Raw genomic sequence first — 68,610 nt, 5'->3', positions numbered from 1 at the left:
TGCACCTGTGACCTTCCCAAACCCAGCCTGGTGGGTCCCTCTGCAGAGCCCTGCTGCTGCTGGCAGGTAAAATGCAGGAGGAAGCCGGGCTGTGCCGCGGGGAGCGCCACGTGTCACTCGTCAGAGGATGCTCCCAGCGCCGGGCAGTGACACACATTGTTAGCGGGGCCAGGCTGAATCAAGGAAAACAAGTGAGATGACACTCAGAGATCAGTAATTCCTCCTCCTCACTCATAACTCTGTCAGCCCTTTCAGCTGGATTGTCAAAATACGTTTGTCACAGAACAATTCCTACTCTTCTTTTATTTTCTGTGATTATTATTTTTTCCTTTCTTTCTGACGCTGGCTGAACTCATCCTTTTGGAACAAAACCCAATATTCATTTCCTCTCTGGGCAGTTGATTTTATTATTGGCTCACCTGCTCCAGCAGTTGAAAAGCTATAAGACTGGCTGGGTCTTCAAAATTAAATTCTGCTGGATTTTTTTTTTTTTTCCCTTTTCTTTTCCCCAGCCTCACGTATTCCATGACTGCAGGTTACTGGCAGGGATTTGAGGACATACTTGGCAAAGGTACTTTCTGTCTGGGACAGGGATGAGCAAAACAGGAAGCCTGTTTCTCTCTAAATCAGCATCTTTACAAAAGCCCAGGCTGTTCCAGAGCAGCACAGACCTTGCTTGTGCCTTGTCCACCTTCTCCTGGGGATGAAGTGGAGCTGTCACTGACGTTCTGTTGGGAAAATGAAGCTAAAAGAGGAAAATGTGGGATACTTCGAGGGCTTTTTTGAGGGGAGGACAGCTCCAGCTCACCTGCAGTTCAGCAGTGGGAGCTCTGCCAGGCTAGGAAGGACCTGGGATGATGCTTGGTCTTGGGCTTCTTCCCAGGTTCCCCAATTCCTGCCACAGCAGGATGGATTTTGCTGCTTCAGGGACTCTGTTGAGGAGGCCAGGATGAGTTCTGCTTTCCACTGCCAGCTTTGCTTATTTTAGGTATTTCTCTTCTCTGCTGGGAGAAGAAAAAAGATCTTGGGGTAGGGAGGGAGAGATCCACATGTCCCATTGCTGCGCTACCACCGGCTCTCCCCATCCCAAAAACGCTCCAAGGGCTGCTTGGAGAGCTGTGAGAAGGTCTTGGAAACTCCAGATCGGCCACTGCTGAATTAAATCCCTCACCTTTCTTTGGGCAGGTGATGTTATCTCCACCCTGCAGCCGGAGGGCAGGAGCAGAGCCCTGATCTCTGTTGAGACCAGCTCTCACCTCCCTGGCAACATTCTCTGCCTCGCTTGTCCGCGCACCCGTTTTCCACGCCCGTCTTTTCCCTGGGAGTCCTGGCGGAGACGTTTTCTCCCTGGGAGCTGCCTCCAGCTGCTGAACAAGGTGCCAGGAGCTGACCTCATTGTTTCCAGAGGAAATGGGTTTGCCAACAACTGGTGTTCCCAGTGCCCTCGTACCCTGGAAGTTCTGCGTCCTGTCCTACCTGGAAGTGCCAGCCGCGAGACAGCGCTGGCAGCGGGATTTTACTGGAAGGAATATTTTTAGCCTGGCAAGGCGTTGCCCTGGGAAGTTTATTCCTTCTGACAGTCGTGCATTGGTCTGTCACAGCGAGCACGGGCCCGAGGAGCAGCCCAGCGAGCCAGGGATGGCACCAGCACCATCCCAGTGCTTCCCCAGATGGGGATCCAGATGGATCCAGACCTGCCCTTCTGGGTCAGGGCTGCACACGTGTTAGGACACGAAAATCAATCACAGCCGAAAATGAGAGGAAGGGGAAGTGTGAAGAAAACCCGGTGGGTGTCAGACGAGCCCCTCCCCAAACCCTGAGCCTGCCCTGAGAGATCTCCCAACTGGATAAATATTGGCTTTGCAATCCTCCCCCAGGCAGGGGGCTGCTCTGGGGTGCACCCGTGGATTACTGCCCTGGAAAATGAGTGCTGAAGCTGGGTGAGCTGGGGGTGCTGGATGATGCCAGGAAATTCCTCACTGGCATAAGGTATCCCCAGGTGAGGAGGGCCGTGCACACACCCTTCCTCCCGGCTGGTGTTTCCCCAGCGAGCCTCCTGGTCAGTCAGGGGCAGGAGGATGAGGAGCAATATGAGCTGTTATCTGCTGCACCTGAAAAGGGGTCAGGAGCTGGAAGACGCTAATTACCAGCTGCAAATCAAGGAGTGGGCAGGACCAGCCTCGTTTGTGGGGCTCGGATGACCTGGTCTGAGCGTCCAGCCCCGGTCTGGGCTGTGCTGCTTCTCCTGCCCACCTGGAGCTGGCTCCCAAGCTAGCTCGAAACCCAGAAGAAGAGGATAAATCCCAGTGGAGGACACGAAACAGCTGCATTTTAGGACAAGTAGGCTGCAGGAGGCCCCAGGGGATGTGGAGGATGCCAGAGGATGGCTGGGAAAACCTCTCTGCCCACATCCCTGCCCCAGCATCTGCGCTCTCGGGAAACACAAAGCAGTTGCTGCCTTTGTGCTGGTCTTTCATCAACCCCCCAGCACTGCTAAATAAAGACCTCCAGCCTCCCAATATCTGCACTCCCAGCCTCCCACCCACGCTGCAGAGACCTTGGCTGCGCTGCCCAAGGCTGTAGCAGCCGGGATAGGGAGCGAGGACGGGGTGGCGGATGGATCTGGGGCTCAGAGCACGCTGGAGCAGGTGACTATTCTATCCTTTTGGGGACAGGAGGAAGAAATTGCCATGTGGCACTGCCTGGGTTTACCTGGAGGGTGCAGCTGATGAATAGGAGTGTTTTACTTGCTGCAGGCTGGGCCACGCAAAGCTCAGGAGAGTTTTCTTCCTGAGCTGCTCCATTAACACAAACAGACAGCAACGCGAGCTGCTGACACTGGGGTTAATTAAATCCATCTCTCCATCAATTCTTATTCAGCTATTATCGATGGTCATTAGATCAGCGACAAAGTGACAAGCAAACAGTAATAGACTCATCTTAACCCTTGTGCTGCTGGAGGAGGGGAAGCGGTGCAGGTGAGTGGGGACGTGGCTCCAGTTCTGCCCGCTCTCCCTTAGAGCATCCCACCTGTATTTGAATGAGTCCTCTTGCTGGGACAGGTCACCAGCCCCATTTTTCCAGCAAGGAATCTGTGCCTGTGTCCCTCTCTGTCCTTCTCACACAGCTTCATGGCCCAAGGTCATGAAACCTTTGTGCTTTGTTTGGGCTGGAAGGGACTTCAAGGATCATCTTGTTCCATCTCCCTGTCATGGGCAGGGACACCTTTTGCTATCCCAGGTTGGTCCAATCCTTGTCCAACCTGGCCTTGGACACTTTCAAGGATCCAGGGGCAGCTACAGCTTCTCTGGGCACCCAGAGGTCCCCACAGGGATCTCAGGGATGCTGGGGACAGTGGATGCAGTCGGTGACATGAAGGCTGAAAGCAGCAAGGCCCCACCCGCCATGGCACAGAGAGGGCAGGATGCTCTGGGGCACCTGCACCTTCGTGCTGGTCCCCTGGGTCAGGAAACCACCCTGGCCACAAAATCCTTCAGGTCACAAAGCTGTCCCAAAGTGCCAGGCACAGCAACCCTTGGCAGAGACCCGCGGAGCTGCAGTGTGCACCTGAGCAACCAAACAAACTGTGGGATAGAAAACGGGGATAACTCCACCCGTGGAAGAATGAGGATGAAGAAGAAGAAGAAGGGAATATTTGGCTCCTAGAGCCATTCCTTCCTGCAGAAGGCAGAGCTGCTCCCCCCCTGCCCCCACACCCGCGTCCTGCAGGCCCTGCCAGCGCCACTCACACTTTCCCAGTCAGGCTCGCGGGGAAAAGCTGTGGCTGCTGCTGCTCTCCTCCCTCTCCCCCTCTGATTAACAGCTGAAATGAGAACTGAAGGCTGCCCAAGGGCTGCAATACATTTTCACGCTCCCGCCGCCGCAGCCAACAAGGCAATGTCCAGCTCCCTTCAAGGTCACTCACAACCTTCAAGTGACTTTCTGGTGCTTGTGTCCTGTGGTTTTTAACTCCTGGAGGGAAGAGATGGGGTTCTTGCTGGGAGTGCTGGGGCTCGGTGCTGGCTCATGTGGTGATGGGCTGAGAAATGTCAGCAGTGAGATAAACACGTCATTTTGTGCAGGTAAATAACTCATGTAGGGTTTTGGTCTGCTTGAAAATCATAGAATTGCTGAATGGTTTGGGTTGGAAGGGACTTTCAAGATCATCTAATTCCAACCCCCTTGCCATGGGCAGAGACACCTTCCACTATCCCAGGCTGCTCCAAGCCCTGTCCAGCCTGGCCTTGGACACTTCCAGGGATCCAGGGTCATCTTCCACCCCTCTGTGCCTGTATTTTACCACCCTCACTGTAAAAGTCATCTTTACTGTGTGTAAGGTGACAGCCTTACATACAATAAATACATTTAAAATGTATTTGTGACCACTTTTCTGTGTTTTACACCCCCCCCTTGTTCTTGTGCTGTTGGAATTGGTGAGGCTGTGGCAGTAGGGATGTGATTTTTTTTTTTTCTGGAGAAGATGTCCAAAATCCCTCCTTCCAAATTCTGATGCAAGGACAAGGTTTCTGAGCGCTGGCACAGGTGCCCCATCTGTGCTGGTGGCAGGGGAGGTGTGTATTCCTGCAGGATTGCCTGGTATTCCTGACGTCCCAGCACGCAGAGAGGGTGATAGAATAGGTGATCTTTAACATCCCTTCCATGCAAACCAGTCTGGGATTCCAGAGGTCTCTGATCATCCCCCTGTGTGCACAGCCAAGGTGGTATTTCATCCTTGCTCTTCCCCAGTGAAGGGATACAGGATGGGCACCTTAGGGAACGTCCTTTATTCCCGAGGCAGGGGGAAAACAGCACAGGGGGGTGAAAGATGATTCCAGCTCAGGGGCTGATCTGAAGGGAAGAGTAATGAGAGGAAAACTCCTGTGCCTGGTGGGGACCCAGCTGAGCCTGAGCACTGGGAAAGGGAAGAGGTGGCTGGGTGTGAGCAGGGGACAAACACTGCTGAGCAAAGCCCCAGCTCGTCCCTGCTCCGGGAAGGGACTCTGCTCAGCAGCTCAAACCCCACGCACGTGCCTCCCCAAAAGGGAAATAATTGCCATATTCGTTTGTGGAGGGAAATAATTACTTCATTCACGACACAAAGTCAATTTTTGTCCTGAACCAGAGGGAGCCCTGTACTGACAGAGGGAAATTTCAAGGAGAGCAAAAATCAGCCTGGCATTTGTATCCTCAATTAAAGGCGAGAAGGAGCCAGCAGTGAGTGGTGGGTTTGGTTTTTTTTTTCTTTTTCCCTCTGTTTTTTTTGCACATCAAATCAGATGGCAGCTAAAATGTTCTGGCTTCTCCAGCTCAGGCTGGGGGGAGAGGAAAATGTCTCCTTTAACTTCGTTGGCCGTACTGAAATCAAAAGATGACTGCGGCCTGAGCTCTTTCCCTCCCTCATTTCATGTCAGCTGGGTGAGGAGTGATGGGCAGAAAGGGGCAACCTGTTGGTCATTTAGTGGGGCCAGGAGAGGCACAGGCAAGTGCTTCACACAGGTGAAACTGTTTATAGGAATTAAAAGAGAAGAGATTTTTCAAAAAGCACTTGGGGCCACCGTGCTGTGGGAGATGGTGTCTGGTGTGGGCCCAGGAATTGATGCCAGGGGGTGAATATGTGAATATTTCAGGAGGAGCCTTATTCATTGTACAGGGCTTTTCTTAAATCTTTAAACCCTGCTGGGTAACCTTGAGAGGTGAGTTCGGGAGTTTATTCAGCAACAATGGGAGCAGAGAGCCCAAGGGGGGTCTGGGGTGAGATGTCTTTGTGTGAGGCTCAGCACATCCCTTGGGATGGGGCTGTGCAGCTCAGCCAGCACCACAGGCAGCACCACAGAATGACATCATGGGTTTGGCTAGGAAGGGACCTCACAGACCAACCCAAATATCCTTAAGGGCCTCCACATGGCCAGCTTCTCCAGCCTCCAAAATCAAGTGCAGAATGCAAAGGTCAGCCCCGGCTCCATCTTCCCCCCTGCATCCCTCAGAGCATTCCCAGCCTGTGTTTCTCCTGGGCACGGGCTGAATGCGCTTCCTGAGCCTCCCATACTTGAGCACAGCGCTCTCAGAACGATGGGGAGCAGCTTTGCAAAGCTGTTTATAACTCCTCTGGGTTGGCTTTTAAGCATCAGCACCTGTCTCCGGCAGGGAGGTTGTCCCTGTTCGAGGGATCTGTGCCGGAGGTCTGGGGCCAGGCTGGGAGCAGCCAGCCCAATCCATGAGCATTTGCACCACGGGGGAAGCTGGGAGCAGCTCACAGCCTGGTGAGTGGAAAAGTCCTGCTGGCTCGTAGCTATTTTGAGGTAAGGCATTAATTGAGGACCAGGGGGAAAACAATAAAGCCATCCCCGAAATAGAAGCTGTCAAAATGTCGTTGCTAGGAGTGAAGCCGAGCCCGATTTATGGTATTTTGTTGGGTTAGGGTTTTTTTTCCCTGTTGCAGAGCTTCAAAGCAGCTGCAATGGGGTCCCAGGCTTGGGGGTTTCTTTGCTCCCACCAAACCCAAACTTCCCGAAGATGTCCCCTGTGCCCGGAGCCGGGCAGGCAGCGACAGCCGGGCACGCATTAGGGCTGATGCTTTTCCCTGACATTTAGAAGATGCCTTCGGGGCCCTTTCCATTTGCTGCTCCAAAGATTTGCTTATTTATTTTGGAAATTAGCAGCGTTCAAGCTTTTTTATTGAGAAAGCCTCTAAGAAAAAGGGCTTTTTTTTTCTTTTTTTTTTTTTTTCACGTGGAGGGAGGATTGCCTGGAGGATGGAGATTCGGCAGGGTTTTGCTTCCAGGATGGGGAGAGAGAGAGAGAGGAGGGATTTTTAAGGAGTAGTTTTGATGTTTCACGGACAAAAGCACTGGGTGTGTGGTTCTGGGAGCAGGACCTCCTGCTGCACCAATCCTGGAACGCCAGCCCAGAGCTGGGATCTGGGAAGGGTCATCATCCCAACAGGAATGACTTTTCCCAGCAGCCCCAAGTGGGAGCAGGGTGGTTTATGCTTCTCCCACCCCACCTTGCCTCTCCATAAACATCATTTCATCTGAAGAAGCGGGATGAGCACTAGTGAGGGGAGAAAGGGAGGAAAAAGCCTGCTCTGCTTCCTGTCCCACCCCCAGCTGGGCACATGTGTTGGCCCGTGAGGGCTGTTGGTGTCAGAGCCCCTCCTGCAGAGTCCTTCTGGGTTATTCCCACCCCACAATTTCCAAGGACCCCTCAGGAAAAGCATTCTCCTTCCACCAATATTATCTCACAGCACTTGCCATCCTTTTTTTTTTTTTTTTTGTTTCCCCCCCCATGCAGAAAGCTGCAAATCGAGACCCCGAGGCGTCTGCGTGGCGCCAAGACAACTCTGGTATCTCTCTTTTAAAGATATATTTTCTATTTTGCAGTGTTCAAACACCATCTGCTGTTTTGCACGGCGGCGCTTTCACAGGAGGGGAGCGTTTTTAGGTGTAAATTGTTCTTTAAAGTACATATTGACAGTGCTGGAGGCTGGGAAAAAACCCAGAGAAAGTACCACAGGCCTGGTCTGCAATGGCCACCCTCTCTGCAGGGAGACTGGTTAGATGGGATGTTGGGAAGGAATTGTTTTCTGTGGGGGGAAGCCCTGGCACAGAGAAGCTGTGGCTGCCCCTGGATCCCTGGCAGTGTCCAAGGCCAGGCTGGACAGGGCTTGGAGCAGCCTGGGATAGTGGAAGGAGGCCCATGGCAGGGGTTTTGGAGTGACCCTTGCAACCCAAACCTTGTAGGATTCTATGAGTCAAGGCCAGCATCACCCCAAAAAGACCCCTTTATAATTATAATTATTGACAACGCTGCCTGTGACGTGTAAATTTGGAAGATCGGGGTTAAAGGCTTTGTTTCAGAGGGATACTCTTGGTAAAAAACCAGGATAATGATACCACCCCTCAGTTAATCCTCTGTCTCTCTATCAAGACAAGTAAATAACTGGAGAAAGAAACGTAGTCCCTGATCTGTAGCACTTCAAACAAATACAATTTCAGTAATTGCAGCAGCTGCGTGGCTGCTCTCCCGTTGCCTATTGCAGCGTCCCTGGGATGTAATGATGGCAGCCCCGTGCTATCCTGGCATTAATTGGGTGTCTCGTTGCCAGCTATCACCTTTATTATTTTAGGAGCTGTGATTTATGTCGGGCCAGGTGTGCTGAGTGGCCACAGCAAGGTCAGGGAGCGGCTCCTGTGGAAAGCAGGTGAGGGTGGGAGCCAGGCAGTGCAGCAGCCTCTTGCCCAGCCTCTCCAGGAGGATGCTCCCAGATCCCTGCCTGGTGCCAGCCTCAGGCATGCTCCACAGACCAAGTTACAGGGAAGCAAACGATGATTTTCACATGTGATCTTCTTTTTTTTCTCCCATTTTTCTACTACGTCTTCTCCTTTTATTTATTTATTTTTTTTCCCTGATGTTCCAGGTTTTTGCTGGCAACAACAGCCGTTGTGTTTTGACGAGTTAATAAACATCTCCCCCAGGAGCGAGGGAGCTCCAGCATGCTCTGCTTCACCGTGTTTTACCGTCTGACTAACAGAGTTTGCCGAGCAAGAGGTGTTTTTCTAATCTGAGAACTCGGTGGCTCACGTTTCCCACCTCTCCCAGGAGCTGCTGCGCTTCCCTGCTGATACCGTGATGCTTCTGTTATCTCCTGGAGGGCAACCCAGCCCTTTCTGCCACCCCCAATCCCAAGTTGTCCCTTGGATCCCGTGCCTTGGAGCCGTTTATCAGCCTTGGAAGCTGAGATAGCAGTGCTCATCCCGCTCCGTGACCCGCGCGCTCCCGCGGGATCCCTGCGCTGACGGGATCCCCTTCAGCGCTGGAAGTGCCACCAAAACCACCAGCCACCGCTGTGGCGAGCTGCTGCTGAATGAATGTGTGCTGCCACACCTCATCTTGCTCCTCCCAAGCACCTCCATCATTGCTCCACCAGCGCAGCCCCGCGACTAGAGGGTTTTGCCGGCCTTGCAGATCAAAATCCAAGACTTCTACATCATTTTCCAACCAGCACGTGAGGAAGGCCTTGGAAGCCTGAAGAGCAGGCACAGATGGACTCTGCCCCAGAACCTGCTGTTACTGGGATGCCTCTCAGGGCTGCATCCACCTGGAGGTGGCTGCTGCCTTCGTGCCTTTTGGCAAGAAGAAACGAGTCCTTGGAAGTGGCACGAGGCGGCCCCGGGAAGGCGGCGCAATTTTGCCGCGGAGCCAAATTGCCGGTTCCGACTTGTAGAACATTATTGCTCCTGAATTATGGATGGTTATTGCACCTCCTGGATGATAAATTATTGAGCTGACACGCTGGATGGAGAGTGAGGAGCAGGGGCCGTGCTTACGGCAGGCGGGTCTGGAATGTGGCGTCTTCCCAGGGAGTGGGGGATGATTTTTCCCCCTTTCTTTCCTGAGCAAGAGTGTATCAGCCTGAAGGTGTTGGAACAGCAGAGAAACCCTGCTCACCCTGTCTCACCCAGCCAACTGTGAGGGCAGCCCCAGCCAAAAATCCCTGGTGAGGGATCCTGGAGAATCCCTGCACTGGGACAAGGACAGAAACTCTGGGGTCCCCTCTCTGCCCATCCTGTAGCATCATCATAGGCATTTCTGAAACCAGTGACCTCTCCTTGCCCTCAGGGGGATTTGGGACATGGTTTATTGAGGTGATTAGATGCTATTTATCTCCCAGGCTGTGCTGGTCCAGCACTCCTGGCAAGGCATGGCAGGTCTGCTGAGCTCCTTGTCCGACACGTGCTGCTGGCTGCCTTGGGCTTTAGGGACTCCCTGAGGTGGCTGTTCCATCATGTTTAACAGACCTTGACAGACCCCTGTGCCCCGTGAGTTTGCCTAAATGCTTTCTGGGGGCCACTTAGTCTGTAGGTCTCCATAGCACCCTGTGGCAATGAGTTCCATAATTTGATCAGGGGTGGCGTGGAAAAAGCGCCGTCTTTTGTTTGTCCCTAAATCTGCTGCCCGATAACTCGATTTGGACACTCCTAGTTCCTCTCTTGGAAGAAATGGGGAATTATCACTGCCTCTGCACCTGCTCCACGACACTGATGCTTTTATACTGTCCTGCTGTGGCTTTTCTTTCCCTCTGCCTTATTCATCCCTCCTGGCAATTTCCAACTCCCCTGACGGCTCTGCTTCACTTGGAGGTTGGAGATGGGAAGGTCCCTGCTTTGCTTTGTGCTGATCTCTTCCTCCTTCCTTCTCTTCCTCCTTCCTTCTCTTCCTCCTTCCTTCCCTTCCTCCTTCCTTCCCTTCCTCCTTCCTTCCCTTCCTCCTTCCTTCCCTTCCTCCTTCCTTCCCTTCCTCCTTCCTTCCCTTCCTCCTTCCTTCCCTTCCTCCTTCCTTCCCTTCCTCCTTCCTCCTTCTCTTCCTGCTGACAGCTCCCTCTGGGGCAAGCCCTGGTCTCAGTGAAAACCCCCAAGGCATCTCCTGGTGGTTGGGGCTGCTCACTCTTTCCCGTTGGTTCCCTGTGTGCACACATGGAGCTGTTCCCAGCCTCCCAGCCCAGCCCAACACGGGAAAGGGTTCCTAACGTGGGTTACGGTTCCCTTGGGAATTGCCATCTCCTAACCAGGCTTTCCTGGCCCCTGGGGAGCAGCTTTCCCCTCCACCCTCCTGTGGGACACATGCTCTGAAGCACCATCCGAGGTGGAGGAGAGAGGTGACACGAGGGTCCAAGAGGATACAGGGGGATGGGAGGGGGGTTTGTGTCTGCCTCTCCCCCTGCCCAGCAGGATTTCCATCTCATCTCAAGCTGAAGCCAAGGAGACTCTGGAGTCGGGGGAAAGTGAAGCGCTTTCCCTAATCGAATCACACGCCAGTGTCACTTGTAAAGCTCTGCAAAGCAGAAAGGACTTGGGAGCCACTGAACCACAAACTCCGCTCCCTCACCAGTGCCTCCATGGAGATCCTGCCTCTCTGCTCCATCTTTTGCCCCTGAGCTCAGTCTGGGGGGAGCCAGGACCCAGAGACCCCCACCTTGTTCCCCACACCTGGTGCAGGCTCTGCACGCCGGGTATCCCATGGGCTGGAGGATCTGGGGACACGTAAATGGTGTTCCCATCATCTTGGGGTGTTCTGCCCTCTCAGGTCATGTCCCTGACAGGGAGGACCCCCCTGGCCATGCACGATATCCTGCTAACCAAGGGGGTCTTCTCCATCCTCAGCTTCCATGAAGGTGCTGCCTCTTCTCCTGAGCCTTGCTCAGCTCCCTCAGGAGCCCCTAGCAGCCCGAGCATGGAATGTTCCTCCCAGCTGGGAGCTGAGGGGCAGGGCAGCCCCTTGCCTTCACCTCCCTGCTTAAAGGGGTAACCTGGGGAGCCCCAGTGTGAGCTGGGGGAACCCATGGAGAGGGGGAAGGAAGGGAGGCTGCTGGGTCTTTCACCCTCAGAGAGCACGGGGGAAAACCAGCAGGGGAATCATGGGATTGTGGAATGGTTTGGGTTGGAAGGGACTCTAAGGATCACCTTGTTCTAAGCCCCTGCCATGGCCCGGGACACCTTCCACTGGGCCAGGTGGCTCCAAGCCCCGTCCAACCTGGCCTGGGACAGTCCCAGGGATCCAGGGGCAGCCACAGCTGCTCTGGGCACCCTGTGCCAGGGCCTGCCCACCCTCACAGGGAAGAACTTCTATCTTACATCTCCTCTAAACCTCCTCTCTTTTGTTTCAAACAGTTCCCCCATGTCCTGTCGCTACCTGCCCAGGGAAGCTGGCCCATGGCAAACCAAGGGGACATGCTGGCTCCCTCCAGGCGTCCCAGAGCAACAGCTGACCCATCAAAATACCCTGCCTGTTTTGCAGGAAAACCTGCTCTGTCCTCCTCCAACCCTTTTCCTGGCCTGTGTTTTTTATAGAGAAGCAAATTCCCTGTCTTTTTCAGGCAGAGTCCAGGACTCCTCCGTGGCAGTAGCAGCATCCTTGCAGCAGGAATTTCTGTCAGCAGGAATTTCTGCAGCCTCCTTTGGTGCTCCCAAAGCTCTCAGGTGAGGAAATCATCAGTGGTAGGGTAAAAATAAAAAAAAGGAAATGAACCACGGCTGACTCCGTGTTTACTTTGTGCCTGGTAACAACAAACTCCCTATTAAAATTCCCTCTTTACAGAAAGCAGGGGGATTTCAGCCCGGCTGGATTCCCAGAGGCTTTTGGCAGGGCAAGAGGAGATGTGGCAGGGTGAGCTGGTGGGGAGGCAATGCCAGGGTGTCTGTGCAGCAGCATCCCAGGGAAATCAGAGCTCTCTGCAAGGATTTTCCATGCTGGGGAAGCCCTTCCCAGTGCCTCCACCCCACGTTATCAGTAGCTTTGCTGAGTATCCCCGCTTTTTCCCCTGTGTGCTGGTCTTCAGATGCTCTCTCCTTCCTAATGCCTAATTAGGTTGGCAGGACTGTTTGTCCCGATAGCACAGCTATGGATAATGCCATGCAAATTGCCTCCAAGACCTCTGAACCCCCAAATAAAAAAAGCACCTCTGGCTACCCCTGGCTGCAGCCTTTCCAGCTGACCACGGCTGCAAATAACGTCTGAGGGCTCAAAAGAGCAAGCTCTTTAAAAAGAAATAAATAAATTAAAATTCTCCTTCTTCCCACCAACTGAAATTTTATATTTTGTATAAATTTTATATTTTTGTATAAAGATAACTTGGTGCCAGCAAGCCCAGCCTTATCCCAGATCACTGAGGAATTTAGTGAGGAGCAAGGCCTGAAAGGAGAGGAATCAACAGAGGATGTTTCAGCCCACCTGAGGCCTGCTCTGCCTGCAGAGTTTGGGTGGGGAAATGAAACCCACCCCTCCCTTGACGGTTCGGTCAGAGCTGAAGGGCGCCGTGACCTCGAATCCCAAACAAGTGAGCCTTTGTCTCACCTCCTGATTAAGCTTTGGGAGTTTCCTCTGTTTATTATTCATCTGATTGCCATCTTTTTTAACGCTTTCATGCTCCCCCTTCCTCCTGGCTGTGCCGGAGACCCGAATGCCCAGCCCAGCGAGGTCCCAGCTCAGGAGCTGCACCCCTGACCTGGTGCAGGATGCCAACCCCACCCAGGTGCCAAGGACCCTTTCCCATGTGCCATCCCCTTCCCCATGGCTGCACCCAGCCCCTCTGGGGGTGATGGAGAGGGCTGGACCCTGCCAGCCTTGCTGAGCCCGGTGCGACTCCTCGCACCTCGGATGGGCTGCTGGGAGCGGTCCTGCTGCGCCGGGAATTTGATTGACACGTTCATGCCTGGCCATTAGAGGGAAAACGAGGGCTAGTTCATAAACACCTGGGAGGAAAGCCAGCCCTTTGCCTTAATGATAGTTTGTCATGTCATATTTGTCTCAAATTGCGCAATAGGGGTAAGTGAACCCTTCATTTGCATCGCTTTAATTCGTATTTTGAATACCAGACTGCCTTAAACGCCGCCCGGTTTAACCCACCCGCCTCTCCCTCATTTCTACAGAAGGCACACTCTGCTTCCCAAAGCAGGCGCTTTGAAATTCCGCTCATCTGGCCTGATCCAGCTGGAAAACACCTTTTAGTCCCGGTTTATTTTCCCAGAGCTCTCACCCCCCAGTGCCAGCACTGCTGGGGTTTGCATCAGGTGCATCCCTTCTCCTTGCTGCCCAGCCAGGCTCTTCCCTCGACAGCAACTGGAAATGAGATATTTTTTAAATTTTATTTTAATTTTTTTCTGCTCTTCAGCCTTTTCCAGCACGTCCCACTGCTCTGTAAATAGCGGCTGAAGTGCAGGGATGCTCGGGGTAGCACTCAAGGCAGCTGCATCGCCTCTGCTGCGCAGGTGGCCACGAGTACCTCCTGGTTTTTTGGGTGCCTGAAGGAGAAGGAACCTGGCCAGCAGCAAGAGCTCATGGCAGCCCTGGAAGGTTCTCAAAGGTGCATTTTCACTTTTTGGGTGGCGGCTGGCACGCAACATCCCCACGGCCAGGCTGGGAGCGGGGCCGCTGAGCCCGGGGAGCTCCGGCGCCAAAGCCGCGGCCCCGGTTGCACCGGGCTGGCGGCGAGGCACAGGCTGTAATTACCGCCTGCCTGCCAGGGCACCTTCGCCCCCACTGCCCTACCCCGAGGAACTGAGCAGCTGCCAGCAATTAAAAGTTGTTAGCAATTCCCATGCTATTTTAACCATTTCTAGGCAGCCACGGCAGCCCCTTCTTCCTCAGGTGGAAAAGAGGGAGTCTTGCTGGTGCTCTGATGGCACAGGCGATGTGGCTTTGCTGAATTTGGGGGTCTCTCTGCCTCAAAAAGCGCTGCTGAACCCTTTATGCACCCCACTCCCCCTTTCTCCACTGAGGCAGGGTGGGGTTTAAACCTCCCCCATGAGGAGGGACTCACCAGCCGGAAAATTGCAGCCCCACCAAAGCTTGCAAACGTGTGAGTTTGTTTGCAATTCTTTACGAGGAGGGAGATATGGGCATATCATGGGATGGTTTGGGTTGGAAGGGTAAATAAAGATCATTTAGATGTAACCTCCTGCCACGGCCAGGGACACCTTCCACCATTCCAGGTTGCTCCAAGCCCTGTCCAGTCTGGCCTTGGACACTTCCAGGGATCCAGGGGCAGCCACAGCTGCTCTGGGCACCCTGTGCCAGGGCCTTCCCACCCTCCCAGGAAAAAAATTCCTTCTAACATCTCCTCTAAATCTCTCCTCTTTCAGCTGAAAACCATTCCCCCTGTCCTTGTGCTATCTGCCCCTGTAAAAAGTCTCTCTCCGTCCTTTTTATTAGCCCCCTTTAAAACCAAAAGGCCACAAGGTATCAAGAAGCAGTTGCAGGGTACCTCCCTCGCTGTGTGGATTTTATATTTTATTATTTGTGTGTGTGTGCATCTGTTATTTTTATGCTCCTGCAGATGCATCCTGTGGCCTGTATTTTAATGCCCTTTTTTTTTTGGGGGGGGGGGGGGGCGTGGGGTGAGAGGAGGGGTACAAGAAAGATGGAGAGAGACTTTAAAAAAGAGATAGGACAAGGGGGAATGGCTTTGAACTGAAACAGGGCAGCGGTAGATGGGGATATTACGAAGAAATTGCTCCCCGTGAGGGTGGTGAGCCCTCTGAGGCACAGAGCAGCTGTGGCTGCCCCATCCCTGGAAGTGTCCAAGGCCGGGTTGGACGGGGCTTGGAGCATCCCGATCCGGTGGAAGGTGTCGCTGCCTAGGGAAGGAGATAATCCCGCCGTCCCTTCCAACGCAACCCCGTCCCCCGATGCAGCAGGACGCCTTAAAGAATTTTCGGGGAGGGAGGGAGGGAGGGAGGGAGGGAGGTGGGGGGTGGCCCGGCTCCTACGGCGTGGCGCTGCTCCCCCTGCTGCCCGCCGCTCCCCGCTGCAGAGCGGGCATCCCTCCCGCCGGATCCGCATCCCGCGGGATGCGCGCCCGCTCCCGGCCGCGCTGGACCGGCGCATCCCGCGCTGGGGCGGGCGGGGCGCGGCTGAGGCCGGGCTCGGCTCCTGGCAGAGCCCGCCCCGGGCCCGCCCCGGCCCGCCCCGCCCGGCGCCGGGCAGCCCGGCAGTGTGGCGAGGCGGGCGGGCAGCGCTCCGCTCCCGGTGCCGCTGCCGATCCCGCTGCCGCCATGCCGCCGCCCCGCCGCCTCTCCCTCCTCCTCCTCCTCCTCTCCTTCTTCCTCCCCGCGCTGCTGCTCCGCCGGGCGCTGGCCGCCGCAGGTAAGGGGGGGGCGCGCAAGTTTGGGGGGCTGTGGGATGGGCAGCATCCCCCAAAAAAAGTTCACTGCGGGCGAGGTGCCCGGCCTCGGGACGCCGAGTTGGTGGGTTTTTTTAGTTTGGTTTTTTTTTATTATTTTTTTAATGTAAAGGTTGAGGGGTTGGCGGCGGAGGAGAATGCTCCCGGGAGGATGATGCTCGCGGGGGATGCGGACTGGCAGCGCCCTCCGCGCCGGGGGGATGCTCCGGTCCGGGGGGGATGATGTTCTGGGTGGGTGGGGGCTGGCAGCGCTCGCCGCTCCGGGGGGATGCTCCGGGGGGATGCTCCGGGGGGATGCTCCGGGGAGATACGGGCTGGCAGCGCTCCCCGCTCCGGGGGGATTCGGGCTGGCAGCGCTCGCCGCTCCAGGGGTGATGCTCCGCGGGGATACGGGCTGGCAGCGCTCCCCGATCCGGGGGGATTCGGGCTGGCAGCGCTCGCCGCTCCAGGGGTGATGCTCCGCGGGGATACGGGCTGGCAGCGCTCCCCGATCCGGGGGGGATGCTCCAGGGCATGCGGGCTGCCAGCGCCGCTCCCTGCTCGCCTGGCCGTGCCGCTTCCTTATATTTCTCTCTCTCTCTCTCTCTCTGTATTTATACATATATATATATTTATTTTTCTTGGCAAAAGCAAAACAAACCCAGCCCTGTTTGTAGTAGCTCCGGCTGTGATTCCCCGGCGAGTCAAATAAGTAACTATTCAGCCTGGATTTTTTTTTTTTTTAATTTTTTTTTTTTCCTCTTAAATTATTATTATTAAACCGGCGTTTTTATAAGCTGAGCGATCGATGGCCGGGCAGCCGAGTGGTCTTTTCCTACGGCTGTTCAAAGTTTCCTGTGCTCAGCCCAATCTTGTGATTGAGATGCGCTTAAATCCAGCCCTTCCGTTCGTAATCCCTGCCACAGACAAGAACCAGAGGCGCATCTCTCCTGCTGCCCTCTCTCGTTAGGACTCCTGCGGTCAAACTCAGCCTTCCCGCTGTGTATTCCCACTCCTCCACAACTCGCGGACATCCTCAGCACCTCGGCATTTTGTCCTTTGTCATCCTCCGGCGGTGGCCGAAGCAAAGCTGCCCGTGTTTATTCTCCGGGTGTAAAGCGATGTGCTCGAGCACAGGGCTCAGGAGGGGAGCCCTGTAAAGTTTGATGGCGTTTTTGGAGGCTGGGAGGGACCACAGCCGTGTTGGGCAAGGTCATCCCGGCGGGAATTGGGGATCTCTCGCTCCCCGCAGCCCCTCGGGGACGCGTCGCGAAGCACAGATCGGTCTTGTTAAGGGAGTTGAAAGCGTCTCCTGACAAGCTGATTTTCTAGGAAAATGAACCAAGCCTTCTTTTCTGAAGCGTAATTAAGGTGACGAGGAATTTTAGGGAGGGAGCCTAATTAGATTAATATTTTTTTCCGCCTCCGCCACACAAAGATCCAGTGTATTTCGGCAAATGGGAAACAGGAATGGCACTATTGATTTATCCAGGGGCCTGGACGTTCCTGCAGCAGCGTCCTCCAGCCAGGAGAAACTCTCCCTCCTGGGTGGGAAGGGAGAGGTTTGAGAGCTGGCAACTGGTGTCCTGCTTGGCTGGGAGCGGTGCCGTGGGGATGGGCAGCTCGGCACGGCGTGGGATGCCGGGCTTTGGGGAGGCTGGATTAGCCAGGCTGGATTAGCCAGGCTGGATTAGCCAGGCTGGATTAGCCAGGCTGCTGTGGGTTAGGGTTTAGCCGTGGCCAAGCTTTCCCTGGATGCTGAGGGGAGCTGGAGGGGGGGATATCGCCGTGTTCGTGCCTGGCTCTGTCCTCTTGTTTTTGCGTGCACCAAGTTCATGCAGGGGGTTGGAATAAAACTGGGAGGGAGGGAATGAAGAAGAAAAAAAACAAGTTAAACCTGACCCACCTGGCTCAGTTTGAGTCTGGGGAGCTCTCTCAAGGCACGCTGGTGTAGGTACGTGTGCGTATAATGAAGTTTTTAGCTGGAGAGCTGTAATTAGTGTTTCTCCAGGAGCCTTGTGTAGAGGTGGCATGTGACGCTGCAGAGGAGGGAGACGAGATGGGTGCTCAGCCCCGGTGATCATCCACTCCCTTCCCCGTCCTTGCCTGGTTTTTAGGGAGAGGCATCACCCAGAAAAACAATTTTCTCTCTTAATAGCAAAGAACGTACGTGTTGTTTGTGTCGGGTTTTGCAGCGCGGGGGTAGAGGGCTTGTTTTGGATGGGGGTTTGAAACCCTGGAAGCGTCTGGACCGCTCATCCATCCCCGGCAGCGCTGCTGGGGGAACCCAGCGTGTCCCTGAGCCTGGGGGGCTGCTCTCCAGGCTTCATCCTGCTCCCGGCTGCGCTCCTCTGGCTGGGAAAACAACCGGGTGGGAGGATTTGGAGCTGGCTTGGAGGGTCTTTCCCCGCGGGGCTGCACGGAGGCTGCAGGAGGGCGGCTGAAATCCGGAGGGTGATGCTGGAGGTGGGGACTCGGCTGACAAAGGTGTTTATGGACAGCGTGGCGCTGCCATCCTGGCAGAGGAACAGCCTTCCACCCTGCTGCCCTGCCTCCTGCAGGAAGAGACCCCGGGACAGGGGGATGGAGGGGGGATGGCAGCGCCGCTGTCCCCCAGCTGCATGGGTGGCAGGAGGCTGCCTGCCTGCTGCTGCCATCGTGAGCAGATGGCCGGGGAAAAGAAGCTCCCAAGACCTGTTGCCTGTCAAATCCTGCCCTTTGGAAGTGCAGGCTGGAGGACAGGGGTGTGTGGAAGGAGCTGCCACGGGGTGTTTTTGTCTCCTTCTCCTTCAGCTCTGTCGTGGAGCCCTTCCTCTCTCTCTTGGAAGCGGGCGCTCTCTGTGCGTGGTAGCAGCAGAGCGAAACACTGGAACAACAACAAAAAGAGGAGAGAAATGGAAAAACACTACTTTAGAGAGGGCAGAGCCGCTTGGAAATGGTTGTTGTGGGGGGCAGGGAGGAAACCCAGCTTGCATTTTCTCTGCTTGGAAACCAGAAGCTGACCCTGTAAGGAGCTTGGAGGGTTCAGCTGTGTCCTTCACCCCTGTACGGACCCGTGGGTCCCTTTGGTGCTGGTTCCCTTTCCAGCCCTGTCCTAGTCGAACAGGAATTATATATAGAAAAATATCTAGAAGCCAGGTCTGTATTTTGGGTCAGTGAAGTGAGCCAAGACGCTGTGAGGAGCTCTGTTCTCCTTCCATTTCTAGCAGTGGCATCCCCACGGCTTTCTCCCTCCCGACGTGTTTGCAGCCAGCAGGATCATCCTGGCAGCCCTGTGGGGTTTTGGGAGAGCCCTGAGCTGGGCTTTGCTGGGCAGTGCCAGGCCAGGAATGTTGTGAGGTGAGGACAGAGAGGGCTGTGTGGAGTCTGAGGGGTTCATTACGGCAGATGTTGGTGCCATAAAGCCACAGGTTCCTGCTCTTTCCTATTCATTTATATCTTCCCGGCTCTAGCCACTCTAATGCCAGTGAAAACATTTTCTGGAGCAAGGAGGGGGGGTTGTGGGGGGAGATAAATCATCAGCCCATTCCCTCTGCCCCCTCCTGCCATCCCACCCATGCGTGTCACCGTGGGAAGGGGGCATTAACAGGGGTGCAAGGGATGCCTGGGCTGCCATCAGCTCCTCCATGGCATTTGAAGGCCCACTGGCTCCAATTCTGGTTTTCCATAATCTGCAGAGCTGCAATTTGCTGTAATCAGTTGTATTGTGCAAGCCACCCCTGCCTGTGAGTCAGAGCACGGTGGCACCGAGCTGACACAGCCCCGGCCCTTGGGATGCTGGGCTCTGTGCAGGGGATCCCTGTCTGGTGGCACGGAGCCTTACTCCTCCTGGAAGTGCTCCAGGCCAGGTTGGATTGGGTCCTGCTCCAGTGGAAGGTGTCCCTGCCTGTGGCATGAGATGAGCTGTAAGGTCCCTTCCAACCCAAAGCAGTCTGTGACTCCCTTCTGTTCACCTGGGGCTGAAGGGAGTTATCCTGAGTTGGGTAATCCCTCCCTGGCTCTGCCAGAGCTCAGGACCTTCAGGGAGTCTCGTGTGAGCTGCATTTCCAACAAGCAGAGCCTTTGTGGTGTCCCAGGAGCAGTGAAGCAGCAGCTTCTGGGTGATGTTTCTCCTGACACGAGGCTGGAGAAAATCCTGTATGATTGTGGGGCTGGGAATTGCAGGGCTTTGGCTCGTGAGAGGCAGGAAAGGCCGGGAGAGCCGCTCTGACGGCTGCTTTCACACCCACCCTCTCTCGGTGGGAGCCAGGAGCCCCTCGCTGGATGCAGCACCCTCCCTAACACTCCCTAAATCCTCCCTGTCCCCGCAGCCCTGCAGGCTTGGCTTGGATTTTCACCATCCAGGCAGTTCTGGAGTGTGGGTTTGCTTGCAGCCTCACGCTGGGCTCCCTGCACGGAGAGCGATGCTGCTCCTGAGGGTCCCAGCTGGGCTGTGAGATAAAGCAGTTCTGCTCCTGTTGGGGGGCAAAGAGCCCAGGCAGAGCCAGAAGGCAAGCAAAGCATCCCAAAAGGCTGCACCGAGTATTATTTTTGAAGCCTCCTGGTTTTTCTGAGGCCTGACTCACGGCACAGGAATGCGCTGGGCTGGCAGCCCCAGACCTGCTCCTCAGCCAGGGGAAGAGCTGCCTCCTCCTTCTTCTCCTCCTCTTCCTCCTCCTCCTTCTCCTCCTCCTCCAGAGCCCGTTCTCCATCCCAAACTGCTGGGCTGGGCTGGTAGCAGCCACATGTTTGCTGAGCTTGGATTTTTAGGGGATTTTTATTTTTTTTTTCCATCCCCTCTCCTTTTTGCTTTTTTATATTTTATTTATTTATTTTTTTAAGGGGCTCAAGCCCCGGTTTTTTGTTTTTATTTTTTGTTTTTTTATTTTTATTGGGCTCAGCACCTCTGCTGAGGGAAAAGGCAGAGCAAGCCCTGAGATCAAACACCAGCCAGGCTGGGAAAGGCTGGGTGAAGCCACGCTGGAAAAGGAGGAAAGGGAAGGGAAGCAGGAATTATTTAGCATGGGGCTTGCTCCAGCGTGTCCTGCACTCTGCCTTTAATCTCCTGCGAGTCCCTCCCTGCCACAGCCCGGCCCTGCTCGGCTCTCCTCCGCTCCCTCCTGCCTTGGGTGGCTTCTCCCCCTCTTAGGGAGGCTGTTCCCAGTTCCAGAGGGCTCCCCCAGACCCTCTCAGGTGTGATGGAGCTGGGTTAGGTTTATGAAGAGCCTGGGCCTCTTCCCCTGAGCGGTGTGAGCGGGGAGTGTTGAGGCTGTGAGCTTTAAACCAAACTCGTCATGTTGGGGGTGTACCTGGGGTAAGTTTCTGCAGGCTTCCTCCGTGGAGAAATTCAGGGGGGGAAAGGGAAGAGGCCTGGAAGCAAAGCAAGGCTCAATGCAGAGTGTCCTACAGCCTGAGAGGCAAAAAATGCCTTGTGTGTGAGCCCTGCTTCCCACCTTCCCACGGGCTGTGCCAGGCCACTTCCCTCGCCTGCCCGGCTGGAGCATCCCTGGGGGCCTCGGTGTCTTCTCTCCCCCTGTTCCAGCCCCTCTCTCCTGGGGATTGATGGCCAGGTTCTCACTCCTTCAGGTGCTGGGAAACCTCCCATTCTCAGCTAATTCCTTCCTGCAGGGAGGAGGAATCTCCAGGTCCCAAACCTTGGGAATGGCTGTGAAGCCACGAGGGGCATGAGGATGGCAGACATAGCAGTGGCACTGGAGTCCCAAAAGTGGACTGTGACCAATGGCACTTGTGTTTATCCAAGTGAAATAAATATAAATCAGGATCCCACTGTCTGCCATGCATAGCTTGGTCCGGTGGACGTGGCTGATCCAGTCCCCCAGCATTTAAAAATCAAATGTTTTTGGGCTGTTTTCCCCCTTTGGCTTTGCTTGCTGTGTAAGTTTAAGGCAGTGCTGGTGTGTTGTGTTGTTTGTTGTCGTTTTTTATACCCCGGGAGATGAAGGGCACGAGTTGAGACACTTATTACTTATATTATTACTGAAGAGTAATAACATGCCTGGCTGTACAAGAAGAAAAGTGAGCAGAGCTGTTGTCTCCTGGAATTCAAGGTGTGGGCTCTCCCTTTCTCCAGGCAAGCAGGTCCCTTCAGGAAAGGAAGAAGACCCTGTGGATTTGGGGAGCACTTTTGTGGGGCTCTCCTGTGGCCCCACAAGTCCGTAATACACAGAGCTGCCCAGCCAATTCCCACATCTTATGGGAATAGCAAAGGAGGAGGGAAAGGGGCTGGTTTGTACCACAGGGGATCCCTTCCCAGCTGGAATGCCCAGGGCTGTGAGCACAGGCTGTCAGTCACTACAAGCCCCTGCTGGAGCCAGACACAAAAGTCAGATCCCGGCATCTCTCCCGCTTCCGGGGGGTCCATAGAGACCCCGTGAATAACCTTTGCTGCTCCCCTCCTTCGCAAGTGTGAGAGCTGAGGGATTGTTTCCCTTTGAAAGAGCGTGGAAAATCTCATTTTGAGCCGTTTAATGCGTGTTAGATCCATCTGCCTGCCCCTCGAGTGGGTGGCCACGGCAGGAGGAGAACGAGCAGGACATCCCAGGGCAGATGAGTGGGATGGTGCTGGGGGCAGCAGCTGGGGATCCGTGCAGGTGGATGGGATGGAACGTGGGCGCCTCCATGGAGGTGGAGAAATGCAGAACTGATGTTGCCGCACGTTGACACCATTTTTGGGTGCTCTGCCTCGTCCTAGGGATGAGTTTCAGCACAGCTTGATGCTTTGAGCCGAAGGCTGTCCAGGTAAAACACCAAAATGTTTTTGGGAAATGGGGAGTGCTCCTCCCTGGAAGGATGCTCCTCCCCGCCAGGCATCCCTTCCCTGTGGGAGCTCTATGGAGACAGACGTGGTGGCTCTTAAATGATGGGGGGTGAGGGCACAGCTGAGGTGAGAGCAAGGTTCTCTGCACCCAGACATTGTCCCGCTGTTGCTCTGGGAGTTTTTTCCTTTCCTGGAGTGCCTCTCATCCCTGGGAGCTGCCGCTGGCATGGAAGTGACCCCTGCTCGCCTCCTTCTCGCCACATCGACAGCATTCAAACGCCTCTGCAGGTCCCATTTCACCACTCAGACCAGGAGCAGCTCGGGCTGGGCTCCTGGGTGTCCCTGAAGCTCCTGGGACAGCAGCAGGATGGAGGGACGGGACGTTTCCAGCCCAATCCAGGCTTCCCGGCGGGGTGGCTTGCGGGGGAGGGAGGCTATTAAAAGGGTTGTGTTGCGCTGTACAGCGTGGGAGTTTTCCTTAAGCAGGAGCTCGTGGAGCCCAGAAATTCCTCGGGACAGATTTCAGTGGGAGAAGGGACACGCCTGCTGTCAGCAGTGTCCTCGGTGCTTTCTAGGCTGTGAGGTTTGGGGCACACATGAGGACATCCCCAGCAGTGGCTGAAGGCAGCGAGGTGAAGACTTTGTTTCGCTGACCCTCCCGTGGGGTCTGGTGCTGTCTGGGAAGCTGTGATTCCTCCTGGCTGCTGGCTGGGAGCAGCCGGGGTGGAGGACAATCCCAGGGCCAGCAAGGTGCTGCTCGGTCAAAGGTCGGACTCAGTGGTCCTGGAGGTGTTTTTTTAACTCTCATGATTCATAACCAGGACTTGGGAAGGTTTTATGGAGATGGATGAACCGAAGCTCTTCCACGGGCTCTGACTCCCTGCCGTCTTCAGGGGGTCTTGTGGGCAGGGGCTGCTCTCCCCCCGCCATGAGCCGTCGCCATCCTACGCCATCACCCGGCTGCGTTATTGGCTCCATCTGTTTGGGTTGGCTTGGAGAACAGAAGGGAGGGTGTTTTCCAGCAGCCAGAGAGTGGTTGCTATTTAAAACAACCGAAAAACGCGGTCTGCTGCTTGCTTTTCATCCGTGGAGCCGAGCAAGCGTCCCCACCCTCACCTGGAGGGGCATCTCTGAGGGCTTTGCAGGGCGAGCAAAGGTAGCAATTAGTGCTGGCCATGAGGGTGGATCCTGAAATGTGGCCCTGCTGTCTGCCGTGGTCTGGCCTGGGGCCACTGCTGCTGCCCAGGTGTGGGATCCCAGCACCTCCTTCCACCCCTGTTTACCCCAAACAGGCTGGGGGTGCAGCCTTGGCCTCCCCGCTGCCACCGCTGCTTTGGCAGCTGCTGGATGGTGCTGCGCTGTTCCTGCACTGGAATATTACTTTTGAAGGTTCTTCTTTCCCCCCGCTTTGACAGATGTGAAATGTAGAGACAAGCTTAAAATGAAAGCATGGCTCCCAGAGTCCAATTACACAGCAATTAAAAGTAATCAGCGGTCTGGGTCGCTGTGCTGGAGACGGGGGTTCGTGGGAGGGTTTTTTTTCTCTTCCAGCTTATCTTAGAGAAGCTTAAATGTCCTGTCTCTTCTGCTGTCTGGGCCCTGGCTGGGGGGCATCTTCGCAGAGTGGGTCAAGCATTGCTGGAAATCCGAATTAGGCTGGGATTAAGCTGTTCCCGGTGGTCCCAGCTCCTCGCTGGGGCTGCGGCATCCCTACGCTGCTCCATGGGGTTTCCCCTGAGTCCCATCAGTCTGTGTTTTGGGGAGTAGGAAGCATCTGGTGGCGTGGCCCCCGTTGTCATTGCTGGAAAGAAGAAGAGGTGGCATTTGGGGCTCCCCTGCAAGGTCCATCCCGGAGCATCCCGCGGTCCTGCGCTTCTCCCTGTCCTCCCCTCAGTCTTCAGGAGGAGATGCTGACTCAGTGGTGGAAGCAGGTTTTCCTGCAGGATGTCTGATTCCCCTTGTGCATCGTTTTGGCTGCTTTTCCGCAGTCAGAGCCTTGCAAATGCCTCCTTCCGCGCTCCGGCGTCAGCGCTAACGGGATTTGTTACAGGAGAGGGGATTTGGCCGTGGAGCTGTTCGGGTGACTGGGATCCTGAGTGTGATGAAGTGGGGTGTGGGCTGCCAAGGGCTATAAAACTGTTTTCCTCCCCCTTTTCGTTCCCTCTTTCCTTTTCTTTTCTTTTTTTTAAATTTCCATCGTGTGCTTAATGGTTTGCTACTGGTGAATGACTAGGTTTGGATTTCAGGACTTAGGGATTCGTGGCTAATCCCTGTCCTGGGTTGTGGATCCTTTGGATACCCTGATAAACATAAAATCTATATCATATATATGTGTGTGTATATAGATGAAACGAGGCATCAAGGCACATATTTCACCTTTCTAAAATTTATAGACCAAGATAAAAAAACAAAACGCTGGCCATGCCCAAAGCTGGAAAAGCAAGATCCAAAAGCCGGGAGGAGGGCTGGGTTTTGCTCGGGCTGAGCAGTGACTAACCAGAGCTGAGCTTTTAAAACAAATGCTTGGGATAAACTGGTTATGCAAACCGGGGCGAATTGGGCAGGTTCCTTTGTAGTTTATAGCAAAACCCCGGGAGTCTGGGGCGTGTTGGGGCCGGTCCTGCCGGGGATGGAAAAACCCACGCGCTGGCTTTGCCCATGGGGTCGCAGGGGGAAGGATCATGAGGGATAAGGAGCAGGGCAAGCCACAGGTTACTGCAGGGCCTCCTCTGTTCAGCTAAAACCTTGAGTAACACTGGCCCTAAACACAGAATGGGTCAAAAATAGATGAATAGATGGCTTTTCTTCTTCTTTTTTTTTTTTTTTCCCCATTTTGGAAGTGTGGTTTTTAATACCTGCTAAGAGGAATCCGCGCCGTGCTCGGCTCCAAGAAGCTGTCGGGCTCGCTGGTCCTGTGCTGCTGAAAATACAGCGATTCAGAGGATTTGGGGTTTATTTTTTTGGCCTCGGGAGGCTGCTGTGGGACATGCAGGCGCGCCAGCAATGCTCGGCATGCCTTGGGAAGGCAGCCGGGCTCGCAGACCACAGGGCTTCTGGTTTCCATCACAGCCACCGCTGTTTTGGCCAGGGGCATCCGTCTGTCCATCCTTCCATCCATCCATTGTTCCATCCATCCATCCATCATCCATCCATCCATCCATCCATCCATCCATCCATCCATCCCACAGCCCTCCCAGGCTCCGCAGAGCTCCTCTCCAGTGTGGTGCTTTGAGGACACTGGGAGGAAGAAGGGGGTTGGAGGGCCCTGGTGGATTTCTAACTCCACCCAGCCCCGTGGGCTGGGAGAAGGTGATGCCTGGATTTTTTGGTAAGGCAGAGTAATGCTCCATAAGAATCCACTTCCTGCTGGATCAGGCTTCTGGGCTGAACAAAGACTGGCTCAGGCTGCCACAGTCATTTTGAGGGGGAAAAGCCTGGCTGGTGGATGAAGCAGAAAATTAGATGAGAACTGCCTAACAGGAAAAGAAAAGATGATTTTTGCACGCAGGGAGAGGAAAAGAGGAGGAGAAGTTGCTGCTTAACCCTGAACATCCTCTGAGCACTGCTGGACCCGTTTGCCATTCCTACATCCTAAAGGATGCTGTTCCTGGCTTTTGCAGAGGGAGGAGGTTGGATGTGGGACCCCAGTGGTCCCGGGCTGGCTGGAGAAGGAAAAACTTCCCTTGCAGAGCGAGTTCTGGTCGTGCTGCTCCCCCCTCTTTTCCATCTCCACATCACCATGACACGGTGGCTCTGTTTCTCTCAGTATTTATGGGCTGGCTGGGAGGGGACGCAGCAGATCCAGCCGGGTTGTTAACCACCCCTGCACGAAACAGCAAAGCCCACTTAGTGGGGTTTTACTGCAGCCTCCTCTCCTTCCCTTGGAGAGGCATGGGAAGGGCTGCCGGCACCATTCCTGGCTCCCAGAGAAGAAGGGCTGGGGTTTGTGTGCCACGGGGAGGCGGGGGAAGGAGTCTGTGGAAAGTTTAGGGGGGAGAATGCAAACCATATGTTTCACCAAGGGTCGAGTTGCAGAGCTCAAGCCAGCAGGGAAGCCAAAGGAGCCGGAATCCTGTGCTTTGGCTGGGCTTTGCATCCCGGTAGGTGTGTGTGGGGGGATCCAGCGTGGCCTGCTGAAGGATGATTTTGTGAAATAAACCCTCCCTAAAAGATGATTTGGGTCCCTTGCCTGGCACTCTGCTGTCCTGTGTGTTTAGAACTGGGATCCAGGGCTGTTTCCAAGCCTTGGGGTTCCTCTAAATAAACAACAGGGGTGCTGGAAAGAGGCTTCTCTGGGTTGTCCTGAGTTCATGGCGTTTGCAAGTTTGATAGGAAGTCGAAAGGAGAAGTTTTTGCCAGAAAGGGAGTGCCTGCAGCTCGCTGGGAAAGCAAGGCTGCTGTGCCCTGCACCACGGCTCTCCTTGTGGTCTCTTTCCAGCTACAGAGAGGAAAGCCAGAGGGAAAAGTGGAAAAAGTTATGTGCAGGCACCTTGTGGAGCTGTGCAGGCATCAGACCCGAGTGACCTGAGCTGCATGAAAGTGCTTTTAAAAAGAACCCCAAAAGCAGGAGAAGCGCCGAGGTCTCTCCCAGCAAACTTTTTTTAGCTGGGAGACATCTTTTGTTCCCTAAACTAAAGGCATGGAGACAATATCTGATTCCCAGGCTGGCTCCACGGAGCTGTTTGCAACCTGTCAGCTTGGAAACCATCTGCTCTCAGCCCGTGGGGACTGTGCTGTATGTGGGACACGGGGGGAGGGAGGCGCTGCCGTGACCCCCGTGGGATCCAGCCCCTCTGGACCACCCTGTCCCCTGCCCCAAGAGGAGCTCCTGTGCCTAAAACACCAAAAATCCCCATGGATTTATCTTTGGGCTTCCTGGATTATTCGTTTCTTTTCATTGCTTGTTTGTTTGTTGGGGGGGGGAGGGGATGGGGGTTCTTTTTTTAGCTTCATTTCCTTAAAAAAAAATTAAAAATCCAGACTTTTTTTTTTTTCCCCCCTAGCTGTCGTGCTGTTTGTATGTCTGCATCTCCCTCCCTCTGACTCAGAAGTAGATGTCTCGTAATTAAGCGCCTGCCTGATTAGGAAATTAGCAATAAAGTTTTTATCTAGGCTGGTCGGCCGGTGAGAGGGATCTATTAATATCCCACTAAAAAAAACAAAACAAAACAAAAACCAAAACCAAAAAACCCCAAAACATCAACAGCAGAACACTTGCCACCTACTATTGGGGAACACACAAATGCCATGTGGGATGGAGTATTTGGAGCAGTAGATCCGTAGGAAAGCAGGCTTTGCTCTGCTGCTCAGGGGAGCACGGTGTACCAGCAGAGATGGGGCACCTGGAAATAAGTGAAGGATGGAGGAAAATGCTGGGAAAAACCTTAGGCAAGGTGAGGGAAGTGCTGAAGGCTGCTCTCAGGGCATGGCAGAAGGCTCTTGTTGGTGGGTGACCTGTTTGGGATGGAAGGGGAAGCAGGAGGGAGAAGAGCATCCCACTCCTGGGGCAGCAGGGAGAGGAGTTTCCTTCTCACTCTGGAAGAAATCACTTGGTGTGTTGGATGTGGGGCATTGATGTCAACCACGGGGTCTGAAGGTTGGAGGAGCTTGGGTTATCCTAGACTCCTGGGGCTGGATTATCCTGCAGCTTTGGCTTTCCGTGTTTTTGGGGAACAGCAGTTCCTGGCCCCTCCAGAATTGGAGCACCAAGGGGGAAGGATGGCGGGGGGAAGAGCATCTTCTGCTGAGAGGGTTTCAGCTGCTCCTGCAGGTGCTCAGGGTGTCCCCAGGGTTTGATCTGGCTGGTGCTTGTCCCTTGGGCAGTGCCACAATAAACCTGGCTCTCGCCTCACTGGTTTGTCCCTGAGCTGCCCAGGAGAAGCTTTAATCCAAGAGGAGCTGAACCTGAGGGAGGTCACCTGGGTGGTGAAAGGAGTCCTTGTCCTATTGCAGGGTCCCCTGGGTTGTAAAACACTTTATTTGCAGAGACAGGCTCTTAATGCAGCGCAGGAGAAGGCCTGGAAAACCAGGAAGAGGTTCTCAGGGAGCTGGTGGAAATGAGAACGTGGAGCTAGGAAAGCTGAAGTGAGTTTTCTTCCAGCACCAGGATGTTTATTCCAGATAATGCAGAGGGATGGCATCGCTTTTAATTTAAAAAAAAAAGGAAAAAAAAAGAAAAGCAACCTCTATTTTGAGACTGCTGAGAAAGTGACTGCCCCTTGTGATGTTTCACAGCTGAGATCATTTCTGGCTGAGTGAATCCACTCTGGAGGTTTTAGGCTCGATGTGTATGGGTGAGCTCAGAATCTGAATTGTCACAGGGTGCGGGAAGGGGGGTAAATCTCAATCACTTTGGACCAAAAAATACAATAAAGCTGTGAAGGTGCATCAGTGAGGAGAAGACTTGCATTTGCTTTCGGGGTGAATCGTGATCTGGAGCTGCTCTGCTGTCAGACGAGGAACGAGTGTTTGCAGAGAGCACCTCAGCAAAAGCTGGAAGGAATTGCTTTTCTTTTCAGAAACAGGTAATGGACATCGTTTGGGGAGACACCGAATTTCACAAGCCCTTACTCAGGACCAGATTCAGTCCCTTTCCCTGTACTGCAGACTTTGGGAGAAGAAACTGAGTCGGAGGCAAAGCAGGCTGCCCGTGGGAGGGGCTGAGGCTCGGAGCAGGGCTTTAATTTCGGCGGCGTAGCAGTGTAATAGTGTTGTTTGTAAGCTTCTCTCGCCACATGAAAGCAACGTTGCATTATCCTGGTTGGCCCTAAAAGCAGGGAAGCAGCCAGAAGAGGCCTGATTACAGAGCAGCAGCTTTTTCTTCCCATCACTACAAAAGAATAGACAATAGAAAGCAGGATCCGGTTTTAGCTCCAGTAATGCAATGCCCTCCTTCTGGTGGTCATGTCACATGCTGCCTGAGTAATTCCCATCCTTGTTTTGCCTGGAAAACCAGCCTGGAAGGGAGGGAAGGAGGGAGGAAGGAATGGCTTGGGCTGGACGATGCTGGTGCCCAGCTGTGGTTGGACCATGTCTGTGGCCACCTTTGGGGAGGGTGGTGGCCTTCAACCCCTGTAGGGGCAGCTGGTGGGCTGCTTGTTTTTGGGTCGCCAGTGTTGGAGTCTGAGGCACAGAGAGTGTGCCCTTGTCTCTGATACCTGGCTCTGACATCCAAGAAAACACTGGATTTCATATAACACCATGAAAACAACTGTAAAAGTTAAATAGAAAATCTAGAAGTGTGTGTAGACTGGAGAGTTTTCTTAAGTCACTGGGTGAAAAAGTTAAAGTTTAGAGTATGAGCTAGTTTAGAGAGCAGAAACAAGATGGAGGGTATAAGGTGTTGTCTCTTTTCCTTCTTCTTTCTTCTTCATCTTCTTCCTCTAGAGGTTTTTGAGTAAGTGATTGGATAGAGAATGCCACAGCCCAGCACACAGGTGATGGGTCATTAAGAAAAATAATTTACGTGTCTATTGTTAATTAAGCAAGAATAAGTATAAAGAACTGTGTGGTTCAAAGCCATTTTGTGCTTATCAAGCTGAAGTGAGCCATTCCATGGTGAGTTGAACTTGTGCAAAAAGGTCTGGGGGAGACCTGCCAAGTTCTGTGATAACATCCTAATAAACAGGAGAAACAAGATCCTAACGAGCTTTGGAGTTTTCTTTAGGCCCAGAGAACTGAGATAAACGGAGCTCCCCGTGAAGGAGTATCCCGAAGGAGCTCTGCTCAGAGGAGCTGAGAAATCCATTTCAAGAAGTGCAGCATAAAGCAACAAAAAAAGTCACAACCAGCCCTAGGGATGGGGGGTGGTCTGGAGCCTGGGGTGTGCTTGGAGGGCTGAGCCTGAGGTGCTGGAATAGGAACTTGCAAAAGCAGCTGTGTGGTTGCTCCTTGCTCGTGCCACAAGCTTCCCATCCACGTAGGAGAGGGGCTAAGGTGTCAAAAACATGGATTTACAATTTATTTTTTTTCCCCCCCCCCTCAAGCTTCCAGCTTATTTGGTGTTGTTGGCTGCCCCAGGTTGGGTGACCCGTGTGGGATTTAAGAGGTGAGCGGAGAGCAGGGGGTTGCTGAGGAGAACGGGGACCCCTGTGTTGTCATCTCCATGGCTGTGGAGAAAATTCCAGTGGAGATAATTTATTTAAAGTAGCTGCAGGTCACAGCTGGCTCGCTTTGCGCCCTGGCATTCCCAAAGATTCCCTGATGGGAAAGAGGTGGAGAGGGAAACCCACAGCAGAAACCTCCCAGCTCTTTGTGCCCGGGACAAAGGGCTGGTTTGGAGTTACAGGGAAGAAAAGGAGCTGTGTCTGCGGAGGGAAAGGTGTTGTAAGATGGGTATTGGGACGGAGCAGGGGAGCCAAATGAGGCCAGAATGAGAAAATGCATTGTTGAGGATGATTGAGGACGCTGGCCCTGGGGAAATCTTTCACCAGCCTGGTGGTGCTAGGGATGCTGATTTTCTCACTTCTCTGCAGCTTCAAACATGCAGGAGACAAACTGTCCCTGGACACTTGTGTGGCAGGAGGTGGGTGCCCCCCACCAGCATCATCCCCTCAGGGCTGTGTGCTGGGGATGCCACCGAGCCCCAGAGCTGCTGCTACTCCCCAGCCTTGGGCCTCTGTGGGGTTTTAACCCCATTTCCCCCCTCCTCACTCAGTTTGCAGTCAGGGGCACCTTCTATTGCACCTTTTTTTTCTGCCCAAGACTAATGGTTCAGCCTGAATATGTTATCAGAGCAGGGCCTGATAAGTTTTCTGCCTGGAAGCCCTGGGGAAGCGCTTGTTCGGGGCCACTGCAATAGATTTTCCTCCTCTTTCCCAGCTGCCTAAAAATGGTGTGATTTTTTTTTTTTTTTTACTTACTCCTTAAACTGAGCATTATTACTTTAATCAGTGGGAAGAAAAATGCAGGGCCCAGCCAGTGTTGTCCATAAAGGCTCGCAGTGCCTCCTCCCGCTCTCATAAATCCATAAATGGTTGGCAGGACATGCTCTTAGGAAAGAATGAACCCCTGATTACTCAGATGGGCTGGGACAGCGTGAGGAAGGTGACAAGGGGAAGGGTTTGGCTGGGTGGGTGGTGGAGCTGGTGGCTCCATCTTGGACGTGGAGGTGATTGAGGGTGGTGCTGAGGAGGGTTTTGTGTGGATGTGGAGCACTGGGGGCACCAGGACGTCGTGTTTTACGAGAGGAGGGGGATGCAGAGGCCCCAGGTGAGGTTTGGAAGACAGGAGGAGGTGCCACATGCTGGGCACCCGTGGAAGCAGCATCATGTGCATTAATCCAGGAGCTGCCTGCAGCTCCCCTTTCAAGCTGAGCCAGGAGAGTCAATCCATATCTATTTAAAGCACTTCAATAAATAAAGACACTAAATAAAATCACAGCGGCCCCGCACTCTCTCCGCGCTTCTAGGATTTCCCTTTCCCCTCCCCACATTTGCTTCTGGATGCAGGAGGAGGCGAAGAAAGGGAAGGGATGGGGAAGGGTCAGGAATCTTGGCTCCTGTGGGTGACCTACACCTCTCAGCAGTGCTCTGGAGCCAGACACCGACCTGGGCACCGGCCTGAGGATGTGCCGAGCCCCTGCATCACCCCAAATGAGGAGAGGAGAGGGCTGATTTCACACATTTCCTCCGTTTTTGTTTTTTTTTTTTTTTATTAAAGGCACTTTTCCATGCACAGCAGAGGAGTTCCAGTGGTTGCTCTTTTCTGTGGCAGTGGGAAGCTGTCTTTGCAAGTCCTCTGTAATGCCAGTGGAAGTGCAGGTTGGGTTTTTGTTGTTGTTGTTTGGGGTTGGTTGTTTTTCTTTTCCTTTCCCCCCCACCCCTCCCTTGCCAAAGACCAACCAGGGAACACTTGTTGGAGGATAAAATTAAAAAGCCCGTGGTGGTTTATTTTGAGGGCAGTGTGTTTGCTTTCACTTCATGCTGGAGGGAATTGCTCTGCTGCTGTCAGCAAATAAATAAAATAAGAGCTTTGTTTTAAATTAGGCTTTCTTCTGGTAGCTAATTAGGCGAGCTGATACCTGCAGTTGCATTACCTAGGCACCGACTGTACCCAGCATATTTTTGAGGCATATGGCTGCTGTCGGCAGCTTCTAAACTTCATTAGCCCCTTATTATGATTTTTTTAAAGTATCCCCTTAATTGGCTGCGAATTCCCTGGGGCTCTGATGGCATCAGGAGCCCTCCTTGAGCGGCTCCTGGCAGGGATGGAGCTGCGCCTTTTGCCGTCCGCGTACCTGCGGCTCGAATTCACCGTGGGCGCTGCTGCGGTGCTGCTTCCCAGCCACTGAGGGCAAAGGTCTGGGCTTCCTCACCCTCGGAACAAGCGCTGGAAGCGGGTTTTGGGTGTTAAGAGCATCCAGGCCGGGAGGGAGCTGAGGGAGCGCCAGGCTGGAGCCGTGGCTCCTGTCCCACCTGGCAGCCGGCGGAGGAGAGCCGGGAGCTCCCTTCTCCTTCTCCTTCTCCTTCTCCTTCTCCTTCTCCTTCTCCTTCTCCTTCTCCTTCTCCTTCTCCTTCTCCTTCTCCTTCTCCTTCTCCTTCTCCTTCTCCTTCTCCTTCTCCTTCTCCTTCTCCTTCTCCTTCTCCTTCTCCTTCTCCTTCTCCTTCTCCCTCTCCCTCTCCCTCTCCCTCTCCCTCTCCCCGCTGCTGTTGGGTGGCTGGAAGTTCCTGTCGGTCCTGTTGGTGATGGAGATCAGCCCGGGCAGCTCCCGGCTGAGCAGAGCCAGCGAGGAAGGCTCTGGGGTCCCGTCCTCCTCCTCCTCCCCTCCCGCCAGGGTCCCCGAGCTGAGCCCCGAAGGGCTTTGGGCTGTTTTGGGAGCGGCTCACAGCTCTCACCCCGCATCTTTTGGGACGGGAGGGGGGGAGGGCTGCCAGCCCGGGGGGGACCCGTGGCTGTCCCGGCTGTCGCCTGGCCTTCCCCCCGGCTGCTGCCTCGGGCATTCCCGGCACCCTGACTTCACGGGGAAATGAAGCAGAGTAATTATCCCCGGGGATAATTACCGGCCCTTGCGCAAGGCAGGGGGTGCTTCCGAGCCCTCCGGCCGTGCCGGGGCTGGCACCGAGCCCCGCGCATCCCTCGGGGGTCCCCGCAGCCCCCCCAGCTCCAGCTCACTGTCGGCAGGGGCCGGGGGAGGGGGTTCTTCCTCCCCCTCCTCCTCCTCCTGCTCCTGCTGGTCCTGGAGCTGCTGGCGGGGCAGCCCCCATCCCGCATTCCTGCTCGGGAGGAGATAAGGATCCAGTCTGGCGCCGGGGTTTCAATGCGCTCCCTGATTATCGGCAGGCGCCGGGCAGAGCCCCCGGGCAGCGATAAGTGGGGAGGGGGAGCGGGGAGGGGGCTGCCCTGCTCTGAGCGGCCCCATCACACTTAAAAGGCTTTTGCTTTATTTTACCTTATTTATTTTCTTCCTTTCTTTATTTTCTTTATTTTCTTTATTTTATTTTTTTTTTTAATTTCTTTTTTTTTTTTTTCCCCCCCTGTGTTCCTGGGGCCTCACCGCTGCCCAGCTGGGCTTGTGTGGGAGGGAGGGGGATGAGGGAAAGGTGCCCCAAACTCAGCTGCTGGGTTTTCATAGAATGCTTTGGGTCGGAAGGGATTTTAAACCTTAAAGGCCATGGCCATGGACACCTTCCCCCATCCCAGGCTGCTCCAAGCCCTGTCCAGCTTGGACACTTCCAGGGATCCAGGGGCAGCCACAGCTTCTCTGGGCACCCTGTGCCAGGGCCTGCCCACCCTCCCAGGGAAGCATTTCTCCCTAATATCCAATCTAAAACTGCTCTCTGGCAGTGTGAAGCCATTCCCTTTTGTCCTGTCCCTCCATCCCTTGTCCAAAATCTCTCTCCAGCTCTCCTGAAACCCCATTTTGACACTGGAAGTGGCTCTGAGCTCTCCCTGAAGCCTTCTCCCTTCTCCAGGTGAGCAGCCCCAGCTCTCCCAGCCTGGCTCCAGAGCAGAGGGGCTCCAGCCCTTGGAGCAGCTCTGTGGCCTCCTCTGGACTCGCTCCAGCAGCTCCAGCTCCTCCTGATGCTGGAGGCCCCCGAGCGGGACACAGCGCTGCAGGTCGGGAAAGCCACGGGACACCACGGAATCCCGGCATCTGGGCACAAAGATGTCACCCCCAGCGCTGCTTTCCTCCCCTGGAAAGGGTGGTGGAGGGACCAACATCTGGCTGGTAGGGACCCTACCAACATCTGGTAGGGTGTGCTGGTTGTGTTGCACATCTGGGCCTTCCCCACCAGCGCCTTGCAGCTCTTCAGCCGAGGTCCCTTCTGGGTTTCAGGAGCTCAGGGCAGGGTCTTTATCAGCTGGGTGAGCCCTCCATGGGACAAAAGCTCTTATCATCGTGTAGTGGCAGGGCTGTGGCATCTCTGTGTGCAATTAAACCCCATGTGTCTCCAAACCCCATGTGTCTCCTCTCCTCCGAGGAATCTGGAGGCGAAGGAAGAGCCTTATCTTCCTGCTGGTGGCTGGAATGCTCTTGCAGCCCAAAGGCATTTCTCTGCTATGCTAATGCTGGGGATAAAAAAAAAACAAAAACCCCCCAAAAACCAACAAAAACCCAACAAAACCAGGGAGTTTTGCCCTCTCTTTTCACTCTTATAAATAACAGCGCAGCAAATAACAGTGCAGAATCCTGGGGAAGGGGTGTGGGGCTCGGATTTTTCTCCCTTCAGTTTTTTTTCCTCCTCTAAGTGTAACTCTGGGCTGATATCCCAGGAATGTGATCCCTGGTGCTCGTAAAAACCCAGCTTCTGGCCTCCTCCTTCCTTCCCAGGCATTAAAGAGCCAGGCCTTGGGGATGAACCGGTGGGATCTTGCATCCACTGGGATACTCCACGACATATGGGGGCCTCTGGCTTCCGGTGTGAGCTCTCTGAAGCTTCCTGCATTAATATTTGATGCCTTTCCTTGGGGTGAACATTAACAAGAAGAGAGCACCACCAAAAAAGGTGCTTTTTTTTTTTGGTCTTTAGCGAGTGGAGGGGAGAGAGAAAGAAGGAGGAGGAGGGAGGGGAGGAAAAGCTGAAATGCAATCGTTTTTTATGGCTTTCCGGAATGGCTTGGATGTGGGTTGGACGGCATCGGGTCAGGAGCAGAAGGAGCAGATAGCCCCCCGGATCGTCCCTGCCTACTTGCATCTTTCCCTTTCAGGTCGTAAATATAAAACCAGTACTTGAAAAACAAAAAGCTCGTTAAGCTGTCAGCGGGCTCCCTCTTGGAGGGTCGTAAATGTGTCTCTTAGCAGTGGCTTTTGTTCCTGTCATGGCTGGGCTTAGGAGCTGGGGCTGGAGGGAGGTCAGGGGATGGAGGTCACTGCCCACAGGGGTGCTGGTGGTGGGGCTCCGACCCCACTAACGAGGGCAGGGACATCCCACTGCCAGAGACTTGAGACTCCACATCCCTTCTTGGTCTTCCACGTGGGACTGGAGGTATGAAGGTGCTCCAGTGGAGTGTGATGGAAAGATGGGTGGTGATGTCTTTATAAACAACTCGTTGGGTGAGGATCTTTAGGAGAAATGGGTGCTAACATCTTCAAAATTGGTTTTATGTCTGTAAAGACCTCAAGCTGCAGGGGTTTGTTACAGAACCCAGGCAGTCTGACTCCTGAACTTTAGGGTAGTAGGCAGATGGGTCCCCAGAGGCTGTTGCAGAACCCAGACAGCCTGAACTTCCAAACTTTGGGGGAAAATGACATGTTCAAGGGGGAAAATGTGTGGCAGGCTGTACCTTCCTGGTGCCTCAGCCAGTGGGGAAAGGAAGAAGGCAGCGAGAAATGTCGATGGGTGGTGGAGTCCCCATCCCCAGAGGTGTCCAAGGAACACCTGGATGTGGCACTCGGTGCCCTGCTCTGGGTGACAAGGTGACGATGTGTCACGGGCTGGACTCGATGGTTTGGAGGTCTTTTCTGACTGAAACGATTCTGTGAGTCGGTTCAGGGCTGTGCTGGCACTGACAGCCTCGGTGACTGTCCCCCGGCGGGGCCGGGCGCCAGGGGCAGGGGCTCAGACTTCTGCCTCTGCATCACCTCATTGATCTCATCACAAACAGCTCAGCTCAGCTCCCTGCAGCTCGCTGAGACAGGTGTTAGAGGTGATCCAAACAGCCCAGCAAACAGCAGGGAGGAGGGGGAGGTGGTGGGGAGAGCATCCCGTTGCCTTCTCCTGGAAGATGCTCTGCAAAGGGGCAGCCAGGAGAGTTGGCTGCTGTTTGGACTGAGCTAAACTCAGGTTGTTTTGGTGTCTCTTGTTGTGCTGGTGAGGTTTTCCCTTTGGCCCTGGATAGGGAAAACGACTTTGGAGATCCTTCCCGTGCCCTGGTGAAGAGGCTGGATGTGGGGATGGAGAGGGAGGAGATGCAGAGCTGGCAGCGATGTGACCCACGAGTGTCAGGAAGCTGCCGGTGGGTCAGGAGTAATCCATCCTGCTGTGGGAAGGATACCAACATTTTTCAGCCTGTTTTGCTTCCAGAGGGAGATTTTCCATGCTGAGAATAAGGACCCCCATCCCTGTGGTCTGGTTGTCATTTAGGGCCCCGATGTTTCTCCTCTTGCTTTACACCACGTGCTGCAAACCCACTCCAGCATTAACATCTAATTAGCAGCAGCTAAAAAACCCACCCCCCCCCCCCCTGTGCCTGAAACACGGGAGGAGAAAGAAAAGGGTGAGGAATTAAAGATGCAAAAAGACCTGTTAGATCATCTGGTCCTTCCTTTGGGATGGTTCCAGCCCTGTTTTGTCCAGTCTTGCTCAGAAGTCTCCAGGGCCATTACTGCTTCCCTCAGAGGGCTGTTTCATTGTGTACTGAGAGAAACCTTCATAAATGTAAAAGCCTTATACAATTGAGGTAAAAGAAACAGATTGAGTCATTGTATTGTTCTTTGTAATCAGCTTTGCTTTTCATTAATTTCCTCCCCAAAGCCTTATTTAGGCTGGGAATTTGAGAGAAAAGAGCACGTGTGAGGGATGGTGGGAACAGGCTGCCTGGCTCTGGTGGGTTCCTGTGCATCACCCTCCTCACCCCAATGTCCTGGATGTGTTCAGACGCTTTCAGGAGCCTCTGTGCCCCTGAGCTGGGCCAAATTTAGCTGTGGAGATGGGGACGGGTTCAGTGCTCTCAGCACCTCCTGCAGCGGGGTCTGACTCTCCTGGGCAGCTCCTGGTGCTGGAGCTTTCTAATGCAGCACTTTTTAAAGCAACAGCACAAAAAAAGGCTACAGGTGGGCATCATCTGGTGCAGAAATGACCAGAAATGAGACAGCAAAATGCTCACCCTGGTGCTGCAGTGGCTTGGGGTGGGGGCTGGGAGCTGTGCCCTTTGCTGCAGGGTGTGCAGTGACACGGGGTGGGACACGCGGCATCAGACGTCTCTGTCCCTGACACATCAGATGCTTTTTGCTGGTGGCGTGTTCTGGGTGAGGCTTCTTTAATTGGGTCTCCCTCCCCTTCCCTGTCCCGGTGTTTTTGCTTTTTTAACCTTGCCAGCCCACTGGATGATTTTTTTCCCCTTTGATGTGCCTTGCTTGTTTCCCTTTCCAAACACTGTCCTTCCTCCTCTGGTGTTCTACTGGAAGGTGTCCCTGCCAGAATGAGATGCTCTTCAAGGTCCCTTCCAAGCCAAACCATTCTGTGGTTATTTTCTTTCCCTCCTCTTTTTCTCCCTGACAAATCTCCACAAATTTCCATAAAATAGAAGGAAAATCCATCAAAATTCTTCAAATCTCCTCAAAAAGCCTCAAGATTCCAGAAAAATCACACAAAATTATTTAAACTTTTGAAAAATCCCACAAAATTACAAAAAAACCCCACGAACTTGCAAAAAACTAAAAAAATCACTACATCTTCCCAAAACCCTGCCAAATTCCACAAGCATCTCACAAAATCTCCTGAATATCCTAAAAAAATCAAGAAAAATCCCACAAAATTGCAGAAATCTTCTCAAAACCCCACCAAATTCCAGTGACATCCCACAAAATCCTCACAAATTTCCACAAAATCTAAGAAAATACCTCAAAATTCCTCATGTCTCCTCAAAATCCTTCAAGATTCCACAAAAATCCCACAAAATCCTTTAAATTCTTGCAAAATCCCATGAATTTCATAAAAATCACATGAGATTGCAAAAACAAAAACAAAAATCCCTAAATCTTCCCCAAACATTACCAAATTCCAGAAATAAACCACCAGATCTCCACAAAATTCCAAAGAATCTAAGAAAAATCCCTCATGATAGGAAATGAAGGAAATTTCATTAAGGAAAAAGGAAAGCGAAAACACTTGGAACAAAGGTGTTTGTACTTGAATTGGGTTAAAAAAAGGAGCTGGGAATTACAAGAGGGAATGCTGTCAGCTTTAGGGGTAGGGAGGATGAAAAAAATGATCTAAAGGTATTGTTTTGTTTCTCCCTAACCCTAATCCCCATCCTCATCCCTAATGCTTCCCTTCACTCCCCAAGTCCCCTACACGGTGTCTGGGCTCTTCCAAGGGGGGTTGCTCCGCACTCAGGCCAGCAACACACCCCAAAGGACGTGTCCTTGTCCTTGCTGTCCTTGTGGGACACCTGGGCCACGAGCAGCGGCCCTCGGCGGTCCCACGGCGGGGAATAAATGAGCAGCGGTGCCAGATGTTGTGCAGCCAGCTGCTGCTCCCTCCTCTCCAGCCTTGGACCAGCTCTAATCCTCTCCACTGGAATGCCCCAAGTGCTGATCCTGGGCTCTGCCGGAGTGGATGGCAGAGGAAACGCCGAGGAGATGTTTTGGGGAGAACTGAGGGCGCTTTGGGGTTATTTGGTGAGTTGGGGGGGATCCCAGGCCGTCCGAGGAGCTGAGGGAAGCTGGCGTGCCAGGGCTTTAGTGCAGCACTGAAGGGTCAGCAGAGCTGCTCCAGGTGTGTCTGAGCGTGGCTGGTTGCATTTCCTGGCTGGAAATGCAGCTGGAGTTGCACAGAAGCGATTCCTGCTGCGATCCAGACGGCTCCTGAGCATCGCTGCTCTTCTCATTACACCTTCCATTGCTGTCCCAGAGCTCTGTGGGGTCTCTGGCATCCCCCTTTTCATGTCCCTGGAGCACCTGTGTGCTGTGGGCGGGTGGAGAGGGAAGATGTGGGCTGGCAGCTCGGGCTGGCAGCCAGGGGGGAATTCCCCGGTGAGGAGAGCTGGGCAGTGATCCTTGCCAAGCCAGCTCTCCTCCCTCACAGCCCGCCTGGAGCCTTCCCGAGCATCACCCCTGCAACCTTCCCGGGTCTGTGCATGGGAGGCTCTTTCACAGGGATTTTGGAGGAGTAAGAGCAGGAGATGAGAGCCAGAAGGTAGAAAATACCTCCAGCCCCTCTGACTGCTCGGCAGCACCTCCTCTCTCCTGGGGAGGAGGATGTGGGGCACCTCCTAGGGCTGGGGGAGAGTGCCCTGGTGCCAGCTGGCCAGCCTGCCTTCATCCTGCAGTGCTCAGAGCCCTGGACCAGAGTGTCCTGAAATTCCCAGGGCATCCTTTATTGCTCAGAGCCTTTCTCAGGGCTGGCCTGTGGTGCTCAGAGCCCTGGTCCCAGGGTATCCTGCGCTGCTCAGGCCATCCTTTACACTCAAAGCCCTATTCAAGGGATGTTCTGCAGTGCTCAGGGGGTGTCCTGAGATGCTCAGAGCCCTTTTTGGGGGAGTGTCCTGTGTGATGCTCAGAGGGTGCCCTGCAATATTCAGAGCCCTGGATCAGTCTTGTGCTGTTTAGGGCATCCTTAATGCTGGGCCAGGGTGTGCTGTCTTTCCCCCAGCACGTTTTCCCTGTTTGGGGCAGAGGTTTTGGGGACCTCCCCTGGTTGGGAGCAGGTACCTGGAGCTGCGCCGGCGGCCGGGCTTGCGGCACAGCCGGGGCCAGATGTTTCCCAGATGTTACTCACTTCCTGTCTGCCTTCTCCGCATTTAGCTTTTTATGTACTTGTTTGTTTTGGACTACAAACAAAATAAAAAGGGTTTTTATAACCCTGTTCCCATGGGGCTGCGAGTTCAGGATATAATCTGGAGTCTATTCACTATTGTCTCGATCCCCCCCCTGCCCTCGGTGTCGTCCCCGGGCACGCACAGCCTCACACAGACCGGCACGCTGCTTTTGTTAAAAACCCCGTTTTTCCCACATGACGTCTTCTCTCGACGGACTTTTTTTCCTTATGACCCTTCCCAGCTCCCAGGGGAGCTCTGGGAATATCCCTGGCCAGTTTGGGATGGAGGCCGGAGGAGGAAACACCGCGTCTCTCAGCCCGGACCTGTTCCCTGCTGTCGCTGTATTGTTACAAGAGGGCTCTCCAGAATACCTGAGGCTGGGAAGCTCCTGGCACTGATGATATCCAGCATCCTGCTGGATCGCCTTTGCCAGGAATTGTAACCACTTGGCCTGGCTGAGGATGTTTGGAGAGGGAAGGGGGGCGGGATGCAGAGAGTGAAGCAGCCACGTGGACCACCTGAAAAAAGGAAAAAGGAAAGCGAAAACACTTGGAACAACGGTGTTTGTACTTGAATCGGGTTAAAAAAAGGAGCTGGGAATTACAAGAGGGAATGCTGTCAGCTTTAGGGGTAGGGAGGATGAAAAAAATAATCTAAAGGTATTGTTTTGGCATGCCAGGAAGTTCTGGTGACCACTATAACCAAGAGCTGTTACAAGCAAAGCCATGGAGTTTTTCTCCCTGGAAATCAGAATCTGTTCTGCTCCATGGGGTTGTTTGGTGGATGCTTCCTCTCCCTGGCCCCCCTGGATCTGGGGGCATCCACTGTAACACCAGCCTGGCTCAGACAAAATGAAAACCTGGCAGCTTCACTTTAAAATGTGTATGTTCAGCTCTTTCTGCTCTCCTCACACTTCATTTATATTTTTTTCTCTGCCTGTTGGGGTTAAGGCCCCTTTTCCTCTTCTCTTTCTCCTTCGCTCTTAATTGCCTGTTAAATAATTTAAATATTTAGGACTAAAGGGCTTCAATTATCCATTAATTTACATTAGTAATTTATATATCAGGCTGAATGGACACACTGTTAGTGTAATGGGTCCCTGTGGACTGGCAGGAAGGGGGCTGCAGTGCGTTTTCCTGGAAGCATGGATGTTTCCTAACACCTCCCAGCCTGTGAGAGGGACCCCTGCTGTGGGGTCTGGGGTCTCATCTCCTTGGGATGGAGGTGCTTGGGTTTCAGAGGAGCTTTTTGTGGGGTTTTTTTTTGTTTCAGTTTAAACTGTGCTTGCAGGGGGTCGAGTGTGCTGCGTCCTGGTGGACATCACGGAAGCATGGAATGGTTTGGGTTGGAAGGGACCTTCAGGGGATTTTCCAAACCCCCCCTGCCCCTACCCAAGGTTGTTCCCAGCCCTGTCCAACCTGGCCTGGGACACTTCCAGGGATGGGGCAGCTTCTGTGGGCAATCTGTGCCAGGGTCTCCCTTACTCTCACAGGGAAGGATTTCTTCCCAACATCCCACCCAACCCTGCCCTCTGGCAGTGTCCTGGCACTCCTTGCCCTTCCCCAGAGTCCCTCTCCAATCTTCTTGGAGCCCCTTCAGGCACTGGAAAGGGCCCTAAGGTCTCCCTGGAGCCTTTCCTTCTCCAGGCTGATCTCCCCCAGCTCTCCCAGCCCGGATGAACACAAGGCACCTCCCTGAGCAGGGACAGGCTTAATTTGGGACTTGCAGCACAGGGCTTCGGGGGCTTCCTGAGGCTGAGCAGAGCTATCCATGGGTGCTCTGGGAATGCCAGGAAGCAGATCCAGGGCTTAGCCTTAGAGCCCAGCATCCCCTGATCAGGGACACCTGGCTCTTTCCTCCTGTTGTCCCCTTGCTCCAGGACTGGGATGGGGCAACACCTTTTTCTTCTGGAGGATCTGGGGGGATTTTTGAGTGCTTGTATGCGTTCGGTTTGAACCCACCCCAATCCCCACCAGCCCTGGGCTGGTGCTGACACCTGGGCTGGTGATGGAATCCTCAGCAGGATCCATCCCTGCTGCCTCAGGAGTCTCAGGGCAGCACAGATGACCGATGGGGCTCCAGGGAGGAGTAAATGGGAGCCGAGCTGCTGCCCGTGTCACGCCGGGGCTGCGGGAGCAGAGGTCACTTAATGACTCTGATCACCCGCAGCATGGCCCTAGTTAGAGCAATTAGCTCAAATCGCTGAAAGGAGGAGAAAAAGGCACGAGGAGAAAAGCAGGAGGCTAGGGAGCAACGGGATTTTTTTTTTTTCCTGCTTTTTCCGTGACGTTCATGATGGGTGAGCCTTTGGCCCTACTCCCTTGAGAGGTTTTTGCTTCGCCTCCGGTCCCTCCCTCTGGCTGCACATCCCTCAGAGATGCAAGAGCATCTTCCCTCTGAGCCCTGCAGGAGCCAATTCCTGGGGTGTCCTGCGTCCACCAGAGCCATGCTCCGCTCTTGGGGGTGCTCAGTGTGTTTGCTGCTGAAATTCAACATGCCAAACTCGGTTTTGCTTGTCAGTACTGTGTATTTTTAAGGTCAGTTTTTATCCATACCTCAGGGTCTTGCAGGAGCAGGAGAAGGAGAGGGAGGTGTGGGAGGAAGCATTGACTTGGTGTGTTGGACACAGGGATGCTTCCAGGTGTAATTCCAGCTACACTGGCTGGTCCAGAGCCCCAAAATTGGGGCATTTCCAGCCTGGGCACATCCAGCACCAAGGGAGGTGAGATAGGAAAGGTGATTGTGGGAGTTTGGGCCACCTGGGAGTTTAGTTTGGTGCACAGGGGCAGGAATGTGTGCTCCAGAGGACAAAGGGAGGAAAGAGAAGCTCGGTGGTGTGAGAACACAGGCTCTGTCCAGAGAAGAAAAGGTGGAAATTCCCAGTGGTGAGAAAGGAAGAAACCTGTGGCGTCGTGGGGTCCCGTGGCATTGAAATGCCAGAGAGGGGAGGAGGGTGCCAAACAACGCTAGGAAGCTCCTGGAGGTTCCCCACCTCCATGGAAATGGGAGCCTGAGGGAAAAACACTTTGTTTTTTGTAGGGGTTTCCTTCCTTCCTGCTCCCACTCTGGATGGCGATGCCAGGCACTGAAAACAGGCACCCCTCCCCCAAAAAAACCCCCAAAACCTCATGGCTTATATCAAATCAAATCACAGCATTTCTTTTTTTTTATTTTTCCCCCCCTCTGCATTTAAATCAGGTGTGAAAGGAATAAAACTAATCAAGGTAATTGCTAAAATCCTTTTGCCACTGGCTGGGCACCTCTCTCTGTGCCACAAAGGGGAAGAAGCCACCATGGGCTTGAGGTACCTGCCCTCCATCCCACCCTCTCCTGGCTTCAGGGATCAAATCCCAGCACAGAAAAGGGGATGGGGAAGCCTTGTCATCTAAGCTAGTCTCACTGATGGTTTGGGGGCTTATTCTTTAATAAGGATATTGCTGAAAGAGGCAGGGGGAAGAGAGAGAAAAATCTTAATATTTGACATTCAGCATCAGCAGGGATTATTTTTTTTTTTCCTTAAATCTTATTCTATCCCTGTTTCTCCCCCTCCCCCCATTTTTCCCTTCTGTTTGTCCCCTCAGTAAAACGAGAAGGAGAGAAAAGGGTAGAGAAAGGACAAAGAAAAGCAAAATATTTCCAGCCTCCACTTGTGGCAGTTATTTCGTTGTTGTTGTTGGGTTTTTTATTGTTTTATTTTTTTTATCGTAGCAACAAATCTGAAAGATTAAGGGCAACTTTAAAGACTGTTTAATAAAGGGACCTTAATCAGCCTCTCCTGTGATGTTCCTCCCCCAGCTGAATTAATGGGGAATTTGAGGCACGGAGTGGACCTTTTCTCTTATTTCTTTAATGATTAAATAACAACAATGATGATGATAATGGGATGATTAAAATGATTTCGGATGGGGGCAGCGTTGCTGGCGGTGCCTCCCTCTGCTGAGCCCGTCCTGGGGGGACGGGAGGTGATCCTGGCCCACGCCTGCCACCGAGCGAGCTGCGGGAGAAGAGTGGGAAAGGCGTCGGGAAAAGTAGGGCAGCAGCTGGCGAGGGGCCTGCTGGAGGCGGCGAGCGTCCTTCCATCCTTCCATCCTTCCAGCCAGCTTCCCGCGAGGAGAGAGTGGGTGAAAGACAAAAAGGATGGGGAGGGCAAAACAAAACAAAAAAAGCCAACCCCAAAACCAAGCATAACCCCCCTGCCCCAGCTGGCTGCTCCTTTTGCGCTGCTGTGCCCTTCTTTGCAGCCAGCTGCCGAAACTTTCTGCTTTGCCTCGTTGGGCTCGTGCCAGTGCCTCGGCTTCCTTGGGGTGGGACGTGCACAGCCACCTTCTCTGGGTTTTGGGACGCCACCCATGACCCCCAAACTTCATGATCCGCTTTTGGAGGGCCCGGCTGGGCTGTCCCCACCTCGATGTTTGGCACTGGCGTGCTCAGAGGGGGAAAGCTTCTCCCTTCCAGCCCCTGGGACGCTCCTGGCTGGGATGCCCGGTGGGCAGCAGAGCATCCCTCCCTTCCCAAGGAGCGCTGGCTGGTTCACAGCCCTGCTTGCTGCTGCTTTAAAGTCGCTTTTCGTGCCCGCAGCCAAGGCGGTCGCCTCCAGATTTGCACGTTCAGGGGGAAAAAAAAAAAGTAAAAAAATAGAAAAGCCACCCATTGCAAAACAGCCGCCTGAAAGTTGCACACTCTCAAGGGGAACGCTGGGGAATTTACATTTTGAAATATGTATGTAATTTGGGTGAAGGGGAAATCGCTCTCTGTCGGCAAAACCGTCGACTTTCTTTCTCCCAGAGTTAGCATTTTCCAAACTGCAGTGCTCAGTTGAACAGGAGACCATTTTTTTTTATTATTCTTTTTTTCCCCCCCCACCTTCTCTGTGTTTTCCAAGGAGAGCTCGCAGCTTCCAGTGGGCTTGCTGCAGTTTGAAGGATAATTAATAATTCTTTGGACTCTCTGGCATTAACCAGGGCAACAAGTCCCTGTTTGTTCCTCGTTTTCTTCTCCCTCCTCTCTTTTCTTGTTGAAATGATTATTCTTTTCACAACAGGAGCCCAGCACACGCCGTACATGTGAATAAACAGCGCGTTACCGCCTTCTCCGCTGCTGGTGCTTTTCTTTCATGGGCCAAAGCAAATAAATAAAAAGTTCATATAATTATTATATCCATTAAAAATAACGTTGTAGCTCAGTAAACAGAACAAACTCGACAAGAGGACCGTGACAATGGAATTAAAATAGCACAAAGGGAAGTGTCTGTGCCCGTAACAAGAACCAGCGCTAGATGAAATTTGGAGATAGTTTTCCAACAAAACTGCTTCCCTGAAGGGAATGTATAAAACAGCACAAAAGAAGCCAGCACAATAGAGTGTAACAGGGATTTGCTACATAATTCCTCCTCCTTTTTCTTTCTTTCTTTCTTTCTGTCTTTTTTTATTTGAATTCACTCTCTTTTCTGTAGGTATTTACAGGGATCCGCGCAGCTCGTGGCTCCGCTAAAACCAGAAATAAGGAACAATTTACTCCAATCTGCCTGTGTCTTGTTGTAAATCCATATAATGAAAAATGAAGAGATTTGTACCATAAGGGATCTCAGCTGTTTACACTTCTCAGGAGGCTTCGCCTTTGATTATCATAATCATAAAGATAAACAAAAGAGTAGTGGCTCCATAAATACTCCAGTGTAATGCATATTCAAGAAGATAAATCTTTCTCTTTCCAGCTCCCAGGATGGGAGGAGCTGCCAGAGCCTGGGTGTTTCTCCTCTGGGGATTTGGGGATGGTTGGAATTGGGGCTGGACTCCCTTAGCTGAGGCTGGCAGAGGCACCGAGGTGGGGGTGCAGGGACTCTGTGCCAGATGCCCAGGGATGCTGTGGTGGGATGCCCTGTGCGAGGGCACCCCGCCTTAGTTTACCTCTCGGGCTGCTTTGCAGAAGCCTGACCTGATTATTTAGCTGAAAAGTTGATTCATTTTTTATATTTATTTATGTAAGTGAGGTGGGTTTTGATCCATAAGGCCGTTGCATGCAGAAACATCTACAGGGCTGCCCAGCTCCTCCTTCCCACCCTTTCCTCAGCACAGACCTTCCTTGCTCTATTCCTTTCCCTGTCCCCATCCAGTCCTGGTTTAATAGAGGTATGAAGCGAGGGAGGCCAGCTGCAGGGCTCTTCCTTTAGCTGGGAGAGGAGGAATCTGCTTGTTTTATTTTTTTTTTTCCGAGGGTGTAATTAGGGCTGGCTGGGTGCACCCCCTCATTACCCACGCCGGGGAGGAATGCTCTCTAACTATGAAGTTTGCCGGGCGGGAGGGACAGGAGGGACTTCTCACCCGCTGGGAAATGCCTGCCTGTCCATCCCTCTCGGGCTGGGTGGGCTCTGGGAGGAGCTGGGATGGAGGGATGGGGGCTGGCTGGAGGCTGGATGATGCCAGGTTTGGCAGGAAGGGAGCGTGAGGCTGCTGGAAGAGGGCAGCCAGCGGAGGAAAAGGAGCCGGGCTGTCAGGCAGAGATGCCTGGGGGAAAGGTTAAGTGGTTCTTTCCAGGTTCAGTTGGTAATAAGAGTGGCGAGAATGGAGAGGCCAGATGTGGATTCCAGGTGCTTTCCTGGCTGGTGGGAGCAGGAGGGGATGGGCTCCAGTTTTCTGGGGGCCAGAGGGGTAGAACCAACACTTTCTGCACACCCCTGGGCACAGCAGGGTTGCTGGGTTTCTGTGGTCCAGCTGCTGCTGAGTTGCCAATCAGGGTGGCCACCCCACGAGCACGGCATCCCTGTGGGATTTTGAGCTCAAAATCCAGCCCTGCTCCAGACTCAAGGAATGGTTTGGCTTGGGAGGGACTTTAGAGATTGTGGACTTCCACCCCCCCACCCTGGGCAGGGACACCTTCCAGCAGACCAGGGTGCTCCCAGCTCCATCCAGCCTGGCCTGACGCTTCCAAGGATGGGGCAGCCACAGCTTCTCCAGGCAACCTACTCCAGGGTCTCACCACCCTCACGAGGAAGAACTTCCTCCATAAATTTCCCCTTTCACTTTGAACCGGAATGAACCCAGGCCCTGGGTACCACTGGTTGTCCTTGCTACCCCTGAAGGTTCCACTCTCAGTTTGGTGGCTTCTGCTGGCAGCTTGGGGCTGTCCCATCCCGGGAGGGAGAGGTTAATGAGCCACACTGAGTTAATGAGGCCGGGGGGGTTACATCAGCCAGCTGCAGCCCTGGGGACCTGTTACATTCCCTGCATCTCACATTCGTGTCAGCACTTCCCAGCCCGTGTCTGAGCAATCCCAAGCTTCCAAAGGCACGGGATTCTGTGGGCTCTGTGTGAGGAGGCAGCAGGGGGAGAGCTGGATGTCAGTGTGCCTCCAAATCTCATGCTCAGTTGCCCCCCGTGTCTTGGGTTGTCCTCCTTCCTCCCTGCTGTGCCTCCAGTGGGATGGAACCCCAGAGAAGGGGCAGTGGGGCTGTGGCTCTGTCCTTTGGAGGTGCCACCTGCTGCTGTCACCTCCTCAGAGATGGGGCTTTGTGTTGGGGGGGCCCACACGGGTGTGTGGGGGGCTGAACTTGGCGGAGCAAGGGTGAGAAGGGGATGCTTGGGCAAGAGAGGATGCTGTGTGGGAGAGGAAGGAAGCTCAGGGTGCTTTTAGTAAGGAGACTTTGGGTAAGTGTTACCACTGGACACAAAGTTGTCCCAGTGGCAGTCTGCCATAGGAATAAGGACCTGGACTGGTGGTGCCGGTTCCCTCTGAGCTCAGGGATGCACTGGAATGTGGTAGGATGCCTTTGTGTGCCTCCAGGGCTGGCAGCAGGGATGCCCTCAGTCAGGCAGGGAGCTGTGCCATGGCTCCAGCATCAAAATTTGCTGGAGTTTAAATGGCAACAGCACTAATCTCTAAACGAGCCTGTTCATACATTCTCCCTGGAGGAAATAGGAGGGGGGATTTGGGGTGGGGGGGGGACAGCCCTGCTCCAGCCTTTCAGACACCTCCTGCAGCCAAGCCGGTGGCTGGAGCATCCTCTCCATCGCTGTCTCTGGAGCCAGAGCCGTTCCCATCCCTGCTGGGGGATTGGGAAGGCAGATGACTCCTGCTGTGGTGCTGGAGATAAGCTGTCATATATTTTTTTTCATTTCTACAGGAGGATTTTAACCCACCTGGCAGGTTTAACTATTCCCTGCCAGGCCTTCCCAGGAGCCAGCGCCCGCCCTGAGGCAGACAGGAACGTGGGGAGGTGGAGACAGAAGGGGTTAAGCGTCCACTGCCACCGAGATTTAGCTGGAGAAACCCAGGCATCCCAGCCTAATCCCTGCATCCTTACATCGCATCCCTGCCTGCCTGGTACCGGGAGGAGGGATGGTGGTGGCCGTGGGTGATGGGCAGCCACTAATGCTCCTGTAATCTTCCAAATATTTGGAGGGATAACAATGGCAGGAGAGAGGATTTTAACGCTTTCCTGGGGAGGTTGGCTCGGCCATTGCCGCACGGGGAGTTGATTCCCGGGCTCGCCATCCCTGGTGTGCTGCGTGTTTGGGGTGATGGAGTGGGGGGGTTAAGGCTGGATCCCGGCTCCGGTGCTGCTCCCTGTGAGGGGTGGGGTGGGTTTGGGGTCAGGGATCTTGACAAGTTGCAGAACGCTGGCGGCAAACATCTGCAAATCACCCCCCAGGGAACAGATGCTGCGGATAATCCAGCTCAGCCCCAGCAGATTAAAATGTGTGATGAGGGATGGGGAGAGGAAAAGAAGTGCCTGTTCCCCTCCTCCCTTTTCCTCTCGTTGCTCCTACTACACTCATCCCCGAGGCTTCAGGATTTGGTCCCGTGGGTCGAGCTGGGAGCTGCCCCCTCTTTGTCTCTCGCTCCCCACAAAGAGCTCCAGACACCCCGTAACACCGAGCCCCGAGTAGTGTGAGATTGTGGGATGGTGACAGCCTGGAATTTCCAAAAAAAAAACCCAAAAAAAAATCCCCCAGAAGAGATCTGGGAAGCAGGCACCCACCTCCAGCAGGAAGGAGGGAAGCCGGCAGATGGGAACCCCCTGCAGACGTCTGCCAGGGAGATGATTACAGGCAGCGCAGCGCGCTCTCAAATATTTATTAGTTTGTCACCGCTGGGAGTTTTATTGCTGGTGTGATTGCGGGACTGGAAATCCCGGCTGTGCAGGGCTCCTTTCCTGCTTTCCCATGCAAAAACACCTCCCATGCCCCGCTGCTCCTGCGGTCACTGGGCCACGGTGTCACCTGGGCTGGGACGAGAGCCGCAGTGGCCTCTGGAGGTGATGGGGTTGCCCCACTGGGGCTTTTTTCGGGGTTGTTGTTGCTGGGCCATCAGGGCACGCAGCAGCAGTTGTTCCTGCACAAGCAGCCGCGTTTCTCCCCCCACCGTGTGTGGATTTTTTGGGGGAGCGCCGGCAGAGCGAGAGGTTTCCCATGCGGCGGGTGGCCGGGCGTCGGGAACAGGGATGAAAGGCTGGCTTGATGGCTTATGATAAATGTGCCCAGCATGGTTCTCCTCCCTTTTCTCATCCAAAGTCCCCGTTGTTGCTATGCCTTAATTCTTCCCCAGCGTGTTTAAATAGCAGCGACCGTTTCATGCTGGAGGAAAACGCCCTGCCCAGCTGCGAATGCTTTTTCCCAGCTAATTTCTAAATGGAAAAAAAAATCACCCTCCCCCTTGGTTTGCTCCCATCCCTGAGTCTGGGGAGTCTGTGGGGTTGGGGCTCCGTGGCATGGCCCCAGTTGTGAGTCTGCCATGAAAAACCCATCATCCTTTTCTCCTGTCTCCTGTTAGAGCTGCTTTTTAGGCCAGAAACAAAAGATCCCTCAGCTGTTGTGAGTTTGCAGGATTTTAACTTTCCCAGCATACTCCTTTGCCTAAAAGGTTCAGGTGTTTGGGGTTCAAGCCTCAAACCCAGCAGGATTTTGCAGCCACCAAAAGCCGATGTCGGATCTGGCTGGTGACACCATCCTATCCCCCACCCTCATCCCTGAACTCACTGCGCCCACGTGGAGGAGAACCGTGAAGGCCCAGAAGTTGTTTGGGCAGACCCCCTCTTGGAGCAGGGTCTGGATGGGATTTTTGGCACCACCAGCAGCATCTCAGCCCCAAAGCTTGTGCTGGGGGCTCCCACCGCAGCCTTCACCCTTCCCACTGCAGATGATCCCGGTGAGTCACAAATCCGGCATTTTCATCCCCAGCCGGCTGTGACTCATCCCCTCCCAGATCCTCTTGGGTGACCTAAAGTCTTGTTTAGAATCACCAAAGCGCTGATGAGGTGGGAGAAAACATATCCTTGGCCTTGGCTCTTGGAGAAGGAGCTCTCCTCCTGGCCTGTGGTTTAGGCTCAGGGCCATGTGTGCTTTGGGGTGTCACCTCCATAGGGGACAATCCTTCCAAAAACTCCTTAGGATACCCGTGCCCATTCCCAGCTGCCAGGCTCAGGTCTGGCTTTGCCACAGGGATGCAGAGAGCATGGTATCAGGGAGGTTTTCACACAAGCCCGTGAGTGAAGTTTTGTTGGCTGCCTCTGTTGCCAGTTCGATTATCTCCTGCCAGCCCCCTTTGCCAGGGAATTTAGAACCATGGCGTCAAAGCACTTTTTGAAATTTAAAAAAAAAAACCAAAAACAACCAAAAACGACCTAGAGGATGAAAAATTGAGGGGCAAATTAAAAAAGGGGCAGGGGAAAAATAAAAAAAAAGGGATATTTGCTGCTGTGACAGGTAAAAGGCTGCTCAGCAGGAGAGGGGAGCAGGAGCAGTGGCCTGAGGTGGTCACAGGGAGCAGTGTGGGATGGTTCAGGGTGGGGGTCACCCACTTTGGCATTCCCTGTCTCCCTGCCTGCCACAGGGCCTGGGAAAATTACAGGTCTGCAAATGAGACGGGGGAGGAAATAACCAGCAGCAGAGAGGTGGGGAAGAGCCAGCCAGAGAGAGAGAGAGAGAGAGAGAGAGAGAAATTAGCCCGGAGTTTAATTCATTGTTTCCAAAAGAGCAGTTAATGGATTATGACAAATGTCCTACTGCTCTCCCTTAGTGCTGTGTTAAATGGAAATGGAAAGTCAATTTTCCTAAATGGATTTTAAACGACTGACCTCGTGCATTTTTTTTTTTTTTTCCCTTCCCCTCACTGATTTTTGCTCAGGAGGAAGCTGGGTCATCTTGTTTTCTTGCTGCATCTGATTATATTTTTTTTTCTCTTCCTCCTCTTCCTCCTCCTCCTCGTAGCTTGGGATTCTGATGCTCTCTGTGCAGCACCGTTCCTTGCCAAGGGTGATGAAGGGAGTGGGCTCCTTTCTTTTCCCTGCCAGCTCTGGAGATGTTATCATGGGGCTGGGGATATTTACTGTTTTCCTGCACGCTGCAGTGCCTGGAGTTGAGAATCACAGCTCTGGCTGGGGGAAGAGAGGAGGAGGAAAAGCTCATAACTCCTTTGAGTGTAAAGAAAAGCCTCGAGATGTGACCTGACTGCTAGTGAGATTCCCAGGAACAACAGGTTAAGCAGCAGCATCCCTGTGCACCTGTGTGGGGGTTTTTATTACTCCTGTGATATTTGGGGTTGATCTTAATGGGCTGGAAACAGGTCTCCTGCAGATGATGCTCAGCTTCAGTCAGAGCACCTTCCCAAGCTGCTGCTGCTGGGAATGAGCCACCCTGAGGCTCCCACTCCTAAGGGATAACGTTCCTGTGCGAGCACTGAGCTGCTGCACCCCTTTCCAAGATTTTTCTTCTTGCCTGGCCTCAGCAGACGTGACCTCCAGTTGTTTTTGCCTTTAGATGGCTTTTGAAAGCAAACAAGCTTTCAATCTGGACCTGCACAGCCCCCCCTTTTCTGCGACAGTGTGAATCCTGGTGGCACCTCTGGGGGTGATGTTCTCTGGAGGTGGCTGGGCTGGAAGCTCCCCTGTTGGGGGATGCTGAAATCCAGGTGTTGGCAGGGGGTGAGATCCCAAATGCAGCTCCAGTGAAGGTGTGGATATCTGAGATTTATGTGGCCAGCATTCCCAGCACAAGCCCTGCCAGCATTTTGCTTGGAGCATGCCCATGCATTCCTCATGTCTGGGAGGAGGAGGCTTGGGGTGGGGGACACCGGCTCCCTTTGGAGCCCCTCTGTGTCCCCATCACCATCCCTGGACCTGGATTTGTTTTGCTTTTCCCCTGGCAGCATCCTCTAGTGAGATCACTTTTGGGGTGTGGATGGGGGCCCGGTACCCAGGTGAAACAGGATTGATCCCACAGCTCTGCAGCTTACAGGGGTTTGCTTTGCTGGTTTTTGGGGAGCCCCCAGCCCTCTTTTTGCTTTTTTTGGGAGTGAGCAGGGGGGCTGGGGACATGGAGCACCTCCTGACCCTCTGGGTCCCCTGGCAGGGCTGGAGTACAGCGATGTGCTGCCCGACTCCTTCCCGTCGGCGCCGGCGGAGACGCTCCCACACTTCCTGCTGGAGCCACAGGACGCCTACATCGTGAAGAACAAGCCCGTGGAGCTCGTGTGCCGCGCCAACCCCGCCACGCAGATCTACTTCAAGTGCAACGGAGAGTGGGTCAACCAGAACGACCACGTCACCAAGGAGAGCCTGGATGAGGTCACCGGTGAGCAAAGCCACCCCAGCATCCCTCTGCCTTCCCGTCCCTCTGCCTTCCCGTCCCTCTGCCTTTCCCATCCCTCTGCCTTCCCGTCCCTCTGCCTTCCCGTCCCTCTGCCTTCCCGTCCCTCTGCCTTCCCATCCCTCTGCCTTCCCGTCCCTCTGCCTTCCCGTCCCTCTGCCTTCCCGTCCCTCTGCCTTCCCGTCCCTCTGCCTTCCCATCCCTCTGCCTTCCCGTCCCTCTGCCTTCCCGTCCCTCTGCCTTCCCTTCCCAAGCCCTGTTCCCTCTTGCCACAGCCATGCCACTGATGGTTCTCCTGCAGGTGGACCTCCAGACCACCGGTGAAAGCACCACGATGGTGCTGTGGTCACCACACACCCCCTCCCAGAAGCTTGGGGAAGTCACCCTGACTGATTTCATGCTTACCCTGATGCAGGACTTGGGGTTTCTTAGAAGGGATTTTGAAGGTGGCATGTTTAAGTCTGGTAAAAAAAAAAATAAGGAAAGAAAGGGGCTGCTTCCCTGCAAAAAGCCTAATCAACATGTAGGAGTCATTGCCAGGAGGGGTGGCAAAGGCTGGCAGCTTATGCAGGAGGGATTAAGTGTTTAATGGGTAATGAGAGCAATTGCAGGTAGGATTTGAAATGCCTGTTGATGGCAAATGAGCCCTTTTCTGCCTCAGAGGAAAAGTCAGCCTCTGGCTGCCTGCAACGGGGTGAGAAGGTGGCTTAGGCATTCTAGGGGGAGATCCGACTCCATGGGATCGGGCTCTGCAGAGCTGCTTGGTCCATGCCTTGAAACATCCTGGCGTGAGAACAAGGTGTGGGGTTGAATATATCATGTAACCAAGTAGATCTGCTAAAATTGGGGTGGTTTAGCCCGGCACCCATCTTTTCTGCACCAGTTTTGGTGGCTGACCAGGAGTGGAGGAAAGTCACATTTTCCCTGTGAGGTCTGCCCTCTGCAAACCTCTGCGCACGTGGCATCCAGAGGGCTTTAAATCAAGGCAGCCTTTTGAACTGCAGTGGTGTTGGCCTTGGAAGGCAGGCTGGGCTTAGAGGAGGGACTTCACCAGCCTGAAGGAGCCACCAGGTTTTTGACAGAATCTCCTGCTGTCCCCATGATTTTTCCCCCAGCCTTGCCCTTCCCTGGTATCTCTTGCTCTCCACCCTGTAGTAGCCATGAGCCTGTCTGTGCTCTGGTGCATCCCTGAACCTGCTCTGCAAAGGGAAAATCCTTTCTTTCCTCTGCAGCTTTTTGAGCCTTTCCTGCTAAAGCTGCTTTAGCCATTCATGGGCTGTTTTTCCTCTAGAGGAAAAGTAGTCAGAGATGCCCAGGCAGGCTGTTCCTTTGCTTCTCTGGCAGCTGACATGAGCAGGGGACGCTCTGTTTCCCTCTTTCGGGGTGCATCTCCACCTCCCAGCTCTTGCAGAGGCCAGATTTGAAACCCTCACCACTGCAGGGCAGAGTCAGTGCTGGTCAGTGACCGAGCAGCCTTTGCCAAGGGGTTTTTCATTTATTTATAACATTTGGCCACGCTGGGTTGAGCCAAAGGTCTGTGTGCCCCGCACTCGGCAGTGGAGGCTGCTTAGGGGAAGATCATGGAACCAGGACAAGGAAGGAGCAATGGAGCTGCCCTGTCACCCTCCCAGCTTTCCACCACTCACAATCAGGGACTCCCAGCTCTGCTGTCAACATCTGAGCAGCGTGGTCCAGCTCTGGGTGGAATCCCCTCCTTGGTAATTTGTCTAATTTCTCTGGAGCATCCTGTAGGAGGGAGGTGGGTCTCATGCCTTGGTGATGTGCAGTGTGGATAGAAACACTCTATGTCATAGCCTCATGGAATGGTTTGGGTTGGAAGGGACCTTAAAAATGATCTAGTCCAACCCCCTGCCATGGGCAAGGGCACCCTACACTAGCCCAGGTTCTTCCAAGCCTGGCCTGGAACGCTCCCAGGGACGGGGCATCCATCTGGGCAAACTGCTGCTGTGGGAACTCATTTGCTTTGGTCCGGCGTCTCCCTCTCAGTTTGGGAATTTGGGAAGGAAGCAGCACACACCTCCAGGCTTCAGAGATGGCATTGCTCCGCTATCAGGGAGCCAGCAGTGCCTGCAGGTGATGCTGTGCATGTAAAAGCTGCCAGTGTGGGCATCTCTTTCCTCTCCCTGAGGAAAACAGAGCTGGAACCAAAGTGGTTTAATGTGCTGAAATAAATCTGCATTTGCAGCATTGTTCGGGAAAGCTGCTGGAAAGGTTAGAGCCGGGCACAAAGGCACGGGTTAACATGGTTAGTTTTTAAGTGTCCTTGGTTAAAAGCTTGGAAAAAGGGACCTTTAAGAAGAAGGGGAAGGAAAAAAAAAAAAACAAGCAGAAACAAACCAGGAACTTTTAAGATGACGTGTCTTGAATGAGCCTGGCTCAGTAATGCTCTGACTGCGTCTGATCCAAAACATTTCATGCGGAAGAAAGCAAAAATAGGCCAAGTCAGAGAGGATAATTCAGCTGGGTGAAGAGGGCTGGGCAGGAAGAGTGGCTCTGTTTGGGTGCCTGCAAGCCCTTAGGAAGTCACTCCTGTGTGCCATGAGCTCGATCTTCAGTTTGGGGTAGTCGCTGCTTTCAGAGGGGACAGAGGTGTAGGATTTTTGCAGGATGCTTCCCACCTTTCCAAGGTGTGCTCATCCCACCAGAGCTTCCCAGACAGACAAGATGGATTGGAGCCATATCTCCATCCCGGGTCATTTTCAAATCCCTAAGTTTCCCAAAAGTGCTTGGCCCCCTTTGCTTTTGGGGTTTTCTTGTGGTTATGGATTTTTTTTATTATTTTTACCTGAATAGTGACAAAATAAATTGTATTTCCTTGTCAGGTCTTCTGCAGGAAGGGAGACAGTAATTGCTCCTCACAGCACTGGGAGTGAGCTGTAACAAAATTACAGCTGGGGAGCGTGCTGCTCTCGATCACTGTGAAATTGAGGCCTTTTTAAAATAGAAACTGAAAAGAAAAAGCCAAAACAGGCAGGTATTGCTTAAAATAAGGAAAAGTAAGCCCCGAGTCCGTCCTGCCCTTGGTAATGATCACTGATGCTCCTGCAATCCAGGGGATCATGTCCTGGTTGTGGTGGTGTCACCTTTGTCATTGCCCCTCTGCCATGGCCAGGCCGTTATATTTAAGGTTTTATTTCTCTTGTTATATTCAAGTGGCAGAGATAGGGGTGGTTTCTCCCCACAGCAAAGCCTGGGAGAAGCATCCTTCAAACCCTGGAAAGGGATCTGGACAGGGATGCTGGCAGTGTGGGGGAGAGCTGGTGGAGGATGGTGATGCCTTGAGAAATGGTGAAGAGATTCCGGTCCTGCTCAGCTGGACTGGGGGGGAAAAAAGAGGCGCTTCCACCTGATCCATTTCCCTGGCTTCATCCCATTCTTCAGAGGGAACAGTCTCCCTGATTTGAGAGCTGCCAACCCCAGATGAGAAGCCTCCAACCCTCTGCCCTCCAGCTTTGCACGTGCACCGCCCCTCCTGGGTGCTGCCTCAGTTTCCCTGCTCCTGGCCGCTCATCTGACGCCATGCCTCTGTCCCCGTTGCAGGGCTGCTGGTGCGGGAGGTGCAGATCGAGGTGTCCCGGCAGCAGGTGGAGGAGCTGTTTGGCCTGGAGGATTACTGGTGCCAGTGCGTGGCCTGGAGCTCGGCGGGCACCACCAAGAGCCGCCGGGCTTACGTCCGCATCGCCTGTGAGTGCCACTCCCGTCTCTGAAGGCTCGCTCCTTCTCCGCTTTCTGATCATATTTGGGGTGACCCATCCTTGCCTGGATGGCCTCGGTTTCCTCTCCCCACCCCAAATCCACGGCTCTGTTTCGGAGCGTCACCGTCCCCACTGGCAGGGTTAACGCCGCATCGCCCGGCAGCGTGCTCAGCGCTTCCCAGGGTTTTATTATCCTTAACAACCCGATGGATGGCACCTTGAATCGGTGGCTCCGCGTCCTCCGGGTCCCTGCTGTCACGTGTCGCTGCCCTGAGCTGCTGTTTGGGGGTGGCAGCCTGATCAAAGGCCAGTTGGTTTTAATTCCACCTGAATTTGCTTGCTTAGCAAACGAGGTGGTGGAGATACAGGAGGACAGCCAGGCTTCCCCGGTCCCAAAGAGGGATTTTGCTATTAGAGGGGTAATAATGCAACACTTTATCCAAAAGAGAGAGGGAAGGCTTTAGTCTGGGAAAACCACAGACTCAGAGTCATAGAACGACAGAAAGTTTTGGGTTGGAAGGGACCTTAAAACTCACCTCATTCCAGCCCCACCCTCTTCTAGACCAGCTTGCTCCAAACCCCCTCACGCCTGGCCTTGAGCACTTCCACGGCATTTTTTGGAGCGGAGGGCTCAGGAGCCGCATGGAGAAATCTGGGAGTTGTAGCAGAGGATTGCAGCACCATCTAGTGATGTCCCTGCTCCTTTCCAGGCTCTGGAGCAGGACACTGCTCTGTCCCCCACATCCCGAGGGGCTTTGCTGGGAGGGATGAAGAAATAGTGGGTAAACTGAGGTTAGCCCCAAAAGGAAAAGACAGGATGGGGTATAAGCTTACAGTCACATGAAGGAGGAAATGTATCATCCTTGAGCACCATGTGCTGCCCCAAACCCATCCTGGAAAACATGGTTCTTCCTCCCAGAGCACGTTTTGCCCTGGCTGTGCCAGAGGGACTTCCTGACTTGAGGGTGCTTGGTGCTGAGATGCTCACCAAAGCTTTGGAGGCTGCCCTGTTGCTGCTGCAGGCTGGTGACTCCTGGCTTTTCCTTCCCCTGCCAGACCTACGGAAGAACTTTGATCAGGAGCCGCTGGGCAAGGAGGTCCCACTGGAGCATGAGGTGCTGCTGCAGTGTCGCCCACCCGAGGGGGTCCCACAGGCTGAGGTGAGCGGCTCTTGAAGGAATGCATGGTGGGGTGTCCCATCCCATCCCATCCCATCCCATCCCATCCCATCCCATCCCATCCCATCCCATCTCCTGCCAGCTCTCATTCAGCACAATGGTTTATTTTGGGCAGCACCTGCTCAGCACACTTCTCCCACACTTTCTGAGGTGCCTCAGAGGGAGGATCTGACGAGGAGGCACCCAGTGAGTTGTCTGGGTGGAGAGGTCACCAGTGGGAGCTGCAGGCTAGGGAAATCAGTATGGATGGATTTTCCTACCATGGCAGTGGGCTCTCCTTGCCCACAGCTCCGTCAGCCGCTGGGAGCTGCGTGTTGGAGGGAGCCACAGTGTCTCATCCTTGGCCAAAACACCAGTAACATGCCCCAGTCGGTCTGGTTTGGCCCAGTTTTCAAGGAGAAATCAATCCAGTCTGGGGCAAGGTTGTCTTTTGGTCTTGGCCATGGTTTAACCTCCATCCCTTCCTGTCCTGCCAGGTGGAGTGGCTGAGGAACGAGGACGTCATCGATCCCACCCAGGACACAAACTTCCTGATCACCATCGATCACAACCTCATCATCAAGCAGGCCCGGCTGCTGGACACTGCAAATTACACCTGCATGGCCAAGAACATCGTGGCCAAGCGCCGGAGCACCACGGCCGCTGTCATCGTCTACGGTACCGGCCCATGCTCCGGGAAGGGGACCTTTAGTGCTGGCTATGTCTCCAAGCCAAGGGGGAATATGGGAATTTCCTGGGAGTGGTAGGAGGGAATTAGTGCATTACATGAGGTGATAACCAGTATCTGCAGGACAGGAGCCCTAATGGCTTCCACAGGCAGTGAGGAGAGGTTTGGGGCGAAGGGGTGGAGGTGTTTCTGAGTGTTCTCAGCTGGGTAGGAGGGTGGATGGAGGTTGGATCCAGACTCTGGATTACTCTGACTCTCAAAGCAGCTGGAAAGCTGTATTTGTCTGAACTTTGCTATGAAATCAAAGATCTCCTCAGGGCCAGACGCAAAAATATTTGCCAAGTGGAAAAAGGACCAAAGCAGTCTTGAGCATCTCGGGCATGGGGTGGTGACACAGGAGGGAGTTTTGTGGTTTGCTGTTCACGAGGCTGAGCTGTAACAGGGGGTCACAGAAGGTGTAAGAACTCAAGGCTTAGCTCCAGTCTGAGGCTCAGCTGATGGATTTGTCTCCAGAATTAACTGTGCCCATCTCCTCTGCAGTGAATGGTGGCTGGTCCACCTGGTCGGAGTGGTCTCCTTGCAATAACCGCTGTGGCCGGGGCTGGCAGAAGCGCACCCGGACCTGCACCAACCCCGCGCCCCTGAACGGCGGCTCCTTCTGCGACGGGCAGCCCTTCCAGAAGATCACCTGCACCACCCTCTGCCCAGGTAAGGAGGGCTCAGAAACCACTGTACCCCAGGCTGCGGTGGGGATTGTTGGGATTGTTCAGCCTGGATGAGAGAAGGCTCTGAGGTGACCTCATTGCAGCCTACAAGAAACACGGAGAGAGATTATTTACAGGGGCCTGGAGTGACAGCACAACAGAGAATGGCTTTAAACAGACAGAGGGCAGGATTAGATGGGATAGTGGGAAGAAATTCTTCCCTGTGAGGGCGGGGTGCCCAGAGAAGCTGTGTTTGCCCCTGGATCCCTGAAAGCGTCCAAGACCAGGCTGAACGGAGCTTGGAGCAACCTGGGGTAGTGGAAGGTGTCGCTGCCCATGGCAGGGGGTTGAAACAAGCTGGTCTTTAAGGAGTGCTGGGATGACACTCCCCAGAATAGCAGAACGCTTTACTGACGCTGCCATGCTGCCTGCCCGCAGTGGACGGCGCGTGGACGGAGTGGAGCAAGTGGTCGGCATGCAGCACCGAGTGCACCCACTGGCGCAGCCGCGAGTGCACGGCCCCCGCGCCCCGCAACGGCGGCAAGGACTGCAGCGGGGTGCTGCTGGACTCCAAAAACTGCACCGACGGCCTCTGCCTACACAGTGAGTGTCCAGGAGCGTAGCTGCGGGCATGAGGATGTGCTGTAGGAGATGCTGTGGCGCTCCGGCGTTCGGCCACGCTTTGTTGGCTGTGCCTCCAAGCTGGTGGAGCAGCCGGTGCCGCCTGAGTTTTAAGTCGTGTCTTCAAAAAGGTGTTTTTGAGCAGGTTCTCCCCTTCTAGAGTTATTTCTTACCTGGAGGAAGATGTACTGGGGATTTGGGAGGGATCTAAATGTTCCACTGGCATTGAGACCCCTGTCCCCCCGCCATAGGTTTGGGGTCTCTGCTGAAATAAAGCTGGTTGTGGGTAGACAGGGAAACAGGAGGGGTTTCTCAGGCACACTGTGAAAACACCTTCCCTGAGTCACTGCTGGGAGTTCTGCAGGTGGTTTCTTGAGGAAATAAACCCATAATGGTGGTAGTGCTGCTGCTACCTGTGAGCAGGTGTGCTGAAGGCAGCCAGTGCTGCCACCTGCTGCTGTGTGACACCACTGTCCCCCTTACTGCTTGGGCATGGGGATGTCCTTGTCACCACGCTTCTACCTGGCTTTTGGAATGCCCCAGGGAATGATGCTGATCTCCCACACAACCCCCCTGGCCCCCACACCGGGCTGGCTTACCTCCCACTTTCTGTTTCATCTCATCCCCATCATCACCTTCACCTTTTTCTTTTCTAACTTTGTTTTTCCTAACAGATAAAAGAATTCTAAACGAGCCCAAAAGCCACCGTAAGTGCTCATTTCATGGCCATTATTTTTTGTTTTGTTTGTTCCTGTGGTTTTCTTCTGTTGAATCCACGGCAGGGGTTCCCTGGCAGCTGGGCCAAGGACAGGGTGGGAAGATGGAACAACTAAAGCCCATTCCAAAACTCCTGTGGGCTCCTCAGGGTTGTCTCTGTTAGGATGTGAGGGTTGCTCACAGCTTCGTGAGCCTGAGCTGCACAAATTTAACGTTTCTGTGACCTTTGGTGCTCAGGTGAAGTTTGCACGAGCTGTGGCCCGGTGTCCTCCAAAGGTCTGAGGGCTTCACCTCCATCTCATTCTGTGGCATTGCTCTGGACTTCCTGCTCTTAAAAAACACCTTCTATCCTCTTGCCAGCCTTTCCAGCAGGCCCAGGGCACATCTTTCCGCCCATGCCTGAGTCAGTGGTGGGATTGGGGAGCGATGGTGGGTCTTGATGTGATTTTTTGCTGCCCCTTTTTTCACCTCTTTGTGTCTTTAATCCCTCTCAGTGCTGGAGGCCACGGGCGATGTGGCCCTGTACGCCGGGCTGGTGGTGGCCATTTTCGTCTTCATCGTGATCCTCATGGCCGTGGGGGTGGTGGTGTACCGGAGGAGACGCCGGGATTTCGACACGGACATCACGGACTCCTCAGCTGCTCTGACCGGAGGGTTTCACCCTGTCAACTTCAAGACATCCCGGCATGGTAAGAGCCATGAAGATCCTCACCAGCCTTAGGTCAAGCAGAAAGAAAGTCATAGGAGAGGGTGGATCCTCACTGGGATCCCGTTTTCTCAAGGGAATATACTGATTTTTGAAGGCTGAAGGCTCCATGGAGGTGCTGATGGTGGGAATCAGGGCAGCCTGGTCTAGCGGCAGGTGCCCCATGGCAGGGGTTTAGAACGAGGTGGTTTTGACGGTCCCATCCAACCCAAACCCTTCTGGGATGTCTTCCACTCGAGCAGTACTTTTCCATGCCCTCACTTCCACTGCTGTCTTCATCCCACCTTTGTTTCCTGGTCCGGCAGACAACCCTCAGCTGCTGCACCCTTCGATGCAGCCGGACCTGACGGCCAGCGCAGGCGTGTACCGCGGCCCCATGTACGCCCTGCAAGACTCCTCTGACAAGATCCCCATGACCAACTCGCCCCTGCTGGACCCCCTGCCCAGCCTCAAGATCAAGGTGTACAACTCCTCCACCGCCTCCTCCTCCTCGCCGGGGCTGCACGACGGCACGGACCTGCTGGGGGGAGGCCCCGCCACCAGCACCTACCCGGGGGATGCCGCCAGGGACGGCCACTTTGCCAACGTGCGGAGCAAAGGCCTGGGCTCCCAGCACCTCCTCAGCCTGCCCCGGGAGCACGGCTACAGCGCCAGCGGCACCTTTGGTTACCTGGGGGGAAGGCTCACCGTGCCGGGCACAGGTAGGCTGCAGGCTGGGGTGGGGTGGCTGCCGAGCCGTCAAGGAGTTGCTCTTGTCCCTGTGTGAGTGGCCTTTTGCTGTCCCAAACCTGGCTCGGGGTAGGAAGGCAGAAAGTTCCTCAGCTGGATATCTCAGGCTGGAGGTTACAGCCTCCTTGGGCTTGCCTTGGTCTTTCCTTGCCATTGATCCAGGGCTTGCACCTTGCAAAAACACGCAAAGATTAGGATTTTCCTTCCTGGTGAAGGAAGAACATTGGCCTCGCTCATCCCTGCAATCAGTGCAGAGAATCCCAGAGAAGCTGTGGCTGCCCCTTCCCCAGGAGCATCCAAGGCCAAGATGGACAAGGCTTGGAGCAGCCTGGGATAGTGGAAGGTGTTCCTGCCCAAGGCAGGGGTGCTGGGACTGGGTGACCTTCAGGGCCCCTTTCAACCCAAAGCATTCCATGCTTCTGTGGTCTGGAGGTGTTCCTCTCTGCGCTGCCCTGCTCTCCTTGTGCTCCCTGGCTGGGGTGAAGGGTGGTTTCTCCCTCATCCCCCGCTCTGCCTGTGACTGACACCCGTGTGTGCTGTTCCAGGGGTGAGCCTGCTGGTGCCCCACGGGGCCATCCCCCAGGGGAAGTTCTACGAGATGTACCTGGTGCTCAACAAGGCTGAGACCGCCCTGTAAGTCACCCCCCTGGCCACCCGCCCCTCGCTGGCCACCAGGGAGTTCCCTGCCCAACCTGTGTCCCCCTGTCCCTCCCCAGGCTGCCCTCTGAGGGCACACAGACAGTGCTGAGCCCGGCAGTGACCTGTGGGCCTACGGGCCTGCTCCTGTGCCGCCCTGTCGTCCTGACCATTCCCCACTGCGCCGACGTCGGCTCCTCGGATTGGATCTACCAGCTGAAAACACAGTCCCACCAGGGAAACTGGGAGGTAAGGGGGGAGCCCAGGCCCTGCAGCCAGCAGAGGGGCACAACCCCTTGGAGGACGGGCTGACCCCTCAATCTTGATGTCTCTGTAGGAGGTTGTGACCCTGGATGAGGAGACCCTCAACACTCCCTGCTACTGCCAGCTGGAAGCCAAGTCCTGCCACATTTTGCTGGACCAGCTTGGCACCTACGTCTTTGTGGGGGAGTCCTACTCCAGGTCAGCCATCAAGAGGCTCCAGCTGGCCATCTTTGCCCCCACCGTCTGCACCTCCCTGGAGTACAGCCTCAAGGTCTACTGCCTGGAGGACACGCCAGATGCTCTGAAGGTAAAGATCCCCTTCCCAAAGCTGTTTGTGCTGGCAGCAGGATGCTGCCTGGTGCCTCTCAGGATGGCCTGGCCCTGGGGAGCAGACAACCTGATGCAACTGCCTGCAAAGTGACCACAGTGAAATAATGAGGTGTTTACTGCTTTGCCTGTCCTTCCTCGTCCTCTGCCAAGGAAATAGGGAGGGTGCTGCATAGCTCTCCTGCAGGCATTACACGAGAGGTTTGGCTGCTGATGGGTGGGTTTTTTTATGGATCCTGTTATTCCTGCAGGGATCCATGTCTCTCCCTGCCCTGGAAGGGTTTTGTGGCATAGATAACATCCAGTGCATCACGGGAAGCTGGAGTTCAAATGCTTTGGCTACCTGGGCCCACCAGCGCTGGGGCTGTTTGATTCCCTGTGATCACAGGTCCAGTGGATCCTGTTGGGATTGATGTGGTGCCTCTAGGTGGAGATGTAGGCAGGGCTCTGGCTCTTGGCTTGTCTTTTTCTCCTAAAAGCTGCTGGTGTGATGAAGGGATGGTGTTAAAAGCAGAGGGAGTGGCACCCTTCAAGGGAGTGCCTGAGCCTTGTGTTGGAGCTTTGTGTTCTCCAAGGGGTACGGAGCCACTGATGGGTGCTCACTTCAGGAAATCCAAGTTTTAGGTGGGGCTGGTGTATGAGATGAGCTGGCAAGTTCTGCTGGGGTGGCCAAAAGCTGTTCTCCATGGGCTTGAGGCTGCTGCTGGCTCTTCTTGGCAACCCCTCTCCCCGCTCCATCCTGCCTTTGTGCGTGGAGGTGAGCAGAGGAGCAGCCCCTGCCCTTCTCCTGGGACTCACCCTACCTGTCCTGCTGCCCACAGGAGGTGCTGGAGCTGGAAAGGACATTGGGAGGGTACCTACTGGAGGAGCCCAAGCCCTTGCCCTTCAAGGACAGCTACCACAACCTGCGCCTCTCCATCCACGACATCCCCCACGCGCTGTGGAGGAGCAAGCTGCTGGCCAAGTACCAGGTGAGGGGCTGACATGGGGGCAACTGGGCTTCCAGACTTGGGAGCACCATCTCCAGCCAGGCACCACAGGGCTGTGGGTGTCCTGGGCCCGTCTCCTGAGCTGTCTCCCAAAGGGACAGAGGAGGAAGGGGACAGGTTTTCCAGTCTTTTCGGTGGGATGTTCTCTGTGAGCTCCTGCTGTCCCTTCCCATCCCTCATGGGGCGGCTGGAGGAGGTGGGAGCTGCTGGAGCCTTGGCTGAGCCCGTGCTTTGGTGGCCCACAGGAAATCCCCTTCTACCACATCTGGAGCGGCAGCCAGCGAGCGCTGCACTGCACCTTCACGCTGGAGAGGTACAGCCAGGCCTCCACCGAGCTCACCTGCAAGATCTGCGTCCGGCAGGTGGAAGGGGAAGGGCAGATCTTCCAGCTCCACATCACGCTGGGAGAGGTGAGCGGAGGGGAGGTGGCAGGGCAGCAGGGGACACTCTCAGACGTCTCAGCAAGGTCTCACCCTGTCCTTCCTCTTCCAGCACGGCAGCTCCTCCGACACCCTCCGCTCCCACCACAGCGGGGCCACCACAACCACCACCACCACCCAGGTGGGACCCTACGCCTTCAAAATCCCCCTCTCCATCCGGCAGAAGATCTGCAACAGCCTGGATGCTCCCAACTCCAGGGGAAACGACTGGAGACTTCTTGCCCAGAAGCTTTCCATGGACCGGTGGGTCTCCCCAGGCTTTGCTTTCCCTTCCTGTGCCCCCGACAGGAAGGCTTCACTCTGTGCTCCCTCTCAGCTGTAGACATCCAGTGGGGTTGTGTCCAGCTGTATATCCCCATAAATGGGGATAGAGCTCTGCATAGTTATATCCCTCTCTATCCTTGGATATGATTTTAAACTAAAAGAGGAGAGGTTTAGGTGAGATATGGGGAAGAAATTCTTCCTCTGGGGTTGGTGAGGCCCTGGCACAGGGTGCCCAGAGAAGCTGTGGCTGTCCCTGGATCCCTGGAAGTGTCCAAGGCCAGGTTGGGCAGGGTTTGGAGCAGCCTGGGTTAGTGGAAGGTGTCCCTGCCCACGGCAGATTTTGGAACTGGATGATCCCGCAGGTTCCTTCTAACCCGAACAATTCTGGCATCCATCTGTGCCACCCTCCCGCATCTCCTGTCAATTCGAATGGCCATTATTTATCTGGGACAATGGCTGTGCCACTCCCACCTGGTTTCACACCAGGACCAAAGGGAGAAAGGGTAATTTCAGCAAAGCCAAGCTGACATTGCTTCTGCACGAATACCAGCTCTGTCTAAAAATTGCAGGCGGTCTCTCGGGGGCTTTGGCATTTGTGTTACAGCATTCCCATCAAAGTTCACGTTCCAGATAGGTTTGCTGCTCCAGCATCCTCCCTCCTGCCGTCTCCAAAGGGCACCACAGCAGCCCAACCCTCTTCTGCTTCTCCCTTTCAGGTATCTGAACTACTTTGCCACCAAAGCCAGCCCCACCGGGGTGCTCCTGGACTTGTGGGAAGCCGAGCACCAGGACGACGGCGATCTCAACACCCTGGCCAGTGCCTTAGAGGAGATGGGCAAGAGCGAGATGCTGGTGGTCATGGCCACAGAGGGGGACTGCTGATGGTGCTCCCCACGCCTGGGGGGCCGGGAGGACGAAGCAGGGGGTGAGGAAGGGTCCTCCCCCGATGGCAGGGGGAGGCAGATCCGCCCTGAGCGGGGAGGGGCCGAGGCCGGCGCTTCTCCCGCATCACTGTCAGCCTTAGAGACCCATCCTCAGCGTTTACAAGCAATTCAAGTGTTAAACAGCATTCCTCCTCAAGGCACGGGGAGGAATTAGGGCTTCTCGAGTTGGGATGGGGGCTTTCCTTTTCCTTCTTCTTTTTGGGTTCCCTTCCTCCTCCTGTAATTGCATTTCTGCGTTGAAGAGACGAATACAATCCAGGCTTAACTTCTGTCAAAGGCTTCAGGCAGCTTAATGAGGCAAATAGGAAAGAAAAAAAAAGTTAAAAAAAAAAAAAAGTTTCTTAGGAAACGCAAATAATTTATTATCCAGATCTTTGGATGTGTCCTTTTTAAAAAAAAAAAAAAAAGAAAAAAAAAAGACAGATTTATAAATCTTTTTTTTTTTTCAGTGTGTGAGAGCAAGAGCGTCATTGTGGTCAGGGTGGCAGAGAGAGAGATTTCAATGGACGCACTTTTGTAAGGAAAAGCGTGTGATCCAAGTTGAGAAAAATGTGTTTACATGTCCTGGCACCCCTAGGGAGTCTGGAGGGTGAAGTGCCTCTCCTCCCCTCTGGTTCAGGGCCAGCTCAGACCCTTCCCAAGGCTTTTGTCCTTGCAAGCTCCCTTTTCCCTGCAGAAGGAATGATGGGTCCCACTCCGCCTGCAAGGAGGGATGAGGGATGCTGCCCTCTGTTTAGGGTTCAGGATGGGGAGAGTGCATCCAGATGTGGGTATTTGTAATGAATTCTCCCCTGGCATGGTTTGGGGGAGCTTTTTAGGATGACTACGCCTTCATTTACATAACTTCAGTACAAACCAAAGATTTCAGTCCTGCGCCAACCTCCAGACTCGAGGCTAAAGGGGGAGATGTTGTAAACCCAGTAGGATTTTGCGGTGAGCACCCCCAAACCTGGGCTTGGGGGTCAGAGGGAGGCGATGAGAGGGTGTGGAGGGGTCAGAGGAGAGCAGGGGCTGGGATGTGGCCAGGCCTCCGCTTCAGGTCCCTGCACTCCTGCCTGGATTTTGATGCAGCGTTTCAGCACGGATTCAGGGAGGTGTCCCTGAATGTCCTCTGGTGTCCCCAGGCTGCGAGCCAGGCTGAGCATTTTCACACGAGGTGATGGCAGTGTGTGAGCAGTGCTCAGGCTTCCATCCCTCACTGCAGCTCCTCTTTTTCCTTGGAATAGGCTTTCTGTAGCAATGGAGAAGCTGTGGGGTGAATGGAAAGCAATCGAGTGGTAGGCAGGAACGAGGTTCCTCACACCAGATACGGTGTCACGATGAAGGTAAAAAAATTAGGTTGCCTGCAGGTAGAAATAGTTACTCACCGAGTGCTGTATCTTAGAAATGTGTCTGTTTTAAAAAAAAAATAATGAAATAGGAAGGGGGTGGTAAGCTCAGGATTAGACTAGGTCACACAGCCAGGCTGTGGATTCTCCATCAGTGGAAGTATTAGGAGCATGTCCTGCTCTGGGCTGCAGAGCCCTGGATCAGCGTCATGGAATGCCTGTGGCACCCCACAAAATGCTGGGCACAGGAGCACACTCAGGGAGCCTGGAGAGCATCACCTGCTCCGGGCAGCTCGGGAGGAGCTTTCAGTATTGCTGGGACATGACAGGATTCCTCTGGGCAGCTCCTGAGGCACCGATGGAAAGCACGGAGCTGCTGCCTGCTGTGTCTCGGGGTCCCTGGGGCTCACTTCTTGCTGGGTTTTCAAGGCTGTGGGAGGGAAGGGAACTTTTCCCCTTGTGCTGGATGGGGAAAACTGCTGCTGGGTGAGCTCCTGTGTCACGTGGGAAGGGCCTTATCCAACTTTTGGGTTGAATTTGACCATTTCCAAGACCCTCTGAGCTAAGGAAGAATAAGCAAATTTGGAGAGCAATTAAGACTTGATGGATCAAGCCAGCTGCCCGTGGTCTCGAGGGCTCCTTTCCCAGTTCCATGGTGTTCTCTGAGGGATGAGATGCTCTTTCAGGTCGCCTGGGAATCTCTCTCGCTCCCATTCTCTGGTTTATGGATCACTGCACCGGGATGTGGGTCTGTCCATCCATCCATCCCTCCGTCCTGCCCGCGGGTGCCTCTCTCCATCTCCATCTGTGTTCATCTTCCCCTTCCTTTGGGCAGGCAGCAGCCACCTGGCTGGGCTGAAGTGCATGTTTGGGGAGATTCTCCCCGTTTTTCTGACCAGGGAACCTGCAGCAGGAGCGGGCCAGGGGGGATGCAGGGCTTGTCTCCAGCTCCCAGGAGCCCTCCACACCTCCCTCCACACCGGGGGTTTCTCCAGCCAGGCATTTTGGCAAAGGCAGTCCCTGTGGTCCGTGTCATGCTGGCAGTGTCCATCTCTCCCTCCAAAATGTGTTTCCATATTTATATGTCCAGGGGATGGGCCCGGTGGCGTCCTCTAAACCCGCGTCTGTTCATTCTGTAAACTAAAGAAATGTAAATAAAGTTTAGCATTCCTATTGTAACAAATTAATTTTTATGCAATAAATTATATTTCCTAGTCTAATAAAAAAAAAAAAGAAAAAAAAGGAAGGAAACAATCTGCTATCTCTCCTGTTCATCACTCACTGGTTCCTGCTGCATTTGGCATCTGCAGGGATTTGGGATCCCTGGGAGCATCCCTCCAACCTGCTGTGGGCTCCACTGCCACGGGAGGATGTTGCTCTTGGAGTCCCTGATGGAATTAATCTGGAGATTCACTGATGGTTTGTTTTGGGCTCACATGGGTGCTTCCAAGGCCAGGAGATGATG

General features: G+C 54.1%; 1 protein-coding gene and 1 long non-coding RNA gene across 4 annotated transcripts; both read left to right on the top strand.

Annotated features, from left to right (window-relative positions):
• Positions 1 to 5,482: 5,482 nt before the first annotated feature.
• Positions 5,483 to 12,578, top strand: LOC147651999 (uncharacterized). The gene is made up of 2 exons (XR_015289893.1): positions 5,483 to 5,693; positions 8,417 to 12,578. It is a non-coding gene; the product is annotated as an uncharacterized LOC147651999 (long non-coding RNA).
• A 2,882-nt stretch (positions 12,579 to 15,460) lies between these two features.
• UNC5B (unc-5 netrin receptor B) lies at positions 15,461 to 68,396 on the top strand. Of its 3 annotated transcripts, none has more exons than XM_086899367.1 (17): positions 15,461 to 15,639; positions 52,679 to 52,900; positions 56,477 to 56,620; positions 57,688 to 57,791; positions 58,286 to 58,466; positions 59,017 to 59,184; positions 59,619 to 59,783; positions 60,476 to 60,508; positions 61,013 to 61,207; positions 61,530 to 61,925; positions 62,499 to 62,586; positions 62,670 to 62,838; positions 62,927 to 63,160; positions 64,002 to 64,151; positions 64,415 to 64,579; positions 64,662 to 64,852; positions 65,590 to 68,396. In XM_086899367.1, exons 1-17 carry the CDS (start codon positions 15,549 to 15,551, stop codon positions 65,753 to 65,755), a joined length of 2,862 nt encoding a protein of 953 aa, XP_086755493.1. In that variant the 5' UTR covers positions 15,461 to 15,548; the 3' UTR covers positions 65,756 to 68,396. The 3 variants fall into 3 exon arrangements, with proteins under 3 accessions (XP_086755493.1, XP_086755494.1, XP_086755495.1); XM_086899369.1 differs by lacking the exon at positions 15,461 to 15,639 and adding an exon at positions 42,558 to 42,633 and having other exon boundaries at positions 65,590 to 66,180; XM_086899368.1 differs by lacking the exon at positions 60,476 to 60,508 and having other exon boundaries at positions 15,466 to 15,639; positions 65,590 to 66,180.
• The last annotated feature ends 214 nt before the right edge of the window (positions 68,397 to 68,610 follow it).

This window comes from Cyanistes caeruleus, chromosome 8, assembly GCF_971803275.1.
Source record: "Cyanistes caeruleus chromosome 8, bCyaCae1.hap1.1, whole genome shotgun sequence".
Taxonomy (NCBI): Eukaryota; Metazoa; Chordata; class Aves; order Passeriformes; family Paridae; genus Cyanistes; species Cyanistes caeruleus.
The sequence above is the reverse complement of the archived record's forward strand: the minus strand, read 5'-3'. Positions and strand labels throughout refer to the sequence as shown.

Excerpts from the sequence above, each read along its gene's own strand:
- UNC5B (XM_086899367.1), top strand. The coding sequence starts at position 15,549 with ATGCCGCCGCCCCGCCGCCTCTCCCTCCTCCTCCTCCTCCTCTCCTTC. Across the intron at positions 57,792-58,285 it reads AGGGGGTCCCACAGGCTGAG|GTGGAGTGGCTGAGGAACGA; the intron begins GTGAGCGGCTCT and ends CTGTCCTGCCAG. Across the intron at positions 63,161-64,001 it reads ACACGCCAGATGCTCTGAAG|GAGGTGCTGGAGCTGGAAAG; the intron begins GTAAAGATCCCC and ends TGCTGCCCACAG.